This window comes from Xenopus laevis, chromosome 8S, assembly GCF_017654675.1.
Source record: "Xenopus laevis strain J_2021 chromosome 8S, Xenopus_laevis_v10.1, whole genome shotgun sequence".
NCBI classification, from domain to species: Eukaryota; Metazoa; Chordata; class Amphibia; order Anura; family Pipidae; genus Xenopus; species Xenopus laevis.
The window spans coordinates 40669369-40741457 of NC_054386.1; the positions used below are offsets into that span (position 1 = coordinate 40669369).

General features: G+C 39.4%; 1 protein-coding gene across 1 annotated transcript; it reads left to right on the forward strand.

Annotated features, from left to right (window-relative positions):
* Positions 1–971: 971 nt before the first annotated feature.
* olfml2a.S (olfactomedin like 2A S homeolog) lies at positions 972–56325 on the forward strand. Its single transcript, XM_018232860.2, has 8 exons — positions 972–1237; positions 28388–28651; positions 36325–36432; positions 40504–40680; positions 41696–41954; positions 52846–53100; positions 53291–53476; positions 54968–56325. The coding sequence occupies exons 1-8, from the start codon at positions 1169–1171 to the stop codon at positions 55567–55569; spliced, it is 1920 nt and encodes a 639-aa protein (XP_018088349.1). The 5' UTR covers positions 972–1168; the 3' UTR covers positions 55570–56325.
* The last annotated feature ends 15764 nt before the right edge of the window (positions 56326–72089 follow it).

The following is a 72089-nucleotide window of genomic DNA, read 5'->3' on the forward strand; positions in this document are numbered from 1 at the left end:
ATTTTACAATAAAAGAAATGCCACAGGGCTGTTGTACCAATTCCCACAAACAGCTTCCCAAGGCAAATTTAATTACGCACCGCGATATGTAACTGTAGTTGGGGTCTATCAATGAAATAAAAAAGCCAGCGCCAAAGGCATGGGAGACAGACAAACAGACAAATAGGGTAATATCTCCCGTGCCTTTGGCGCTGGCTTTTTTATTTCATTGACAGATTTGCGGACTTGGAGGGATACAAGTAGGAGCCGGCTGGGATTTGTGGACACAATTGAACCTTGGGCCTATTTTTCTTGTAGTTGGGGTCTAGGTTGCATAGGAAAGAATCAACAAAGCTGAGACATGGATGTAGGTTTGGGGCTAGAGAATGGAGGGCATAAGGCAATCTGCCTAGAACAGGTATTATCCAGAATGCTTGTGACCTATTATCCAGAATATTTCGGACCTGGGGCTTTGATGGATAACAGATCCTTCCATAATATGGATCTTCATACCTTAAGTCTACTAGAAAATCATGTAAGCATTAAATAAACCTAATAGGCTGGTCATTATATTTTAGTTTGGATCAAATACAAGGTGCTGTTTAATTATTACATGGAGAAAGGAAATTATTTTTTACAAATTTGGAGTATTTGATTATTGGAGTTTATGGGAGATAACCCTTCTGGTAATGGATTTCCAGATAACAGATCCCATACCTGAACAACATTTATATATTTACATAGCATCTAAATTATGATTTTGGAACACTCAGCCAAACCTTTTTTTACCTAATGAAAAGCATAGTGTGCATAAATAAGCAGCCACAAACTAAGGTCTGGTTCTTGTTGTCATTGGCTAACTGAATTAGAAAATATTAAGATTGTTCAGATATTGGCAGTTATGTATTTGCTTTATGTTGGTGGGGGATAAGAAAGTTAAAGGGAAGCTCATTGTTATAGAGGCTCCTGCTGTAGGCACTAGCCAGATCTTTTTTGTGTTGGTAGGTGTAACACCATGCTCCTCCTCTCTAACTAAACAGGCTGGGAACAGCAGTCCCGAATCAGTTCACTATCTGAGCTCAGACAAGACAGCTTATCCCACTCCTACCCCTCTGCACTGGCTTACACACTACTGGCTCCCTGCAAATCTTCTCCATCCAGCACCAGGGTCTGAGCCGCACCAGCAGCAATGTGGGAATATAAACAATTTCTGCTCCTTTCTCTGGCCTTTACCTCCACTGTAACAGCACTCAGCAAGGTAGGAATATTCATGGATGTTATATATAATAGGTATATGGCACTGGTCTGTGTCAGTTTCAAGTTATAATCTGGAATATATCCAAGCACTTAACTTGTGGAAGCGTTTGCATGGAAGTCCCTTAGCTGTCTAGTATTATCAGCATTTTAATGTTACTTTGTTATTATGTCTAAAATCCTTTGCATTTTAAGCAGATACACTTAAGGTGTCCACAACAAAGTTTTTTTACAATGTTCAGTGCGTGTATGACAAGTCGACTGATAACAGCAGAAGATTTGGATATAGGTTAACTCGGGGCTCGTGGCTGGCAGGAAAATTTTGATGGTGCAATTTATATAGGGTGGATGTTTGTGAATATAGATAGACATAGATAGAATATAGCTAGATATGGATATGTGGTTGGATCAGTGCATAGGCAGGATAGATTGATGATAGATAGAGAGAGAGAAAGAGAGAGAGAGAGAGAGAGAGAGAGAGAGAGAGAGAGGGATTGATATATAGATGGAAAGACAGATAGCTAAATAGGGATAGATAGAGATGATCGATAGATAGTTGATGGATGATTGATGGATGATTGATGGATGGATGGATAGATTGAGAAGGGTAGTAGACAGATGATAGGTGAACAATTAAGGATAGATTGAGATAACAAGCCTTCTTACTAACATCCCCAGATATACCCTAAGACAACTACAGTGGAACTTCAATTTTACATCCTCTGATTTTAAGTTTTCTTTCATTTTACATTGTAGATTTGTGGTCCCACCTATATATTATGCATAATACATTTCCCTGATTTTATGTTTTCCTGGATTTTACACCATTTTTTCTGGTTCCCTAAAAAATGTAAAATGGGGGTTCTACTGTATACTATACTATATTTATTTGTATAGCTACTTGAAGATCACATGTATGGGAGCACCTTCTTTATGCATCTGATATTAACTTTTGTAGTTACCTGCATGCAGCTACAGTACAGTATTTATACCTCTACAAATCAATCACTACACACTCACATATACTGTATAAATATATATGCACATACTCCTACTAAACTAACTGTACATCTTATGATCACTGTAGCCTAGTATATTATGCTTGTACAAGTAACCATCTAAGTCATTCTGAAAGGCATTAACAAGCTTCAAATGAAGGTTGAAATGAAGGTAATCATGCTTCAAATGAAGCTCCAGCTCTTCAGTTTTTAGTATCTGTACAGTATATTGCCTGATCTGTTGAAGATACTATATCTAATAGTAGCTAGGTCTGTAGATCTTAAAGGACCAATAAAAAAATAAAATAAAACATTTGTTTTTACTTAATGAAAAAAAAAACACAAGGCAGTTTTAACTTTAAATTCGCAAAGTCTTTATTAAGAAATTACTTACCTATTCTCTGCTTGCGCTCCTCTTCAGAAATGGCGACAGGGTGACGATCCATCGCGTTGCGCTCTATTTCTCCTCCCTGGCTATCTCCTATAGAAAGCAGGGAGGAGAAATTAAGTGCTGCACAATGGATCGTCGCCCTGTCGCCGATTCTGAAGAGGAGTGCAAGCAGAGAATCGGTAAATAATTTCTTAATTAAGACTGCTAATTTAAAGTTAAAACTGTCTTTATGTTACTTATTTATGTTACTGGTCTTTTAAGGGTAGGGCAGTACCACTGAAACAAATTTAAGAAGTAATCCCTAATTTTACTTATTTGTTCAATGTCTGATGCTAAAAGTCCTGGGTTGCTGCTCAACAAATCTTCTCAGTGAATGTTTAAAGCTATAGGCCAGTCCTTGCTCCCGGTGTTTCTCTTGATTTTCATGTTGTTAGGAGGTGGTACTTGTGCTGCTCCCATACAAGGTAATTTCACAGCACACTGTAAGGCTCATCCATCACATATCTGATCCGCTGAATGGAATACTAAATCTTTCTCTCTAGTCTTATGGATGAGGCTACTGTTATACACTAGTATGTTCATTCCTGTTTCTTCATGAGGCATCATTTTATCTTGTATTTCTTTCTAGGCTTGGTAGCACATTGAATACTACAATCCCTTTTCTGCATTTTTAGAAATCTTCTTCTTTAATTCAACGCTCTCTGTGGTTCCTACTACGGCTCACTGATACCTTTCCACTTTTATAAGTCAGGAAACAATTCTCTACAATTCTACAATTTTCTCTGCCCTGTAACTTCTTGGCCCATCCCTCCATCTGCATTCCATAATTTCTTCCAATCAAACTTTCAGGTGTTTCTCATAACCGCCCGCTGTGTATTAAAATCTTTTATTTGAACAGCCTGTTATGCTCTCTCCTTGCGTGTATAGAATTCATCTAGACATTTGCTTCAGCTGTACCTCTTGAAGTCCTTAGATTTCTACATAAGAGTGTTCCGCGCCCACCTTTTAATCTGGATTCCATCCCTCATGAAGCACTCTGAACAATGAAGTCTATGGTAGAAGTCCATTCATTTTGGACAGCTTGTTCCCAGCAAGTTCTACTAAAAGCAGACATTTAACTTTTTAATTTCTGGAGATGACAGCAGAATGTATTCATTGATAAGCAAGTTACCGGCAATACACTAACTTTTGAATACAAGCATATCATGCATTTTTAATAGGGATGCACTAATACAAGTGAGCAATCATAGATAATGGGGAAGGAGCATGACTGCAGTGAGATAAAACTTTTCAATCTCATTCCTCCACCATGGATGGAATTGGAAAATGGCAAACACAAATTTCCTCACTGGAGATGTCTCTGTACTTTGTATATAACTCGCAGCCCTTCATCTTAGGAATCCGCAACCTGTGGCATACCAGCTGTTGCAAAAGAATGCCTAGCATCTTCCAGCAGTTAGCAGGGAGGCATCTGTTCAGCAATGGATCATTGGAGGAACTAAGTGGATAATTTACAGAATATCTGAAGATAAGGAAATGGCTATTGCATGAAGGGGTGATGGAGAGTTTTGTAGTTACTGCAAAGCTGGGTACACACAAGATGATGTTCCCGTGGCCTGAACATCTTTACATTTATGTTGTTTATTGAGAAGATTTTCACCATGGCTTGACCAACTTCAACCAGATCACATAATAGTTAAAAAGAAAAAGATCTAGTGATATTGGCCTGTAAAATATCTAGACTATATGACGATATTCTTCTTATGTTTTTTGGAAGCTTATACGTAAAGATACTAAGTTTGATCATTTAGTAACTGGGTGAAACTAGGTGTCATACATGGAGTTAAATGTGCAGTAGCAGAAGGTTGCAGTAGCCTAGGGTGGAAATTAATGGCGCCTGAGTAAGGATTCTGTAATATACTAGGATATCGACATGGGCGAATTGCTGTAAATTGTCAGGTATCAAAATGAAAATTTGGTCAGCATTATTTGAGGTGTTTAGGAAACCACTGGGATGAACAATGACATATAATATTATATTTCCCTATGTAGATGCTGTAATTTGCATCCCATCCTAGGAAATGTCATATTTTCCATTGTCACATGATAAAAGTCCCTATTGCACCAAGCGGGTTTATAGCCACTGTCTTGGCAATGATCCTTCATACAAGCCCAAATCTAAGGCCCGGGCCTAGAGCAGCAGGATTTTAGGGGATGGCATGACACCCAACCACATCCAGTTTGGTTCAGAAGCTCTGGGGCTGCTCAGGAGATACGATCGTTTTTTAAATTTCACCTGGCCAATGCCCAGTGCTCTTGACCTGATGATGAAAATTTGTGCATGAGCACAAATGAAGGGGAGGGGACAGAGGTGACAAATGACAGTGGGCCTAGTGGAGATCCTCTATGTAAATCCAGCCCTGCCTTCATATCTGGAAAACAACATAAATGGGAAAGTGCAGTATATTTCTTTAACAAAATAGCAGTTAATGTAATATAATGCTTGAATTTCTGGAAGAAGTCTGTGAACTCAAATAGCTTTACTTTTCCAAGAAGAGTTTTCTAAAACAAAGACCATGAACAAGTCCTTCATGTATCTCTTCACAGCAAATTAAGATATGGAAGTTGCTTACTTTCACCAGTTTAGCAATCCAGTCTTTAAGCAAATTTGCCAGTTTATCAAAAAACTCAGTTGGCAGGTTAGCTCTTTGGCATCCTTTGAAACATCAAGTACAGTGAGATCACCTTTTGTTTGAGAAGAACTTCAGTGAAGTTCAAAAATTTAACCACTCTCAAGACTAGACTAACCCTGGTTGCTTGGAGATTCTAATGATCATTTTGACATCATCCTGCATCTTTCCCATCATTTGATTATAACTAAGCAAAGTTTGTACCACTCCTAGTAACCAATAATCCATAGCTAAAGACCTATTGCAAAACGTGATTCTTATTATATTACCCATGTATGTGTTTCCTTTACACTGATACATATAGCTACAAGTAGTCAGCACAACGATTGTCAATATCTTGTTGAGGCCATTCACATTACTTCAATGGCCACTTTCCATTGGAATCACAATAGGTAGAAGTTTTTTCAAACAGCACCACCAAACTTTTCTTATTTCTTAAAAGCCTTTATTAATGCTTTAGTGCATGACAGCAACGTTTCAGGTTCAAATTTATATTATTATAGTGAAATATGGTTGTGCCTGCGTTCAGTGGAGGGGTGAGCTTAAATGAGCACTATGGGGTGCAAACTTGCAAACTATGGGGACATTTTCACTCTTTCCTTCTACTCTGGGCTTATTTTATCTCATTCCTTTCATTTTTTGTACTGAAAAAGGATCTTTAGTAGAGAAGCTACAAATTTGAGATCTAATGCATGGGCAGAAGATTTCCAGTAATGTCTGTTGAATGAGAGTAAAATGATGTATATTGCTGGAACTTTCATACTGCAGCCTTTAAGCACTAAGTAGAGAAGATGGCAATGGGAAGAGGCTCAATATCTCTCTGCATAAGATAAGTTAAATGAGTATTACACCTCAATATTCTAGGACAATTTGCACTTAGAATGTATTGTTATCATTTGGAATTATATATGCAGTTATGTATTATACAGCTCTCCAGTTTAGAATTTTAAAGGCCTGCCATAACAAACATGTTGTGGTTTGAATGGAAAAAATAATGGCAAATAAAAAATACTCTGACAAATTGCAGAATATAATGGTGTATCTAATTCCAGGCTCCATATTACTAAAAGTTGTCAACTCCTTTCTCCCAGGTCAAGTTGGCAGCAAATTTGCCATTGTATTGAGTCCATTGACGAGCCTGCTTGACACTGAGGTGTCATTTGCATGTCCATGCCTATACTTACTTATTATAAGGTTAAAGGAACAGTAACACCAAAAAGTGCTACCAAGTGTAGCACATAACAAATAAGCCTGGTAAAACACCAACCTATTCTACAGAGCATACCTGTCATCTGCTATGTAACCTGTGCCTTTTCTCCTTTTTTCCAGCTTGAATGGCTGCCCCCATTGTTACACAGCAGCTTATTTATATAAACTATAATAGTCTTTCTGAAGCAAACATATAACTTTTACCAGTACAGCGCATTAGTACATTATATTTTAATTACTTTGATACATTTTCATTTTTTGGTGTTATTGTTCCTTTAAAGATCCACATTTTTGGTTTGAGTGCAGGGCTATAGGTTGAGCATGAGGCATGTGTCTACTTCTGTACATTTACTGTATTGTTAGCTAGTCTATATATGTTTTAACATCACAATCTTTGTTTAAACCCAACGGCTTTACTTTATCAAGAGTGAACATCCATTTGATTTCTTTTCTAGATATTTGTTTTTCGACATCTCCTTTTCTTCTCCCTAGTCTTATAGTTTCTATTCCCTGAAATGTGACAAAGTTATCATTCGATCCATGTTTCTCTATTATGTGTTCCGCAATGGCTGAGGACATATCAGATCTACCAATACACGTTAAATGTTCGAGTACCCTGTCCTTAAGTCTTCTCGTGGTTTTCCCCACATATTGGATTCCACACCAACATGTTGCTAGATATACTACATTACTGGTGCGACAATTTATATATGTGTTGCATTTGTATCCCCTGCCGGTCACTGTACTCACAATTTTTTTAGATACATTTATATAACGCAGCATTTGCACACATTTGCTCCACATTTATAGGTTCCTGTGTATCTAAGCCATTCACTCCGATCACTCCCTCTTCTATCCTTCAGCATACTAGGGGATATATGGTCTCTAATATTCCCTGCCCTCCTATATACAAATCGTGGCTTCGTTATATTCAAATCTGACAGTATAGGATCTAATTGTAATATTCCCCAATGCTTACGTATGATGTGTTCTATTCTCTTAGCTTCCATACTATATTTAGTCACAAACCTCAATCTATCTATTTGTTGGGAATTATCACTCTTCCCAACGTTCTTTCTATCCTTTCGATCCCTTCTATGGTTCATCCTATTCTCATTACATTTCAATAGAGTATCTCTATCACTCATTACAGCTCTCTCATATGCTTTTTTAATGTTAATCGTATGATATCCTCTGGATATGAGTCGGTCCCACAATTCCATAGCTCTGTCCTGGAAAGTATCCCAAGAGGAACAGTTCCGCCGTAAGTGCAAAAACTGTCCAATCGGGATACCCTCCAGGAGAGGCACAGGATGCCCACTTGTCCTCAATAGTAACGCATTCCTGCTAATTGGTTTCCTATACACATCAGTATATACTACATTGTTCTTCTGTGTAAATAGTATATCTAGGAACTCCATGGTGATCCCACTCCATTTGTATGTAAATTTAATGTTGTTCGTATTCAAATTGCAGTGTTCAATAAACCCCTCCAATTCGGATTCCGTCCCCCTCCACACCGTTATCAAATCATCGATGTAGCGATAGTAGACAATGTGTGGAGTGAAGTCCGTACCCCTCCCAAAGATGTGGTGTTTATCGAACCACCCCATGAAGAGGTTTGCGTATGAGGGTGCAAACCGCGCCCCCATCGCTGCTCCACATCTCTGGAGATAAAAATCTTTGAACAGGAAATAGTTGTGATTTAGGAGATATTCCACTGCCTGCATAATAAATTCATTCTGTTCTTCTCCATACAAACCCTCCTGTGTCAGCCAATAACACAATGCATTTAAACCATCCTGATGTAGGATCGATGAGTACAAAGCCGAGACGTCCATGGTTACCCATATATATCCCTCCTGCCAATTGATATTGGTTAGTTTATTGAGGGCATCAGTACTATCCCGTAAATATGATGGTAGTGTGGTAACCATGGGCTGAATCAGTTTATCTACATACTCACTCAAACCTTCATTCAAGGATCCTATCCCCGCCACTATGGGTCTACCCTTCAGACGAACTGGATCTTTATGTACCTTAGGAAGAGTATAAAACTTCGGTATTCTAGGACATTCCTTCCATATGTATTTTATCTCATTTGTATTTAGAATCCCCATATCTTTGCCATATTTCAACAGATTGCATAATTTATTTTTGAAACACTGAGTGGGATCACTAGTGAGTAGTCTATAGTTGTCTTGAACTTGAAGTTGTTCCATAATTTCTTGTTCATAATAGTCCCTATCCAAGACAACTATAGACCCTCCTTTATCTGAATTCTTAATTACTATATCAGTATTCTCACTCAAGGATTTCATTGCATGATATTCTGATTTAGTCAAATTATGAAAGCGAGATTTCCTATCTCTGTTCTGTGTAGTAAATTTAGAAGTTTCAATACCTCCTGCTAATTCCTTCAAATCTCTCATAATCACGTCATAAAATCTCCCCACAAATGGTCCACCGTGCCCTAGAGGGTTAAAATGTGACTTGACTCTGAGATCTGTGTGTACCACTCTATCCATCCCATCTATTAATGGTATACCTTGTATAGTACATATCCCCACTTGACTATCTATGTTAGTTGTTTCTATGGCTTCCAATACATCCTGTGTCAAAAAATTAGAATCTCCCTCTTCCGAATTCTCAATCTCAAAAATACCATCTTGTTTCCTATGAAAGAATCTCTTCAATGTTATTAATCTAATAAACCTGTTCACATCTACCACTGTATCAAATAAAGAAAAATGTGTAGTAGGACAGTAATTAAGACCTCTATTTAGTAAAGAAATTTCATCTGCATTCAGTTTATTAAATACTTGAGAAATTATTAAGTGCTATACGCTGGTAGTTCCAGATTTAGAGATACAATTTGTTCTTTAGTTTATTGCTACATATGTAACTCTTTTAGCATACTGTTTCCACTAACATTTGTTTCATGATTTTGTTACAGTGAATAGGAAATATATATGGATGATGAAAGTTCTTTTACGGGACAACGAAGTGAACGAAAAAATGTGGGATGTTGTTTGTACATAAACAGTTGTGAAGAGAAGATATTATTTATTAATATACTGGAGGTAGTACTGATATATGATACACGGTTTTGCACATTTAAATACACTATTGAAATACATTATTTTTAGTGTTTTATATACATCTAATATTAATATTTATATTTGAGATATTTTGCACAATTGGTATTATTTAATTATCTATTTATAGTGTGTACTCAATAGGTGCACGATTTATAGTGTTTTTTAATGATTGGGACTCAGGTTTGATAGTGATAGATTCACAAACTGCACTTTGATTGCCACTGTTTATCACACTGTTTGCTTGAATAAAGCCTCATTTGATGAAGTTCATACGTTCCCTATTTTCTCCGGCTGAGCGCCTGCAGTGATAGAGCTCATTTTGTTCCGGGTGCATCCCTAATAAAAAGGATTAATAGGTTGGGAAAGGGTGTTGTACTGGTGGAGTGTTATTATGATAGTCTTCTGGGGACACTCACCAAATTCTCAATATAGCATCATAATATTTAAAAACTCCCTTTAAATTTGTCTGTGCACCTATTGTGCTGGCTGAGACTATGAAAAACATCGGCTTTTCCCTGCCATTATAGAGACTGCCATTGGTTGTGTATCAGTTGACATATTTAGACATTTCCAATGCAGCCCTCTTCCCCCCATGAACAGAATACTTGGAACCTCAATTAAAAACAAATCTAAGGGTAAGGCCACACTGGGTGTTTTGGGGAGATTTGGTCGCCTGGCGACTAATCTCCTCGTCTTTGCGGTGACCAATCTCCCCAAACGCCTTCCCTCACACTGCGCCAGCTAAAATGAAAAAAAGCCAACGATAATCACACGCGGCTGTTCGTTTTCCTAAGTTGCCCGAAACGTACACATCTGAGATATAAAGTATGCAACAAGAATGTAAGTTTTTTTTAATGTGTAAATGGCTGCTGTTTTGTGCATCAAAAGTTTCTCAGCAACTAAACATTTCTGGCTCTAAGGCAGTTGTTCTGGGAGAGTCCTGCACTTTTAATCTGACTGCAGTTAAATGCTGTTTGTGTCAGATGTTCTTAGAAAATCGCTGTAATGGGAAATACGGCTCTACTGCTTTTACCCACCCATAAAAGAGGTGGGACAGTGACTAAATGTTTCAGCTGAAGTCTCCTGGGTATAGCTGTTTCTTTGCCTGCTTCCTAAGTGTGGATAGACATTAGTATGGGGGGCACCACATTAACAATTTTACTACATGGCCAGTTGCATAAAGGATTAATTGCACCACTCAACCACAAAGCCATTGTTTGTTGGCTGTCTACTCATCAGAAGCTGGGTAATTAAAATATTATGATTGGGCAGGTTTTAACTATAGAGCAGCAACTTCTTTGGTTGAAAATCAAATATATAAAGCAGGGGTTCTTAACCTTGTGTTGGGCCCCCTGCTGTGCCCCTCAGTATAATGAGCTTGCCTTCTATAATAGGAAATAGTCAAGGTGATACGGTAAATAAGACAAGGTGCATACCTAGATATAAACCAATATTTGGATTGTAAATCTGCTTCTCTTGGGTCCCATGAGAGCAAAAAATACTGTTATAAGGATTTCTATTCTGTAATGATGCCTAGATGCAAAATAGTCTATATACCAATCAAACTGTCAGCTATTCTTCAATTACAGGATTGCTTTTTTAGGCTTATAGCACATGTAACAATTTTAGACATTTTCCCCAACACATTTTCCCCTGGTGATTTTAAAATGAGTCATACCTGAAAGCATATACGTGTGCTACATCAATTGTAGTAAAATCATCACTCGTTTTTATGAGTATTCCATTGCCAGCAAAAGAGGCAATTTCTAGCATGTCATCTGGGAAAAAAAACTCAGTGTGAAAAATGCTTGTAATAACTTTTTGTGCCACACGTCTTACAGAATAATTTAACCACAGTAATTACATACAACGAAAAACTGCACAGTGCTCCCTATATTTCAACTCCCCACTAACAGCCATTGGTTCTTTGCAATTGCAGTATTATCTGTCTTGCAGTCACACCTGGTTGATAGGAAAAGTATCAGTAATAATAACACAGCAGTTTTCATTGCCAACTGGAGAAACACATAAATGTGAAATAATAACAAAAAAACCCCAAAAACATGGCTTGCATCATTATATGGCATAAACTTAATTTATTTCTATAATTTATAACATGCAGGGGTCTTGCAATAATTTAACAAACACATTAAAGAATAATAGATCAGAGGGCTCTGCTCATAAGGTTTACATATATATATATATATATATATATATATATATATATATATACATTATTTATATAGATATATATATATATATATATATGAGACTAGGGTTATGAATATCCTATAAATCATCCCTATAAATGCTCCCTATAAATGCATCCCTATAGATGCACTATGTGATTTTAGCCTTATGCTGTTGTATGATCATGGAATTCCTTGGTGACCTATAATATAATATCCTTACATTTTACAATAGGGGTACATTATGAGGAGTTCTATGGCCATATAAAGGCACAAAATACTTTTTTACAGTTCATGGAACTCTGAAGTGAATTCTGATTTCTTCATATATTATGTGACACAAATTACATCACTGAGCAGGTAAGGAAAATAAAGTAAACAAGGCAAATGCAGGATGAAGTAAGCTAGAGGCAACAATGAAGCACAGTCCAAAGCAGTGATCCCCAACCAGTGGCTCGTGAGCAATATATTGCTATACCTCCCAACATTTTGGAAATAGAAAGAGGAATAAAAAGATTTGGATTGCGTAGTGCAGTGAAATTTTTTACCACGCCCATTTGGCAGGTTATGAAATTTGAATACATTTCTGTGGTTTTATGTGTTATTACAGTTTTGCTAATGAATGTGAATTGCCCTTTAAGCTGCAAGTCAGAGTTTCTCCAAGAGACCTGTTTATCTCAAATAGTTTCTTTGCTTATCTTTAATTTGTTACAAACGTATCCAAGGGCACCTGGTGGCTGTTTGGGCTCTCTGCCAAAAGTCAATTATGTTAGAAATTTTGTATCTGTAGCTAGGGCTGCATAGGTAGCTTCCCATGTGAATGCCCAAAACATGTAGCCCGTTTCAGTAGCACAGAGGGAATGTCAGGGAAAACAAAGCCATGGGTTTAGGACCAATGGCAGGCTGCACCTTACAGTATGATGACTGAATTGATACATATGTAGAGGTCTATTCACCAGGTTCTGTTGTCTAATAAAGTTGCCACTTTGATTTTTGTCACACATGAGGTTTACAATTTAGGAACATTCACAAACCAGGCTTAGACAATTGAATGTAGCCTACTGTGTCTGCAGTTCTGGCACTGCAGGCTCCTTTGCCTTTAATGATGTGTCTATATGCGTGTGATGTTACAATTGCTGCCTAATATAAATAAGGAGAACAATAGCTGTGAGGTCTAACAGCGGCACCCTAGGCCTGGAAGGGAAGGGACAAGCCCAATTTAATTGTCGGATGCCAGATTTCCTGTCTTTAACACATGGCATTGGGAAAGTCTGGCATGAGAATTCAACACAGACTCTAAGCTCAGCTTTATGTGACACAATATACTGACTTCTCCAGCATCTGTATAAATATCAGACAAGCCATTTCTTCATTAGAAAACTATAAATCAGAGCTGGTTTGTCTTTTGGATTCTTTTGGACTTCTTAGTTTTAAATGTGGAGAGTACAAGAGTACAATGTATTTTTGTGAACTATTTTACATTCATAGTGGCTGAGGTTTAAAGAAAGTAGTTTGGCTCAAGTAAACATTAGCTAATATCTAGCTGATCTAGACAAGAGGAAAGACTTAGTTGCTGTGTTGTTATGTGTCATTGGCAAACACAGGTACATTACTTTTAGTGGCCTCCTTGAAGTCATTAGTGAACAGATTAAATAAGTACTTCAGCTTTCCACAAAGTCATTGGTTCAATTACACTTGAGAGGGAGTCACATAAAACCGGAAATAATAAATACATTGATGTATTCCAGGTTTTAGGAGCATTGTTGCACAATTTAGCTCAATAAAAGCAGAAGCAGTGGATGATGCTAATTTGTTAGGCATGAGCCATAACGCTAACCGCCTGCACCTGACCATTGTACCATCTCTGTAAAAAAGAGTCCAGGGTATTTGGCTGGGGAGTGTGCCTCCACCATCTTTACCCTTGCACCTTTTTCCCCAACACTCCGAAAACACACAGACAAGTTAAATAGCTCCCAATACAAGGCTACCCAACAAAAACAGATTATTCATTGTTTAATCAGCAGTGTCTTCCTAAGCAAATATTATAAAGTAAGAAAATTCATATATAATATAATCTAAATTTGAAGAAAATGTGTCTTGGCATATTTCCATTGCATATTGTATGCCCAGTAAATTACATATGATTTTGGTTTCATATTGTTAGCAAAATGGCAGCTTCCTTACATTAAAGTTAATGCAAACTTATAGATGAAATAGGTTCCTGGTGCATGAAACCCCGTTATAGAGATATACAGAGGTAATAAACAATACACAGAAAACAGGCTGTTATGTAGTGTGGATGATTCAAAACCTCATGTCAACAAGCAACAAATCCATTATTTTATATTACTGAAAAAGCACATTATAAGACAATTCTTCTGCACACAAGATATCAGGAAAAGCAACATTTCATTATTATTAGGTCAAGCATTTCAGCCCTATCCCAAGAGAGGCCCGCTAAGGCTAGAAGTAACCGTGATCTGTTTGGACAGAAGCACTCAGTCTGGTAAACTGCTCAGTGGAGCAGCAGCCGATACAAATCCCAGCTTCCTCTACTCATTGTAATGCTGCCCACTTTCCCTTGCCTGAAACTAGACACAAATACTCACTGTCAAACAATAAAAACAAATCATAAAAATGTCATGCAGGGCACGTTTCTTTTATGTTTTCTATTTCAGAAGGAAGACGTGTTAATTATTTTGACAGAAAAACATAAGTAGGCCCCAGGGGAGCAAAAATAGTTTACAGCTATGTCTGAGCCAGCTATCACTGAACTACAGCCCTCGACATCCTGCCACAAACAGTAAATTGGAGTCAGTAATAAACAAATATGTTTTTGACGATTCTTGATTTACAGGGAAATTAGTAGCAATTTTAAAATGTATTGCATGTTGTGGTTCATTGTTGTATTTAGAAGTAACTCCCTTTCACGTAGCATCTGGGAAGGGAGAGTACATACTGTATAGTAGCAGTGGGATGATAGTCTCTGGGAAGGGAGTGTGGCTGTGGGATAGCAGGTATAGTAGTGAGAGATAGTGCCTATAGTAGCAGTGGGGATAATAGTCTCTGGGAAGGGAGTGTGACTGTGGTATAGCAGGTATAGTAGGGAGAGATGGTGCATATAGTCTCTGGCAAGGGAGTGTGACTGTGGGATAGCAGGTATAGTTGGGAGAAATGGTGTCTATAGTAACAATGGGGATAATATTCCCTGGGAAGGGAGTGTGGGATAGCAGGTATAGTAGGGAGAGATGGTGCCTATAGTAGCAGTGGGATAATAGTCTCTGGGAAGGGACTGTAGCTGTGGGATAGCAGGTATAGTAGGGAGAGATGGTGCCTATAGTAGCAGTGGGATAATAGTCTCTGGGAAGGGACTGTGGGACAGCAGGTGTTGTAGGATAAAATGGTTCATTCTGATTGGGCCCACAGTTTGTATGGCTGTAACAGGCAAGGTTCCACCATGACACCTTTAAAGGGTGTCTACAACGCCCTTGTGGGCAATACTGCGCACCCTATTTTATTCTTCTTTGGAGTGGTGCTAAGTGCAAATAAATGCAAAGCAAGAGCTAGGAATTGGTCTTCCCTGATGAACACAGCTCTGCACCATTTGGCAGCACTACATTCATGAGGGGTGTGGGGAAGTACACATACGTAGGTGACCCCTATGTGGCAGCCTTTCACCCAACAGAGCTGTGCTCTGCACCTCGAGCCAGTTGCTTGAAAAAAGGTAAATTATGTATAACTATAATTGTGTATTTATGTATTAACTCTAATAATGACAAATGAAATTAAATCTTATTGTGCTGCAGCATATTGGTGCTCTATCTCCTTTTGCCACGTATAATTCCCTTACACCCTTGTGTAGAACACATAGAACACCTTGTGGAAGGCTAATGGTCTTATCAAGCACATATGACAAGTGACTGAGGAATTTGGCAACACACCCTTTATAGGCTCAACCAGACAACTCAGAAATTGTATGGGATCCTCCCACAGGATATCTCTAATCAGTGAAGATACTGCACAGATTTAAGGGCAGAACTTTCATCTTGAAGGTGATTAGTGTGCATGTTCTGGATATCCTTAGCTTAATAACAGGGGACCCCTCTGTAAGCAGTGAGGTATGAAGGCAAAGCTTAGTGGAAATTTCTTGTCTGCTTATTTGCAATTGGAAAAAAGGAGATGTCATATGGCTTACTTTTGCGTAGATATTCTCCTGTAAAAAAAAAATATAGTATAACACGTAGGAATAATATTCTACTTAATTACCAGAATTCCTCCGTCTAATATCTTTGGCTCAAGGTTCTGTTTTATTATTACAGAGAAAAAGGAAATAATGTTTCAATTATTTTCAATATTTTTAATTTTGATAAAATGGAGTTTATTGGAGACGACCGTTCTGTGATTTAGAGCTTTCTGGATAATGGATCCCATACCTGTACGAGCAACATTTGCGTTTGTTTTAACACGACTACACTTGGTTGTAAATTCCATTAATATGTGTAGAATGACTTTCTGGATAAACAGTTAAAGCCACTGACTGATAAAGCTTGGTTCTCCCAAACCAAATCGACAGTTTATTGGTCCATGTGTGGGGCCAGCCGATAGGTCTGTCCATCTGGGTCAGAACTGGGCAGATATCCATCTGGCAGATTTTATTATTTTTTTGTTGGGGCGAGGACTTAATTTGGCACATTTATGCGGTGTTTTCCCTGTCTGTCCCATTGTAGCAGTGGAATAATGATCTAAAGACCAAACCATCAGATATCCCAATATCACCCACCTCAAGGTTGCCAAACAAGGTTTATGGCCAACTTTGTTCCCATTTTAAAATATTTTTTGTTCAGTAGCTATTTCTCTGTAAATCTTAGGGTTGCCCTTCCCTAAACAATCATGGCTGCTTCTAAATAAACACAGATGTACACATCAGTATGGCTGTTGGTGCAGAATAGCCTGTGCTAGAACTGTCCAACTTTTTCTATGTTGTGGGCCAATGATTTTGTTTGCAGCAAAGTTGTGTGTGCAATTTGAGGGTCATAAAAAATCAGCCTTCAGTTTAAATCTCTATATAGGTTTAGATTAAGTTAAGCTTTGCTTATTAATATTTTCCTCATTCACTGTCCATTCATATTATTTAGAGGCATTAGCAGAGGCATGGTGGTGTTTGTTTTGGTGGAGTGTAGTTGGATGATTCAGTATTGTGAAAATAATTTTTTGGCAAAAGTGTCCATTTTTATAAGCAGTCTGTGTGCGGAGATTATGTTTATTTCCCCCTCATTTTCACTTTAACAAGCAGTGACTCAGCCTTCTCCACCTCAAATCTGGGAAACAGCAGTTAATTCAAAGGTCCCAAAGGAAGTCTTGAATTAGTTTTTTCATTGTCAGAGGAGCCTGCAGGATTGGAGAAACTGAAACAGGGCGGGCGAAAAGGAAAAATTTACCCATTATAAATAGTGTTTTCCTTTCAATACTTTTTTTTCCTAAAGTAGTTAAATATGAGGGATTACAGTCATATGAGAAAGTTTGGGAACCCCTCTTAATTCTGTGAAATTTTGTTTATCATTGGCTGAGTTTTCAGTAGCAACTTCCTTTTAATATATAACATGCCTTATGGAAACAGTAGTATTTCAGCAGTGACATACATTTTATTCGATTAACAGAAAATATGCAATATGCATCATAACAAAATAAGAAAGGTGCATAAATTTGGGCACCCCAACAGAGATAGTACATCAATACTTAGTTGAGCCTCATTTTGCAAATGTAACAGCCTCTAGATGCCTCCTATAGCCCTTGATGAGTGTCTGGATTCTGGATGGTGGTATTTTTCACCATTCGTCCATACAAAATCTCCCCAGTTCAGTTAATTTGATGGCTGCTGAGCATGGACAGCCTGTTTCAAATCATCCCATAGATTTTCGATGATATTCAAGTTGGGGGACTGTGACGCCCATTCCAGAATATTGTACTTCTCCATATGCACAGATGCCTTGTAGATTTCGAAGTGTGTTTAGGGCCACTGTCTTGTTGGAATATCCAACCCCTGCATAACTTCAACTTTGTGACTGATGCTTGAACATTATCCTGAAGAATTTGTTGATATTGGGTTGTATTCATCTGACCCTAGACTTCAACAAGGGCCTCAATCCATGAACTAGCCACACAGCCACACAGCATGATGGAACCATCAACAAATTTGACAGTAGGTAGCAGGTGTTTTTCTTGGAATGTGGTGTTCTTCTTCCGCCATGCAAAGCACTTTTTGTTTTGATCAAATCACTGAATGGTCTCATCAGTTCAAAGCACTTTGTTCCAAAATGACTGTGGCTTGTTTAAATGAGCTTTTGCTTTCAACAACCGACTCTGTTTGTGGCATGAGTGCAGAAAGGGCTTCTTTCTCATCACCCTGCCATACAGATGTTATTTGTGCAAATTGTACTAAATTGTAAAACAATGTACAGATACGCCATCTGCAGCATATGTGCCAAAACGTAGGCGTCACAGATTCGATGGAAAACAAGGTAAGTAATAGAAATGTCACATGGTGTCGCAGCGTTGATCCGACGAAGCGTGACGCAATGCGACATTGCTATTTCTTACCTTATTTTCTGTCGCATGCGACTTGACACCTGCGTTTTGGCGCAGTGTGTCGGATGCAACAGAATCGTGTGGAAAACGCTCATCTAGTTCTACCCTAAAGAGCTAATCCAACCAATTTGGTGTTGCCAGTATTCAGTATTGAGCAATTTCATGCATTCAAATTAGCAAAATTAAAAGGGTACCCACATTTTTGAACAGTTAGTTTTTCACATTTTCATTCAACTGAATACTGCTTCACTAAAAATCTTTGTTCAGAAAAAACCCCAGTACTGAGACATATCACTGTTACCTTTTTTTGTTGAAAGTAGAGTAAATTATTATGCAGGCTGAGAGTAGAGTAAATTATTATGCAGGCTGAGAGGGGTTCTCAAACTTTTTCATATGACTCTATATTAGTGTGCACACTATGACACATACTTTTATGACACATATGAATGGGGTTAGGAATCTCTCTCTCTATAATATATATATATATATATATATATATATATATATATATATATATATATATATATATATGTAACACCCCTATCTAAAGCAAGAAACACGAACAAGTGCTGCATAGACAGTCTACAGGACTACATATCCCAGCATGCCTCAGAGCTGAGGAACTGGCTGGGGCTTTAATCCACCAATGATAAGAAAGGGCGAAAAATGTTTTGAGGACCACACTGCTGGACTATAAAAAAGGGAGAGAAGTGTGTGCCTGCGGGGGGAAAAACTGCTGACTGCTGCCTACCTGCTGTACCTGCTCTGCGTGGGAGAGCTGCCAGAGGGGAGAGACATCTGCAGGGATCCTGCCCCAGGAGAAGCTGCTACTGGGAGAAGCTGACCCTGCTATCCCAGTCCTAGACTAGCACCTGTAAAAGAGCTATCAGTGCTAGCCAGAAAGGGAGCAGGGGGAAACGGCCTGCGGTTGGTGGGAGAGTCCTAGGCTGACATGCTGCAAAGAGGCCCAGGTGATTTCAGCTGCTAGAGAACAGAGCTGCCTGCATCCCATCTGAGGTCTGTTACTAAAGGTGATACAGAGTTTGGAGCACAGACTGTGAGTAACCTGCAACACCACACACTATTGGGGAACTGTGTATTATCAAACAATAGGAGCTAATCCATCTGTTGCTGAACTATACACTCTGCCAAGTCATTTCTCACCTGGGAGGAAAGTGTTTCTTCACTAAGTTTATAGAGTTATACTGCTAACCGACAGAGGAAAGGATCAGTGCTATTGGCCAATAAGCTAAACTCAATAAGGGCCCCAACGTGCACAAATCATCTGGGACTGTGACAGGGAAATTAAGTTACAACATTTAGCACATATATTTTCTGCATACTTTGTATTAGCAATTTAAATGGTGTCATTGTTGGTTGGTGTATTGTTATACATATATATCTTGCTTTAATATTTTAAATCATAGTCGAATCCCTGCTGATTATTTGTTACGCTTAATAAAGAAAAGGGATATCACTGTTTATCATTATTGTGGTCCGTTCAATGGGGTGTCACTGAGTGTGCTGGAGTTACCCATATATATATTAGTCTCACTCAAGGGTGTGCTACATTTGGGGGCTCGTCCGGGATCATCTCCACCCACGTCACTGACTCCGCCCCTTTTCACCAGTTGTATAGCATCCTGCCATAAGAAGCGAAGATGGAGCCGCAAGCCGTGCTAGAGTGGTGTCAGGACCGTCAGGCAAACCCCACATATTGCCTAGCTCTGATAATAGCAGAGGCAAACTTAAATTCAAGGCAGATTTACCAGTTAATGGATGAAATGTCACCTTTTGGCCGCTGCCTAATAGTTGATAGGAAAACAGATAACAAGGATGTAAAGACATGCGTTTTGCTGCAAATGGAGGATCCTATAAATCCTGATGATGTCCCATTCATGATGACATTCGGCAGTGAGAAATATCAGTGTAACTTGGTTTTACCTGCTTCACCAGTTTCAGTTATCACATCAGACGGAGATGTTGAACATCCAGCAGCCGGAAACAAAGAAGTTAACAACCCATCCCTCGCAGCAAATCCATGTGGGCCCTCTGCTGCCATCGGGGCAGATATCCTTACTGCACTAGGAAACTTAGTAGAGAAGTGTGTTCGGCCTATACAGCCTCACAGCGGGTTTGGATACAGAAAACTACACTTTTTCTCAGGAAAACAACCCACGCCAGAAGGGGAAGATGACTTTGAAGCCTGGATGGATCAAGCCATCCAAGCCCTGGAAGAATGGGATGTTCCAGAGTCACAGAAGAAACAGAGAATCACCGAGAGTTTGATGGGTCCAGCTGCGGATGTAATTCGGGCCCTGAAGCAGAGCAAAAGGGATTGTTGTGCCACTGATTACTTGCAAGCTTTGCATGATGTGTATGGCCGAACTGAGAATGTGGCTGAGCTCATGTATCAGTTTGAACACACCTACCAAGAGAAAGATGAAAGGATGTCCGATTATATCCCACGGCTAGAGAAGATACTCCACCACATAATATTAAAGAAAGGAATGGATCCCTATATGGCTGACCAGCTTAGAGTAAAGCAAATCTTGAAAGGAGCTCAACCGAATGATCCCATCATGTGGAAACTAAGGATACCAAAGGAAGACCGTGCAGTTCCCACTTACCCCCAACTAATCAAACAAGTCCGGGAGGAAGAGGCCCTTATGGAAGCTAAGTTACTGCCTACCAGTAAAAGCATGACTTCAAATAAGGTGAAACCAGGAGGGGAAGCCACCCGAATTGTTCAAGCGAGTACTGGAGTTATAGTCCCAGAGCAAAGTGAGATTCACAACCGGTTGGATGCTCTGAGCGAGATGGTTGAAAGGATAGCCAAAATTCAACTGGCTGCATTAGAAAAGGACACTAAGTGCAGGTCAGATATTGTATGCTGTGAGAAGCCTACCTCTAGCCAGGCTCAAGATTTCCATCTTACATATGAGAATACCCCAGCACCTGGGCCCCCTCAACTAAATAAGACAAAAGGAGTACTGGGGTTCTGTCATCGGTGTGGTGAAGATGGCCATTACAAGAGGCAGTGCCGAAATGCTGAGAATGCCCAGAAGGTAATAGCAAAACTTCTGGCTAAAGAGAGAGGGAAGGCTCAGGGAAAACTTCAGAGGGCCCCAGTGAAGGAGCAAACTGGAAGCCCGCCTAAGAGAAGCTCCAATAGATTTAAACAATGGGTAGACAATGGCGAGGAGGCCTCCAAAACCCAAGCAAGACAGGTGCCAACTGAAGGTGCACTATACCATACCAGTATGGAAAAGTTCAAAGGACAATTTCCTCCCCGTACCCAGAAAGGGGTTAGAGAAGCTTGCACATGGTGGGGACCCGAATTGCCTAAAGGGTTGGCAGGTCCATCTCCAGTGGTTCCAGTCCAGATTGAAGGAATCTACGGAGATGCTCTATTAGACAGTGGGGCTCAAGTGACTATACTATTTCAGGATTTTTACAAGAAATACCTGAGCTACATCCCTTTGGAAAAAATAGAAAACCTTGAATTATGGGCCTAGGTGATACAAAGTTCCCTTATGATGGCTATATTAATATTAAGTTGGAATTTCCGCCTTCAGTGACCGGATCTAAAGAGGCTGTTGAAGCATTGGCTTTAGTGTGCCCTAGACCAGGAGGATCTAAGACTTCCATAGTGGTAGGCACCAACACTGATCTGATAAGGCGAATGCTTGCTGGCCTGTTGGACTCAAGACAAAGACTGGATTTTAAGAAAGTTAACATTCACCCCATGCTGCAGTCCGTACTGGTCTCCAGGCACAAACAGAAGCGGGAACCAAAAGAATGTGTGGGAAATGTATGGTTTATACAGAGAAGAGAGCAAGTAATACCCCCTGGGCAAATAAAATGTTTGAATGCTCGGGTAAAGATGCGCTGGGAGGACTCAATCCCTGACCTCATGATTGAAGGGGAACAAGGTGCTGATTTGCCTCTTGGAGTTGAACTTATTTCAGAAGCTTTGCCGGCGGAATGCTTAAGGCGAAAAAAGGGAAACATAAGAGTAGGCCTCAAGAATACGACCAGTGTACCAGCTATACTACGTCCCCATGCCCTGCTGGGTAGAGTCCATTCAGTTTGCCCTATCACTGACACTGACCTAACTTCAGATGCCTGGGAGTTAAAGCCAGAAGATTTCAAATTTGGTGACTCACCTATCCCAGAAGATTGGAGAAACCGATTGCAGATTCAGCTGCTTAAAAAAAGTCAAGTGTTCTCCAGAAGTGACCTGGATATGGGCTGCTCTAATAGCACTCAACACAGGATTCGTCTGAAGGAAGATAGACCCTTCAGAGAGAGGTCTCGGCGCATAGCTCCAGGTGACCTCGAAGATTTAAGGAAACATCTAGAAGAGCTGAAGACAGCAGGGATCATCAAGGCATCAAGAAGCCCATATGCTTCTCCGATCGTGGTGGTGCGTAAAAAGAATGGGTCCATTCGAATGTGTGTGGATTACCGAACTCTGAATCGGCGCACCATACCAGACCAATACACTACCCCTCGGATAGAGGAGGTCCTGAATTGTCTTGTAGGAAGCAAGTGGTTTAGTGTATTGGACCTTAGAAGTGGATATTACCAAATACCAATGCATCCAGATGATAAAGAGAAAACTGCTTTTATATGCCCTCTTGGATGCCGCAAGGTATCTGTGGGGCACCCGCCACCTTCCAAAGGCTTATGGAGCGTACTGTGGGAGACACGCACCTACTAGAAGTGTTAGTGTACCTGGATGATTTAATTGTATTTGGAAGAACTTTGGAAGAACATGAAGAAAGGTTGATGAAAGTTCTTGATCGGCTCCAGAAGGAAGGCCTGAAGCTATCACTTGATAAATGTCAATTTTGTCAACCTTCCGTGACCTACATAGGACATGTGGTGTCTGCAGCTGGAATTTCTACTGATCCCAGTAAAATAGAGGCTGTGTCCACCTGGCCAGAACCCAGAACCTCTACTGAGTTACGTTCTTTTCTTGGATTCTGCGGATATTACAGACGATTTGTAGAAGGGTTCTCCAGAGTGGCTAAACCTCTCAATCAGCTCCTGCAGATCGACACAGATCAAGAGAGTGAAGACAAACCCAGGTCGATAAGAAAATCAACCACTCCGGGGTGGACCAAGGAATCCATAGAGGACAAGTGGACAGAAGAATGTGACCGAGCATTTAATCAGTTAAAATATTGCCTCACTCATGCCCCAGTTCTGGCTTATGCTGATCCCAGTAAGCCATATACCCTTCACATCGATGCCAGTAGAGACGGCTTAGGAGGTGTGTTATACCAAGAGCATGAAAAATTGTTGAGGCCAGTTGCATTTATCAGCAGAAGCTTATCCCCCGCAGAAAAGAATTATCCTGCGCATAAGCTAGAGTTCCTTGCATTAAAATGGGCAGTGGTTGATAAACTCCATGACTACTTGTATGGCACTGAATTTGAGGTCCAAACAGACAACAACCCTCTAACGTATATCTTAACAACGGCTAAACTGGATGCAACAGGGCACAGATGGCTAGCTGCCTTAGCTAATTATACATTTAGCCTACGCTACCGTCCAGGTCGCAGTAACGGAGATGCTGATGGGTTGTCCAGACGACCCCATGAGACCCTGCACCCTGATGACGAATGGGTTGAAATTCCAGCTCCAGGTGTAAAGACTGTGTGTTCAGCAGTGTCCTATGAATGTCGAACAGGTAGCATGGCTGAGAACATAGGCCTCAAGCTGGAGGGAGTTCCGTTACTCTACTGCAATATTACCTCTATTCAGGCTACCTCACTACCACCTCTCTCTAAAGAAGATATAATGAGGGATCAAAGAGATGACCTTCTTTGTAAAGTAGCCATGGAAGCTCTTAAAAAGAGACAAGTAGAAGTACTTAAAGCTGACTCTCATCCCCTTGCTAAACTTTTGATAAAGGAATGGGAAAAACTAACATTGAGAGATGGAATGGTCTATAGAAGGGCTCCCAATAAACAAAACCAAGAGAAATGGCAGTTACTGCTTCCACAAAAACATAGAGAAAGTGTCCTTGTGTCATTACATGATGAACATGGTCATTTGGGCTATGAAAAGACTTTAGGACTAGTAAGAGACCGTTTCTACTGGCCTTGCATGAAGCAAGATGTGGAAGATTACTGCAGGTCCTGTTTGCGGTGTATACAGAGAAAGACTTTACCAACCCGGAATGCCCCTATGGGTCACATTGAAAGTCAAGGGCCCATGGACCTTGTGTGTATTGACTTTTTATCACTTGAACCAGATAAAGGTGGCATCAGCAACATCCTAGTAATCACAGATCATTTCACTAGGTATGCTCAAGCATTTCCAACTAAAGATCAACGGGCTATCACAGTAGCTAAAGTGCTCGTTGAAAAATTCTTTGTTCATTATGGGCTACCACATAGAATACATTCGGATCAAGGCAGAGACTTTGAAAGTAAACTTGTCCATGAATTGTTACTGCTACTGGGAGTGCATAAATCCAGAACGACTCCGTACCACCCACAGGGGGACCCACAGCCTGAAAGGTTTAACAGAACTTTGTTAGATATGCTGGGTACCCTAACTTCAGAACAGAAAACACATTGGAGCCATCATGTGGCCACCCTAGTACATGCATACAATAGCACTAAGCATGATGCCACAGGCTACTCACCTTACTTCTTAATGTTTGGACGTGAAGCTAGACTTCCTATAGATATGGCCTTTGGAGTTACTGCGGATGATACCCCTGCTAAATCACACCAAAGTTATGTGGAGAGACTAAAAGAAACTTGCAACAGGCCTTTGAGAAGGCTCAAGTAGCATCAGGGAATAGAAATCAGCAGAATAAAGCCCGGTATGACCAGAAAGTGAAATTCCATGATTTACAGCCTGGAGACAGAGTTCTCCTAAGAAATCTGGGGCTACCAGGAAAACACAAACTAGCTGACAGATGGGGATCGCAACCTTATATAATTTGTGCTCAACTTCCAAACATTCCGGTATATCAGATCAGGCCTGAAGGAAAGAATCATCCTATTAAAACATGGCATAGGAACCATCTACTTCCTATTGGCCCAACAGTAAGAGAGCCTAGATCCGTAGATGATACACCTCCCAAAAACATCAGACCCAGAAGGTCAAAGAGAATTCAGAGTCAAACTCCTACTGTACCTAGGGCTGACTGTCGCATCTACTCAAGTGAAGATGAATCTGAAGAAGAGGAATGGGGTTTAAACTATTTCTTCTATGAAACAGACTCAGAGAGACCTGCTTTAAATAGTGAGGAACCCACTACAGAATTAAATGTAAATGCTCCAGAGTTTATTCCAGAAAATCCTGAGTTAATTGAAAATATAGATGATGTACCTTCCCAGGTGTCAGAGGTTGCTCCTGACACATCTATCACAAATGGAAACGAATCTGTACATGAACTGTCAGACAACCTACCACCTACCCTAGAGAATGATACTGATGTTGGCTCCAGAGTTGACTGTGATGAAGAACATATAGAGTCAAGAGTGTTTAACACAAGAGAACCCAGAGTAATCAGACCACCTCAAAGGCTTACTTATGATTCTCTGGGCAATAGTACAGAAAAGACTGTGATTGTGGCCCATAGAAATGCCTACGCCCATGTTCCCTCTACTGCACACTCTTCAGGTGACATCCCAACTCAGTGTAGATCTGTGGTGTATTTTCAATGTCCTTACTTGGTAGATATACAAATTTGAGTTATGTTACTTATACATGTATGTACCTGTCATATATTATGCATTGCTAATTATGCTCAGAGGTTGCTCTTGAGAGGACTCAAGATTTGTGGTCGGGGGAGAGTGTAACACCCCTATCTAAAGCAAGAAACACGAACAAGTGCTGCATAGACAGTCTACAGGACTACATATCCCAGCATGCCTCAGAGCTGAGGACCTGGCTGGGGCTTTAATCCACCAATGATAAGAAAGGGCGAAAAATGTTTTGAGGACCACACTGCTGGACTATAAAAAAGGGAGAGAAGTGTGTGCCTGCGGGGGGAAAAACTGCTGACTGCTGCCTACCTGCTGTACCTGCTCTGCGTGGGAGAGCTGCCAGAGGGGAGAGACATCTGCAGGGATCCTGCCCCAGGAGAAGCTGCTACTGGGAGAAGCTGACCCTGCTATCCCAGTCCTAGACTAGCACCTGTAAAAGAGCTATCAGTGCTAGCCAGAAAGGGAGCAGGGGGAAACGGCCTGCGGTTGGTGGGAGAGTCCTAGGCTGACATGCTGCAAAGAGGCCCAGGTGATTTCAGCTGCTAGAGAACAGAGCTGCCTGCATCCCATCTGAGGTCTGTTACTAAAGGTGATACAGAGTTTGGAGCACAGACTGTGAGTAACCTGCAACACCACACACTATTGGGGAACTGTGTATTATCAAACAATAGGAGCTAATCCATCTGTTGCTGAACTATACACTCTGCCAAGTCATTTCTCACCTGGGAGGAAAGTGTTTCTTCACTAAGTTTATAGAGTTATACTGCTAACCGACAGAGGAAAGGATCAGTGCTATTGGCCAATAAGCTAAACTCAATAAGGGCCCCAACGTGCACAAATCATCTGGGACTGTGACAGGGAAATTAAGTTACAACATTTAGCACATATATTTTCTGCATACTTTGTATTAGCAATTTAAATGGTGTCATTGTTGGTTGGTGTATTGTTATACATATATATCTTGCTTTAATATTTTAAATCATAGTCGAATCCCTGCTGATTATTTGTTATGCTTAATAAAGAAAAGAGATATCACTGTTTATCATTATTGTGGTCCGTTCAATGGGGTGTCACTGAGTGTGCTGGAGTTACCCATATATATATTAGTCTCACTCAAGGGTGTGCTACATATATATATATATATATATATATATATATATATATATATATGTTAACATTTATTTCAGTCTGTGGGCAGTACATTAATTCTTTAGTGATCTGGTATCAGAATTTAAAAGAAGACTATAATATTGAAAAGGTTGCATTTTTAAGTACACAACTTTGAGCAGTGCTTGTCAAACTGCACGGCTTGCAGTAGGGTACACTTAGTTTTTTGAGTGTATTAAATGGGACTCTGGTTTATCTCCAAAGCATTCATATAGGCATTCCCCCCTATCATCTACTGCTGGTTGACAATATACAGGGGTTACTAGAATGTGAAGGGTAGGATAGGTTGGGGTTAAGGATGGGCATGGTCAGAACATGGCATTTTGGAAATTTAAGGTGGTGCATCATAGAAACCTACACATAGCAGCTACTGATCTCCTGTATAATAACAAACATGACACTGGACTGACCTGGTGGTGATATACCTTAAGAACAAAGTTTTTTAAGCCACACCAACAGAGCATTTTTCAAAGGGAATTCTACTGAAATGTAATGTAAAACTGAAGTCATCATGTTTTTAACAAAAAAGTGTTGGTATGTATAAAAGTAGTTAATGATGTCATATTCATAATAATCCTCTATTAAAGGTGAAGGCTGGTCATATTCATACAGTTGTCCCCAAAGTTTAGGGCATGTGACGTACGCTATGCTATGTTTATATAACTATTACCATTCATAGCAGGTTAAATATTGTTTTCTGTGACCACTTAGAATTGAACTTATATTAATTAAATACTATAGGTGTTCATGAAAACTAGTTTCTTTCTCCAGCAAGTAGTCAGCCATATTGTGCGATGTGCATGGCATGTTTGTGCATGGCAAGCTAAGAATAATTCCTGTATCAGAGCTGAGACAACTACATATTCTCTCTCTCTCTCTCGCAATAAAGAAAGTCCCCTCTGTTGGGAATTGGGCTTACACTAGTGCCAACCACTTTTGCTGTGCCATTTAGCTGTAAATATTGAAATAGCAATTTGTTTTATGGTGCATTTGAATAACATAGCCCACAACCTTGTCTACCATGAGGCTTTTCATTGCCTTGTTCCAGCACTGCATAGCTAAATGCATAACCTTTGTTTTCTTAGGTGTTGGGCGATACAGATCAAGTTCGGATGACTTCTGAGGGCTCAGACTGTCGATGTAAATGCATTATGAGACCATTAAGCAAAGAGGCCTGTTCCCGTGTTAAAGGCGGCAACATGCGCGTGGAAGATTATTATACAGTGGAGACGGTCAGTTCGGGCTCAGATTGCAAGTGTTCCTGTACAGCCCCTCCATCGTCTCTCAATCCTTGTGAAAATGAGTGGAAGATGGAAAAAATGAAGAAACAAGCTCCAGAGCTATTTAAGGTACCAAAAAGGATTGTTGACATTTTCAATTACAATCTCTTATGGTTTCCTGAGAATCCTGGCTTCTATGATTTTGCTAGTATAGGTGAGGTTTTCTTATCAATCTCGCCCCAAACTCTATATTTGCATGGATTGTATTAATGCAGCGCAGGTAATAGGAACATATACAGTGGAAACAATTTAAGAAGATATTGGTAGCGAAAAACTGTTGTTTCCAGTGAATTTCATACTCACAATCCAACAACTCCAATTCCCTTATTTGGGACTTTAAAAAAACCTATTGTACACGTCTAGTTTTTTAAAGGAAAGGCCAGATGGTAACTTTTCATGTAGGTGGTTAAATCTAAAGTCTAACCTAGTCATTCTTTATAGCAAATAGCTATGTCATATAAGCAAGACTGAAGAATGGGTGGCTTCAGTTTGACCTTGAAATGCTCAGTTGCACGCAGACCTGGAGCCAACTTAAACACAACTGCTGCACCCTGCAGTTTAACCCTTATATAAATGCAATTTTTCATTATTACTCATCTCCAAGATGGTGCCATAAACATCATATCTATAACTGTTAATACTACTTATTATACACTGTGATGTACACAACTGTTGTGTACACAGAGAAACTGCCCTATAGAGCAGATGTTTTTGACTTTTTATGTTCTAGGGCACAACAGCACTGGGTGTTGGTGCTAGGTATGAACCTCTTCTGTCTATCCTTAATTCAACTCAGGCTCTGGAATTGGGTGCTAACACAGGCATGCAGCAGAAATGACAGCCAACACAAAGGTGATTAGTGGGAAGGTTGATAGGGGCTTCAGTCTTGCCATTTCTCCCTGCTTGTTACCTGATGGGGTGCTAGCCACCGATTGTGGTAGGCTTGCCTGGGTGCTAATACAACTTGACCCAGCACTGCTAATCTTTGAAGTCACAAATCATCAAGCAGAACAAGGTTCAGTTGATGCATTAGGGACAACTTTTAAGTTCTGATGCAAAATGCTTCTAATGCATTTAGAATTTATGTTCTATAAATACAGTATGTAGTGAGTTAGCAGACGGCAGCAGTCTAGGCATGTGGTTTGCAGAATAGCAGCTGGGTAGCTAATTTGGGCATCTTCAGAGGCAGTGGGGGAGATATGGCCCACGGTAAAATCCAAGATAAGGGCCCCTTCCAGCCAGCTCCAACATACCCCTCCCTCTAGGGTTGATTATTTTTACCTCTGATTATTGATTGCTGTATTCCCCACTACCCCCCATGCTCCCAACACTGTACTAAATAGCCTAACCATGTGCCCAGACCATGGAACCCAAGAGATTGGGGGCCCACCAGGTTTTCTCCTGGTGCCCTGCAGGCCAGCCCAGTGCAGATTGGAGGAACAGATCTTAAAGGAATAGTTCAGTGTGAAAATAAAAACTGGGTAAATAGATAGGCTGTGCAAAATAAAAAATGTTTCTAATATAGTTAGTTAGCCAAAAATGTAATGTATAAAGACTGGAGTGAACAGATGTCTAATAAAACAGCCAGAATCCAACTTCCTGCTTTTCAGCTCTATAACTCTGAGTTAGTCAGCGACTTGAAGGGGGGCCACATGGTACATTTCTGTTCAGTGAGTTTGTAATTGATCCTCAGCATTCAGCTCAGATTCAAAAGCAACAGATATGACCCATGTGGCCCCCCCTCAAGTCTCTGATTGGCTACTGCCTGGTAACCAGGGTAACCAGTCTGTGTAAACCAAGAGAGCTGAAAAGCAGGTTCTGACTGACTTGTTATACATCAAATCACTCCAGCCTTTATACATTGCATTTTTGGCTAACTAACTATATTAGATACATTTTTTATTTTGCACAGGCTATCTATTTAGCCAGTTTTTATTTTTACACTGAACAATTCCTTTAACTAATAACAGGCTATGGTTGCCTTATCTTAACCTACCTATCTATACCAGCAAATAAAAAAAACAGTTCATCAAATATATCCCACTTTTTTGTTACGATTTAAGCTGGCCATAGATGCAAAGATCTGATCGTACGGATCATCGTACGATCGGACTTTCCCATCTCCCGACCCGCCACTAACCATTCAGATCAAATTCTTACCAGTCAGATTAGTTAAAGAACAGATCAGCAATGTTCTGCTCCTGACAGCAATCGTACGATATCAATGTCCAACCAAAGCTAGTGACAGTCTCCCACTGAAAATCGTACGATTGGCAATACACGCAGAGATATTATCGGCATCCGACAGAAATTTTCTAACCTGTCCGATCGACCAAACAACCGATCTCCGGCGGACGAAAAATGTCGGGACTCTCCACACACGGTTCGAAAATCGTATCCTCGATTCGTACGATCAGATCTTTGCATCTATGGCCAGCTTTAGTTCTCCTTAATGACCATGTTCAATATCACAATTTTTTGGACAGACATAATATCAAAGGCTATTGTGATACTAAGCTCTATAGTTAGTATAGGTATGGGTATATAGAATTTAATTAAAAGTAGGGAGGGGTGTATGTATGGATGCTGGGTTTTCATTTGGAGGGGTTGAACTTGATGGACTTTGTCTTTTTTCAACCCAATTTAACTATGTAACTAACTATGTAACAAGGAATGGTCCTTGGATTTGAACCCATTCCTTGCTCCAGAGCATCTTTGCTAAGAACTGTTGGTTAAGTGAACTATAGCAACTCTAAGCCATGTCTGTGGAAAGGCAAGTCAAATGTGCGTGCCTGCACTTACCAACTAATTTTATCCCTTTCACAGAACGTCATGGGAAAGCCTCTGTGATTAATGTTTTATCTCATAAAACCAGAAATCTGTTTTCTGGGCTAACTCCCTAAGGTTCCTCTCAACTGATCTGTCAGAGGATGATGTCCAACCCCTAAACTTTCGACTCTTGTCTAAATAAAACTGTAATTTGAAGTCTTGCGCAGTGGGAAAATGATAATCCATAGCTCACATTTGCATCAATCATCTTATCTTAAATAACATTTATTTCATTCTCCCACGTGTTTATAAGAATTATCTGGCTGAATGTTTTTCCCTGAGGGATCATATTTTAATGCAGTCATGCCCTCGTCAGATATTTCTTGTAATTTTTTTTTTTTACTTAGTTTATAAAGCAAATTTCTACATTAAAGGGGAAATAAAAGAGAATCTAATTTGAAACTTCTTTATAACACTCAGTTTATTATTATCCTTGATGTAGCACTGACATATGTACTGTACTCTGTATATTACAGAGATTGTTCATCATTAGTCCATGCCCCAGGTGATTTTACAGTCTAGGGTCACATTCATCAGGAGCCAATGTTCATATGTTTGTATGTTCTGGGTCCAGATCTGTGTTTCTCCTTTCCTGCTTTGCTATGAGTTTAGCACCTAAGACCAGTGCATGTGTATCTGACTGATCCTGTAAACAATAAAATATAAGTGCCATTTTAGAGCCAGGAAGGAATGCCAACCTTTCTGCAAGACTAAATAGTCATTTAGGTTTTTGGGGAATTTTATGCTGATCAGTTTTAGCATTCCATAACTGGGCATAGGCTGGTGGTATGGCAGACCAGAGAGCCCAGTAATGGGCAGAGGAGATCTGGTGGCTAAAGGTGGCCATAGACGTAACAATTACGATCTTTCTTGGAAAAGATCTTTCCAAGAAAGATCGTTCGTTTTAATACACACGTGTAGAGCTGAATCGTCAGATATACAGGTAGATATACAGGTAGATATACAGGAAGAAACAATAGAATTCTGCCTGTATCTGACAATTCAGCACTAACAATGGCCAATGTTTGGGTACCTTCCAAGGCACCCGATCAATATTTTCCGTCCAGCCCGATCGACAAGCCGACCGATACCCAAGTCTTCTGCCGATATCGGTCGGCTCTTTTTCCACCATACACGCAACGAATATCGGACGAAAATTCGTTTTGTACGATATTATCTGTGTGTCTATGGCCACCTTAAGGCTAGGCTTCTGTACATGGGACAACCATATGCAGTGATAAAAGTATAGATGCAAACTATACATTAGGGATTTTACTTTTACTCCTTTGTAACCCCCCCCCCCCAATAAGAAGTATCACTCCTGTCCGTGATGCTTGGATGAATAGTATAACTGGAGATGAAGGGTGATGTATTAGACATTCCCGACATACATTTGGGTCTTCTAGCTTTTCTGTGTAGCTGGGTCCCTCTTTTCTTTTTAGCCCACTGATCCCCAACCAGTGGGGAGCAACATGTTTCTCACCAACCATTTGGATGTTGCTCCCAGTAGCCTCAACAATAAACCAAAATTTCACGAAAAGCATAAATCTAATGTATCATTAGGATAAGCTTACCGCATGCCCAGTTGGGTCAGGGTGCTCATGTCTCAGACCTTCAGCATAGGGGAGTAATTCACAAAAAAACAGCATTGGGAAGGCATCAATCCGGAATGTCCAACGATAGTAGATTCCAAGAGCCAACAATTGAGTATAAAAAATATAATACTTTATTTTACATTACATCTAAAAGGATAATGCCTGACGCGTTTCGTGTCACGCAGGGACACTTAATGATAGAGTGTCCCTGCGTGACACGAAACGCATCAGGCATTATCCTTTTAGATGTAATGTAAAATAAAGTATTATATTTATTATACTCAATTGTTGGCTCTTGGAATCTACTATTGTTGGACGTTCTGGATTGATGCCTGCCCAATGCTGTTTTTTCGTGAATTACTCCCAGTAGCCTCAAAGCAGGTTCTTATTTTTGAATTGAATTCCTGGCATGGAGGCAAGTTTTGCATAATAACTGAGTGTACTGTCAAACAGAGCCTCCTTTAGGCTGACATATTCCACATAGGGGCTGCCAAATGGCCAATCACAGAACTTATTTTGCGCCACCCAAAAATATTTTTAATGCTTGAGCTGCTCCCAAACTCTTTTTACAGCTAAATGTTGCTCAAGGGTAACAAAGGTTGGGACTCCGTCTCTGTCCTACTGCTGCCACTGGTTTCAGAAGTGGGCACATATCTGATATAACATGTATTAGCCTATTAATATATATATATATTAATAATATTTCTCTCCAACTCATTGTGCTACTGTAATGGCTGAAGGGACTACTTTGGGTCAGATCAGGAAAAAGTACAACCATTGCTGTAAATGCAACAAAAAGCAGTACTGAGCGCAAGACACGGATTCAGATTCAGGACTTTGGTAAATTCCACTTCATGGCAATAACGTTCTAATGTTTGGGATCTACAAAGAAGCCTTTGAAATCCAATTGTGGCAAATGTCACAAGCTCTTACTAAACACTATGCTCTGGAAAAAATACATGCTAAAGATTCTTGTTTTTTTCTTCTGCATGTCCTATACTGAGAATATTAACAGGAAAAAAGACCATAATGACAAAAACTTTCCATTGCCATTTTCAAAGATTCGGGAAAATCCTTCTTTTCTATAAACCAAATGTTGAAGACAAAGTTTCCTGCAAGCAAAAGGCATATGTAAATTTGCAATTTGCTAACTCTAATTGCATCCTAAGCTAAGTGTAGGAAAATAAAAACAGCCCATGGTCTGTGTACAATTTGTAAACCAACTTTCAATACAATATCTAGCTTGGCAAGGGGCTCGGGTAAAAAATCGAATATTCTTGTGACATACCTCCCCAAAATAAAAATACCCTTCCCTATATTGATGGTTAGATTGTTTGCCATTTTATGTTTAATATCAAATGATGACAGGCAGGGAAGTGTGTTTTGTTTGGTGCAATTCTCCCTGCAAGCATGATATCAGCCAGACTGCCATGTGTCATGGCAACTGTTTTTACATTTGAATATGGTTCATGGCTAAAAAAGATTGAGGAAAAAAATCCTTGAAGTACAGCACCACAAATTTTCTTTGAATAAAAATGCCTTTATTTGGAACACTGGCAGGACCTGGATAAGTGACGTTTCAGGCTACACCGAGCCTAACGTCGCTTATCCAGGTCCTGCCAGTGTTCCCAATAAATGCATTTTTATTCAAAGAAAATTTGCGGTGCTGTACTTCAAGGAATTTTGTGCAAGGGAATTGGGAAGTGGCCATTCAAGGCACGTGCAACAGGACTCTCAGGTGTAGAGAATTGGGAGCTGATTCAACTAACCTAAAGGAACAGCAGCACAATAAAAATTCAAGTGCATTAAAGTAATACCAGTTTATAATACACAAAAGCCATGAATATCTTGTAAATTATATCCTTATAAACGGTAAGTTCTTATGTCATCAGTTATAAACATTGAGTTCTGATGTCATTTCTGTCACATGACTCATTGAAACTTGTGTATTATAATAAATAAAGTACCCCCAGTTGCAAAATATGAGGCTATTAGAAGTTACCTTGGAGTTCCATGACCTGTATAAAAACACTCGGCCTTCGGCCTCGTGTTTTTATATGGTCATGAAACTCCTCGATAACTTATAATATCCTTATATTTTGCAAGAGGGGGTACTTTATTCACTATATAATGTACTGGTTGCACTACACTTGTATAACTGGTGTTTTTGCTTCATAAACTCTACTATAGTTCATATAAACAAGCTGCTGTGTAGACATGGGGGGCAGCCATTCAAAGCTAAAAAAGGAGAAAAGCCACAGGATACACAGCAGATAGATAACAGATAACCTCTGTAGTATACAATTGGATTCTTCAGAATTTATCTACTGTGTATCCTGTGTTTGAATGGCTGCCCTCATGGCTACACGGCAGTTTGTTTATATAAACTATAATCAGGGTTGGACTGGGTCTCCGGAACCCCCCGTGCGCGCGCTGCATGTGTTTTTTCCACGACTGGCCTGAAGAAGGGAGGTTGCAGCAGGAAGAAGCAGAGCAGGGTTCGAATCTGGGCTGGCAGGGTCCACAAGAGCCGGGGGTCCACCGTTTTTTTTTTACTATGCTTATGATTAAGGGCGTCTGCGCCCGAAATGCGTCAATACTATGCAGTGTGTCTTTTTAAACATGGACGAATAAAGATTTTGGATTTAAAAATATTTAGTGTTGTGGAACTCTGTTCTCCACCAGGTTTTTTCCCCATGTCCTGCCGGCCCAGTCCGACCCTGACTATAGTAGTGTTTATGAAGCAAAGTCACCAGTTTTACCAGTGTAGGACAACAGTACATTGTGTGCAATTCCTTTAAACACTTTAATTTTTTGGTGTTACTGTTCCTTCAAGAGAAAATTCCATCACATCATCATCAGGCATTCAGCAACTTTACTGGCCTCACAGTGAACAGTGATCAGTTGTGTTGCTTTAAAAATGCTGTTCCTCAAGTCTGAAGGGATAGACTCTTGTGCTTTTTATTATGTGAAAAAAAGATCCCGTGTTATCTGTGAATAATGTCCTTTAACTTTTCACACTAAGTAATGTACCCTTTCAAGCACCTCTTCTCCAAAGTAGACATACAGTGACACACAATGACTTACACTGCCAACCTCAAGATTAATACAGCCCTCCACTTAGTTATATGCTTGGTATATAGTAGAGTAGGAACAGTTCTGTACACAAAATAATGATCTGGTTAAAATTGCCTCATTATTCTATCAAGATCAATGACATCATTCATTCTTCTCTGAACTAAGCATACGAAAAAAAGTGTGCATGAAGGAGAGCCAATCCTTTATAATGAATCCTTCTATTATGGTCATTTTTTGCAGCTGCAGTCTATGGTTGACCTCCTGGAGGGAACGTTGTACAGCATGGACCTAATGAAGGTGCATTCCTACATCAATAAAGTGGTATCACAGATGAACAATCTTGAAGAGGTAAGATGGATTTCTATTTTTTAATCACAAATTATAAATATTCTACTGCCCGTAAAGTGGTCTTCAGTAAAAAAAAAATTAAAGCATCATTATAAGTGATGAAGTGGGAAAAATCAAACCCTTATAGATAACACAACATCATCTTCATTCATAAATGTGAAATTAGAGGTAAAGGGAACACATGATTAATACCAAGTAATATGGATTCTTTTTCTGTAGACTTGTTTTCTACCTATTCGGTAATGACATAATAGATGAATTAAGACCTACAAACCTACAGCAACCAATCACATGTTTGCATTCAAACAGTAGATCAGTACATTTTACTTGTGGGTTGATGGAACCAATGAATACTTTGCACTTGCTAAAGCTTAAATTAACCTCTAAGATATAAACAGTATGTACAGCTGTTGGAATTGTAGAGAAGAACAAAACATATATACTGGTTTACAGTTGGCCAGTTCCTATGAATTAACACTGGGTTTTGGTGGAAATTAAAAGGTCTTATGTGGCTTGGCAGAGGATATTATAGACTAGGAGAAACCCAAGCAAGGCTTTGTGGGAAAGAATGTGGGGAGAAAAAAAACTATACAAGACCTTTGAAGGCACACAAGAGGAAAGATGTTGAAACTGGAATTCATCATTTCAATTAAGCAACAGATGGAAGAATGGGTTTTATAGAAATTTTGAGGTAGCAGTTTGCACTTGTTGCTTCCTAGTAGGCTGTAGGTGATATGAGTTTGTTTATTTGTGGTTTGGGCCTCCTAGGGTCCACTTTGCATCTTGCATACAACAGTTAGACAGGGCTGATCTGCTAGGCCAATCCAACCCTGAGTTTGCCTCATCGGGTGCATTTTTCTCAAGGCATGATACTGTCCTTACAAACATACATGTTGCAATATTAGAACTTAGAGGGTAGAATTTTAGAACTGCAGCCTATGTATATTAGGAAGAATTGTAATCTGTCTTTGAAGACATGTATCTACAGTAAATCTCCAGTACTAACACTACATTCCCCCCTCTGAAACTAATTGTTTTTTATTGATAAATCAAAGGCTCTCTGCCAGTAAATCCAGTGAAAGAGGCTATGGATTTTGACAGGTAATTTCCTTTCCCACTTCAAGCTGTGGCATTTGCTTATTTTGAAAAATATGAGGAATGCACTCAGCAGCATCCATGAAGTGTAGAATAATGGGACATATCTGCAAACACATAAGTTAGATTGATAACATAAAGTGCTACATTTATTAGCAAAAGGGTGGTTTATAAAGAAAGCATTTTAGGCACAACATTAAAAACTTTTTTCAGAATTTGTTGTACAAGGAGTTGTTTCTTCTTTCAACCCCTCAACTCCAGAATACATTAAAGGAGAAGGAAAGGTTAAAACTAAGTAAGCCTTATCAGAAAGGTCCATCTAAATATACCAGTAAACCCCCAAAGTAGTGCTGCTCTGAATCCCCTGTCAAAAGAAACACTGCATTTCTTTCCTTCTATTGTGTACACATGGGCTTCTGTATCAGACTTCCTGCCTTCAGCTTAAACCTCATTGCCCTGGCCATGAGCATGCTCAGTTTGCTCCTCCCCCCCTTCTCTAATGTAATCTGAGCCCAGAGCAGGGAGAGACCTAGGCAGGAAGTGATGTCACACCACATTAATACTGCAGCTCCTATCCTAAACAAACAGAGAGTTTCTAGAGCTTTTTACTCAGGTATGGTAAAACATTCTACAGAATAAATATAGCATTCTAGCTTGCACTATTGCAGTTAATCTATTGGCAATAAAATGCCTCCGTAGCTTTCCTTCTCCTTTAAAGGAGGACATTCAACCTTTGCTTAAGCCCTCCTTAAACGCCCTGCAGGTAGGGTTGCCACCTTTTTAAAATCCTTTTACCGGCTGCTGGGGACCGGGGACACAAAGGGGCGGGCTGTGACGTCAAAGTGGGCGGGGTCACGACACGGACGCTAGAAGAAGTAAGAGAAAAGGTAAGTTTCAGGGGATGTTCCAGGGGATTGGGGGCAGGCCGAGGGCTCCTTTTAATCGTATTACAAATTTACCGGCAGCTACATTGCCAGTAAATTTGTAATACCGGCCTTGGCAGGTATTTTACCGGCTAGGCCGGTAGAATACCGGCCGGGTGGCAACCCTACCTGCAGGTTCTCCTATGGCTGCAGTATCTCCAGAAACACTTAGCAGTAACACCTGCTAGTCACTCAAGAACTACTGTATCATAATCTACAGCCCCATCCTATGGTTTCCCTGTACTGCCAATATCTTAAAGCCTCCAGCTGATGGCAACAAATGCTGCTGCAGCATCTCACCTCCTCCGTCTGGCACCAGTGGAGGGGACAAATTTTTTTATAGCTTGCTCCTAACTTGAGCTAGCTATATCCAACAAGGTGATATAATGACCCGTGTAGTCCCTGGCCAACAGGGTGAAGATGCTGTCACTGCTATTGATTATTAGTCTTTGATAATGTCCTCACCTGTAGGAAGAAATATGTTGGAGTAAAAGGTATCCTTGTAGAGTTAAGAGGTTATTACCCCTACATACTATGTTTCAGTATCAGTATCACATTTTAGAGCCACACATTATATAACTGTAGCACAGGAAGCTATTTTAATTTTCTTTTTCTCAATAAATGGAGATCATTGTTTACATCCTGTTTTTCAGGCCCCCACACTTGTGTTTCTTGGCATTACAGACAGATTTGAGTTTCTATTGTGAGAATCACTGACATCCTAAATTGGAATGATGTTCTGTGTTAGACTTGTTTTGTGCCTAAATAAAGCGTTGGAGAGTTTTTTTTGGCAGAGATTCTTTTAGATTATTGTTTTTTTACTGTATTAAAAAAAACACATTCTTTCCAGGCCTTTTACAATAGTAAGTAAATCATGTGACTTGAAGTTATCCTTCATATTGCCAAAATATTTAGCAATTTATTTATTTTTACAGAGATTAATATTAACTGGAAATATTAACAGTTTGGCCATCAACATCAAGTGGTTGATTGCCTTTTTAAGGATTAGTGCGGTAGTTGATACGAGATATTTTCCTAGTTTCCTGCTATTTCTAGACATAGTTACATATTAACTAACGTTGTGATTATATAACCAAGTCTTTTATTATGTTAGTTTATTGGACAGGGGTTAGTAGACCACTGCAATTACCTGTTAGTTTGAGTTTTGTAGAGCCCTAAGCTTAGGAATGCTGAAGATGACTTTGACTTTACTGATCAGTGCTTGAACTAGTATTAATATTGTACCAAATTAGATGCAACACTGTACAAAATGAGTAGTAGGTATACAGGCAATACTTAAAAAAAAAAGCTTTTTTTGATGCAGAAGGTATATAGGACTATGAGACTAGGTGAAACTAACTGTTGGTACCCCATAAGGTATGAGTGGTAATGATAATTTGATGCAAATTTGGAAAAGATACTTGGAATGGTGAATGGTCTATCAAAATTAATAGTTAAATAGTCTGGGACAGACTCTAGCCAAGAGTCTAAAGAAGTTTCAGACAAAAGACACAACAGGAGTGGCATGGGGGTTGGGAAGAGAAGAAAGCTTTCTTTAGAGCAAACATTTATTAGATTGTGCCTGAATACAGAGGGGGATACATACCACTAGCTGGACATACAAGGTTAAAGAACTTGTTCAGTTCAATGGGGCAGAGCCAGATCCAAGGAAGTGGGAGGGCAGACAGTCAAGTGACAGGATGAAATGTGCTTAGCAAACTCATCAGTAGAAGCATTTTGTAAATTTTGCTGACATTTTTTGCTGTGTCTTTTTTAATTCTGTGTTAGTTTTTATCTTTAAATTGGGAGTTATTTGCAAATGGCAGCACTTGTGCCTCTAAAACAGTTGTCTTTGGCAGGATATAGTGAGGACAATGGAATTCAGTTTCAGATGAAGATAGGGAGGACTTTTTTTGTGCCCCTTTATTTAACCAAATGCACTTGGCTGCAGTAAAGGTGCACAAATGGTAGTTCTTTTTTGAATCCATGTACATTAACGAAAAAATTGCAGGTTTTCTTCATGAATTTAGAAAATCCTTTCCCTCTTTTAAAGACAATAAAGACAAATTTAAGCAGAGAGAACGACTTTATGAAAGAAAGCGTTGTGAACCTGTCCAATCAGATGAAGAAATATGAGAACTATTCCGAAATTATGCTGAGTATAAAGAAAGAAATTTCAAATCTGGGGTATCAGTTGCTACAGAAGGACGCACCGGAGAACAAAGTACAGGTACGACTAAAGTGATAAATAGATTAAGCCTCTAAAACTGCAATCGCGATTATTTAAGGATGTTGTTGCGGCATTGTTTCATATAGAAGTACAAATCTTGTGTGTATTGTGATACAGCTTGTATTGCAGTTGCCTAACTTTGTGACTTTTGTTGCATAAACCCATCAAAGCTTGCACCATGTTTAACAACCAATCAGTAGGTAACATTTAGTTTTCAAGAAAGTGTCAGATTGTATGCAGTGGATTACAAGTATGTCGGAGTGCAATTCTTATTACATTGCCCCCACTGGATGTTCAAATATTCTCATTGGCTATCACTATGTATAGCCCAGTGCAAGTTTGAATGATCCGACTGGTTACAGGTTGGTGCTAGCCAAGTGAGACCCTGTGTTTAATGTGCCTAAAAATTGATTCATTAATATAGTGCTTTTCTCCGATGGGACTCAATACACTTTACATCAAGCAGGGCAGCCATTATAGATGCACTATATATGTTGGGACACCAGGAGATGAAGTCACAGGGTCACAAGGTATCAACCAGGGCCTTGATCACTTAACCTCTAGGCCAACCCTTCCTCCTTTTCTAAATCCACCACTCTTCATATATCTCAGATTTGTCTGAGGTAGAGTAAGCAGAATTTGGATGTAGTCCATGCTCTGGGGCCATATTGCCCATAAAAATATTGTATATACATTGATGTACACTTATAGTGGCCAGTTGCAACATCCACTCATAAACTCAATAAAATACACCCAACATACATTTCTTGTTGAAGAATTTCTAGGTAGGGATCAAGTGCCACTCCTTTACTTATGTGACTGTGCACTTCTATTGTATCAGGAGAATTTCAAATCAGAGAGCTTCAGAACAGCCATGCACCTCCTATAAAAAGGAAGTGGGGTAGTCAGTGTAAGAAGTGATTAAACATTGTTTGAGGACTCTCTGAATCTGGATCTGGGTTCCCTGTATATATATATGCCACTGGCACTGCTTAAATCTACTATTTTTCTTCAGGACACAGCAGGAATCAAAGGTCTCACCAAATTTTCCAGCAACAAAAAGAATGAAGCAGAAAAGTCTTTGCCTAAAGTTACAAAGGAAAAGCCACCAAAAGCAGAAAACCCCAAAAAAGAAGCCAGCAAAACCAAACAAGTTCCTCCTCAGCCAACACCAAGGCCCAGGTCCCCTGTCCTTCAGCCTGTGGTTATACGTGGTGTAACCTATTACAAAGCTGGGCGCCAGGAGGAGGCTGAACATGCTGCAGGCAACAGAGGTATTTATATATTCACTTGAATGTGTGTTAGGTTTGGCAGATACAAGTATGAACAGAGTTCTGATGAAAACTCCCAAATATATCTATCAATCACTATTATTTAATTGCATCTTCCAATAAACTCAAGCAATGCTTTAGCCTCAAACTGCATTGCTTCTGTAACAACTACGAAATATTTGGAAACTAAAGCTGTAAACATAAATATATGGTTTCCTTCCATGTATACTGTAACATAAAGTAATAAATAAATGTAACACCTATTTGGGCCACTCGGGGGTTAATTCACCATCTAGAACACTAGTGCATGGGTTACACGCGACTTACACCCAGGGCCTTCGCTAAGTGGAAGTGTTCCCTCTATGGTGTAGTACAACTACATTCTCCCCAGGCTACTGTGCACACAAAAACAACTTGGGCGCCAGGAGGTTCTTAACAATCAGGAACGGTTTATTTACTTTGCACGAGGCAAGTGACCACAGGTTTAATACTCACGCAGGAGCTTGAGGAAAACAGCATATTGAGAGTTCACACAGAACAAGGCAGGCTCACACAGAGAGTACACAGGAAAATGCAGTACAACCTTTCCCTCCTGGAAGTTGTCAGGCAAGCAGCTTCTACCCTACAGTCCCTCCTCACTGAGGTCCCTGACTGGAGGCAACACACAGAGCCTCTGGGAAGCTACTCCCTTTCTGCAAATCCTTGTTGGAGCTTCAGCTGCTCTTTCTCTCTATCCTATCTGCCTTTCTCTCCTAGAGAGACTATGACAAGTCTGCCCTAGTATATCTGTTCCTCATTCACAGGGTTTTCTGGTCCCCGACTTGGACACATGCCTTCTTCTGGGCCTATTGCACTCAGTCCCCCTGAGCACATCCAGCTGGATCACCATCCACAGGCCAAAGAGGAAGTGGCCACTCCCTACACACACTATATAGCAGTGTAGCAGGGGAGTGTCATTCTCTCCTGGCAGATCACTCCAAGAAAAAGGTGGGGGCCTTAAAGCTGCAGGGCAGATTAACCCGTAGGGGCCCCTACATAAAGCTGAAGTTTGCAATACTAACCTATAATCTCGAATACCCCTAAAAACCAATAGCAATCCAAAAATTCATGTACTCTGTGTCTAATTTATGCTGCCATATTAGTAAGAGCACTAAACTTTATTCAAACTTTTATTCTAGAGTTAACCAGCAGCTACAAACAAAATACAGCCATTATTTATACAAAACTAAAAAAATTGTCAGTGAACAACTTCAACCTGTGTAAATAATAAAATAAATATGACGAAAAATAGATTTTAGTACCAAAATATGTAAATCCATGTGCCACGTCAAGGTCCCTCATTGTATGGTCTTACACTACCTATTGGCGGATTGAGATGCATTTTAAATACTTAATCCCCCCCCCAGCAACATCATGCATTAAACTATAACTGGGCAGTGGAAATCATGGTCACTTACCCTTTACCCAGGAACTCCAGTGAGACCAGAAAATAAACTTTTAAGCCCTAAATAATTAACATACATTTGTGATAAAATACTTATACCAATGGTTTGATGGCAGCTAATGCAATTTGAGGCTACAATATGTACATGACACAAAGAGAAATGCTAACCAACATGTTCCTAATTATCAGTGCTCTGGATGGTTCTCCTACCACTGATGTCAGTGGAGGTTGCTAAACACATCTGACAAATCATTGTGGCCTTGCAAGAACAGGACAGGTGCTGAACCCCTAACCTTGCAGAAGGGCCACTGGGACAGAGAGGATCATTTGGGAAGCATATACAGACAGGGGCGCTTCGCCAATGAGGCGACTTGAGACAGCAGCGCCCCTCTAGGTACCAGGGGCGGCAAAAATGAAAAGAGCTGAATAGACCATGCTATGTTATTTGTCTTGGCAGAGGCTATGGCAAAGGCTTTTCTAGTGGTCATAAATATTGTGATACGGTATTAGCTGTGGTCTGCGTAGAATACCTCAGCCAAGACAAACTACTTATATGTCATATACCACTTATGTATAAGGGCAAGTATGCAGATGTATTTTGTGCTTTCACACTGAATTTTTATTTATGGTAAACCAATTAAACAAAACGCATATTAAGATTGTATTTCCCCCCCCCCCTTTAAACTACTAGTAATTACAAAACAGGACAGGGACACTTTCCCTTCCCTGTACAAGATTTTTTATGTTTACATTACAGCAGCTGCCATTGCATTAAAAATGAGGGTAGTCATTATATGTCACATACCACTTATGTATAAGGGCAAGTATGCAGATGTATTTTGTGCTTTCACACTGAACTTTTATTTATGGTAAACCAATTAAACAGAATGCATATTAAGATTGTATTCCCCCCCCTTTAAACTACTAGTAATGACAATACAGGACAGGGACACTTTCCCTTCCCTGTACAAGATTTTTTATGTTTACATCACAGCAGCTGCCATTGCATTAAAAATGAGGGTAGTCTCATGGGCACTTAAACTTAAGACCAGGAGTGGAACGCAATGAGGGACAGCACCAAATAGGTTACCAGGGGCAGCAAAAAGCTGCTCCTGGCACCTTTAAAAGCCGAATTTCAGTTCCTTAAACAGGAAATTTGGCTTTACTAGTGCGAGAAAGCACAATTGCGATCTCCGCACTAGTGTTCTGGCCTCCCCCAGATCCCCGAACAGGAAAGGTGAGCAGTCGAGGGGGGGGGCATCACTTCCAGCATTCACAATTGAGATTGCATCAGTGCCTGATTCTTTAGCTGCAAGTTCATTGTGGCAATTAATTCTGCACACATTAGGAACCCTTCATAGGTGGTGGGAGCTCCAGGGTTTCCTGTGTGCATTTGCAGAAATTTTGAATCAGGAGGCGGGGTGAAGGCAGCAGCACTAATTGCATCCAAATGTAAGTGCAAGGAACAACTTTGTATGCAAATACCATTTTTTTTTGGTGAACTTTGTGGATAATAAATTTTAATTTTTCCAGGTTATTTGTAAACTTGTATTCTGTTTACCACTGTTAAAATAAAAGCATGTAACTTACTTCTGGCAAGTAAAACTAGTTTTATCAGTTAAATATAACAATGTAGTTTGTCTATGAAGGGTTTTTTTAAGCTCTAACTGCCCTTTTAAGGCTTTGTTTATTTCTCTTTGTGCCTTTGTTGGGACCACACCATTTGTACAGTGTCACTGATACTCCCAATAAAATCCACGATGGTGAGCGCCTATGTACAAAATCATTACTTTTATAGAAATGCTGAACCTTTAAGCTGGTGCAGTAAGTTCAGTATATGAAATATGGCATTTTTAGCCAAATTTATTTTATAGTTCCTATTTTATTGATCTAATCTGAATAATACATATGTATAAAGCACCAACATATTCCGCAGCTCTGTACAATAAATGGATGTAGACAGTGAACAAACAGATTACCTACTAAAATATATTCAATATTACAATACAAGAGTTAAAGAGAGGCCTCTGGTACCATTTTTGCACAGTTCTCAAGGGAATTTACCTGGCTGTAAATGAGGTTGGCACTATACAGGGGGCAATATACCTGTGTGCTGTGTATTGAATGTTTATTGTATTTTATGGATTCTTAAGGGATTTTAAAACAAATTCCTTATAATGTTTACATTCAGAGAAGGATTTATATATATACAGTATATATATATATATATATATATATATATATATATATATATATATATATATATATATATATATATATATATATATATATATATACACACACACACACACAAACACACAGTTGTAAAGTGGGTCTTTCTTATTTTCTGGAGTTTGTATATGGTAGAAGAGGAGTGTTTGTTAATCTCTAGGTTAGTTTACTTTGCAATTATCCATTTACTGGTATTGCTGTGAATGGAGTGATATAAACCATGGTGATTTTCTAGGGTTAATGCCAAGCATCAGACATTTGTGAGTATAATCCCTAATAAAACAGAGCTGCCCTTTAGTTTATTTACAGTAGGATAAAGCCCATTGTAAAATTCCAGTGGGGTGATGGCGATCTGAAATTCACAGATGTTTCTTTGCTGCTACAGTCAGCTGTTTATGCACACTTAATAACATACTTCTACTATTGTCTAATAACTCTGTATCTGGGGCAAGATCTGTATGGAAAGTAGAGCCTGACGCCTCCACCACATGCTGCCTGTGGGCGAACAGTTGCACGATGGCTTAAAGAACACTGAAAAGATGATCCAAAGAGTAGGATGACTTGGAATCCTTAACCTTTTCTAGTCAGTTCTAAAAACAGAAAGACACAATCAAGTACTGATAATGGAATCCAATCTTGGCTTGTCATTAATATGGAATGAAAGCTCCAGTCCTTCTAGAGTAGGAGTGAGCAACTTATATTCTTTCTGCATGCACAACATTACTTTCTCTTTGCCCATTCTACCATATGATATAAGACTTTGGGGCAAATTTACTTAGCTCGAGTGAAGGATTAGAATGAAAAATACTTTGAATTTCACAGGAATTTTTTTGGCAACTTTCGACCATCGAATTGGCTACTTTGACTACGACTTCGACTTCGAATCAAACGATTCAAACTAAATATCGTTCGACTGTTCGAGCATTCCATAGTCTAAGTACTTTCTCTTTAAAAAAAACTTCAACCACCTACTTCGCCACCTAAAACCTACCAAGCACCAATGTTAGCCTATGAGGAAGGTCCCCATAGGCTTTCTAAGTAATTTATAATCGAAGGAAAATTGTTTGATCAATGGATTAAAATCCTTCGAATCGTTCGATCCTTCGATCGAACGAAATGCGGTAAATCCTTCGACTTCGATATTCGAAGTCGAAGGATTTAACTTCGATGGTCACGTATCGAGGGTTAATTAACCCTCGATATTCGACCCATAGAGGTAAATTTATCAAAGAATGAAGTTCCGCCACTAGAGTGAAATTTCGCAGCTCTCAATTCATTTCTATGGGATTTTAAAAAGGCGTATTTATCAATGGGTGAAAGGGAAAGTTCACCCTTTGATAAATACGCCTATAAAAATCCCATAGAAATGAATGGAGAGTGACGGAATTTCACTCTAGTGGCAGAACTTCACTATTAACTTCACTCTTTGATAAATATACCCCATAGTATATGTGCCCCTTTGTGTCATAGATTACATGACATAGTAATAATTAGGCCTTTACCATGTGACCATGTGTCCTAAAGCTAAATAAAATTATGCACTGAGGTGCAAGAAATGACCTAGCTCTTGACTTTTGAGAACCCAATGACCCTAGCTTGTTGACAGAGCCAGGTTATGCACAAGGCTCATTAGATTTGTGTTTGTTAAATTGATCTTGTAAAATTAGAAAAATGGAAAAAGAGTTTACATTCCAGATTGCACCATCCCATTCATATTCCCTGACTGACCAGCTAACAATACAAATGTAGCTTTTATTTACTATATTTAAAATAGATTTTATCTTAGGTTTTAGCTATGACAGGCAGGGTGTTAGAAATCTTTGCAAAAATTTAGGGCACTGTAATCCGCCTGGGAAGGAACTTGGGTGGCGGCTGGTGCGTGTGAAGAGGGGAGGTTCGGGGAAGGTACCATAAGCCTTGGAACTTTTCCCAGCGGCTTACTGGATTGCCTCATTCACAAACTGTAGTGAAAGGGGCACATTATATTCCCGTAACCAATTCTTACAAATGAGAATATTAACGATGGTTAGACCCTTGCCAGGTCACTTGTTTTTAAACCTTTTCTTTTTGAAGATTAATATTTATTTTAAATATAGTAAATAAAACATATTTTATTGTTAGCTTGTCAGTCAGGGAATATGAATGGGACAGTACAATTTGGAGGGTTCACTCCTCGTTTTCAGTTTTTCTAACGTTTCATGATTTATTGAACCTGCACACCATTCAGCTCATAAGTAGTGGAAAGTGCTCCCACTTATTGTAATATAAGTAAAAGTGTGCCGAATTCCCCTCTTTGCATTTTTGTTTCTATAAACGCTTCTTGACAATTAATTAATTGACTTCTAGTAGACTGAATAGTTAGTACAGTAGAATTATCATTATTCCATTATCTTCCTGTGCCTTAATGCATGCCAACGTTTCTGCAGTAATAATGCTAAGCTGTATCCTGTTTTGTAAATGTAGTACAAAATTGATGATTGGGCACCTTATAAGGCGTATAAGGCTTAAGTTAGACACCTTATAGGGTTTACTAAATTGATTTAGAACTTCAATGATCTGCAGATCCAATATGGTTTTCTAAGCAATTCAGGCGTAATTTTCATCAGCTCTTACTCTTATTCTGCATGTTCCTATATACTTCATGAAACACTGCCTATTGGAATGACATTTGCACCAGGTTTAGTAATCAATCAGCAAGTACCACTTACTGGTTTTATTGGTTTGGAAGAAAACTTTTGATGGGTTGCAATGAGTTAGAATATCTGTTTAAAATCACATTTCCTAAAGCAGCATAATGAAAGATGCACTATTTGTGGGTTATTGAGGGCTTAATTAGCAGTCTGAGCCCTGGTATCAAGATAACCAAGTCTTTGTGCTTTTTTAATTTCACCAATAGCTTGTTGTACATTTATTACTTCAAACTGTTTGGACTTTGCATGCTAAGTTTTCAAACCCTAGCCAAATAAATATGATTGGCACCTTTTATGCACCCTACTCTTATCTTGAATATTTTAAAAGAAAAATGTCAGTATAAATGGACAAAACAAATATATAAGTGAGAAAACATGCTACATTTCCAAGTTACACATCTTCTGAGGTGTAATAGCTTGCCTGGAGTCAAACCAGTAACCTGGTGTTTCCATGCTGTCTGCATTAACTCTGCCCTATGTGAGCAGAGTTATAAGGGCCTGGTTCACTCCTATTACTCTCCTTGTAATTGCAAATAGGCATGGCTGAGAATGGGACCTTGGGGCTTGTTCTGGGTTTTGGGATACCATACGTGACATGGGAAATATGAAAGACAGTAGACATTTCCTCACTTTGCATTTACTTTATTTTAACACTCAATTTTATGGACGGAAACCTGATTGGTGATTTGCAGAGTTGTTTGTGAGAAGTGAATGCAGAATGGACACAGGGAGGTACTTTGGAATGCAACAAAAATTGCTGGGCAACAGAACAAAACATGTACGATTGAAGTACCTTCCATTCATGAGCATTTTAACACAGGAGCAGCCATAAGTATGTAAAGCATTTATATTATTCAATTTGATCAATGTGACTTGCACTTATGTTTGATATTATTTGTAATTAGTTTTTTTATATGTAATATAGTAGAACATTTATTAGCCTTTTTTTTTATTGATTTTATTGCATCTCAGATATAACTATAAATTAGGTGTTAAATGAAAATTTTGCAGTTCAGGAGTTTTTTTTCAATCCTGGAAGCCTACACCTTAGGGATTCATATGTAAACTTGTAAAAATATAGATATATTGTATATACTTTATGGCATTAGTAGTCCTTAAATGGTTCTATGTATTAACAGAGAAATTGAGAATTAAGGCCACAATTGTCCTTCCTACTATTTCTACAGTAGAGGCTGAAGATTCAAGAGTAGTTCTATTTTACAACAACATTGCAAGGCTTGTGGAATTTGAATTTATTGGGTTTGTATTATTATAGCCATGGGGGTGCTAAAAACCTCACATTTGAAATGCGGGTTTATCAGCACAGTCTGTCTCCATACACTGCAAAGACTGTATTTACAATGCCTGAAGGTATGAAGATTAGCTGATAGTCTGTTTCCTGTAAAGAAGATAGTGTGTGTCTTGGCATATCAAGAAGGTTATGAAGTAGAGGAAGCATCAAAAACGTCTCTTGGTGATCTTTCCGAATTTCATTAGTTCTCGATAACTCATGTCTTACTGCATATGCTCAGATATGAACTTTGCTTCATGATCAGTTCTCTAGATTCAGCCAAAAATGCTGCCATTATAGATCCTACCACTTCTTTCACAGGCGAAAACTTAGCACGCAATACACCTCTGCACAGAGAATACACAGGAAGGCAATAAGAAAACAAGTACCATCCCAAGTCATTATACAGAAAATAGAATAGTCTCTTCAGCTGGAGATACTTTATGGGGATAGAATACCCTGCCAAAGACACTCCTGCTATTTTCATTACATTTGCTAGGACAGTGTAGATATTTGGTGACAGTTCTCCAAGCTGCACATGGTGGAATAATCAAGGTCAACGTGGTCTCCAGACAGTGTGGAATCTGCTCTGCAAACTATACAGTGACCAGACAGAAAGCAGAAATTCATGACCACAAACGTTAACACCCCCACACCTGTATACTCACCAAAGAGAATCAATCCTATACCAAACGTCATACCTCGTACAAGCACCTGAGGAAGGGCCATTAGGCCTGAAACATGTCGTGCAACTTTGAATAAATGAATCACTGAACAAGCAATTGGTTCTCCAATATCTAGGATCATACAGGAACTCAACTCCCACACCAAAATGTATCCAAGCATAGCACATCAACACCTAACACTTTTCTAGTCGTAGAAATACGATTTGTACATTTACACAGGACAGAGAACTGTTTCCGTGCTGCACTTCACAGCTTTTATTTTTTCGCTTAACATTTTAGTTTGATATTTGTCTGCATTTTAGTGGAAGTGGCAATTGAATAGAAAGAAAAAGCAACAATTATACATAATTATAATGCAGTTATAAGCTGCTCCTATTTCTGTTATAGTTCAAACACTATTGAATATGCTAGTTTGCTTACAAGGAGAGCCTTTTAAAGAAGAATATAACCCTAAACAAATGAATAAAGCTAGCAATGATATATTTTATATACTGAACCTGCTACACTTGTCTAACGTTTCAGCATCTCTATAACTGTAATGATCTCAGCCTTCAGTTGTGCACAGTAGCTCCCCCATCCTGGAATTTGTTAGGAGTGTCGTGACACTGCACATGCTCAGTGTGCTCGAGGCAGCTGCTTAGAAGCTAAAAACCATCACAGATCATCGTCATGGAAGCTGAATCTACAGGGCTGACTATTAAATGGTGGTGCAGAATTTGTTGTGAATTTGTTATCGAATGACATTTGTCAGGTGAGATCAGGAGAAAGTCTAAATAAAAAGCAATTATTAACAGCTATAGCTTCAGATGTAATATACTTGCTGAACAGAAGTTTAAAATCTCAATAAGAATATACAGAATAAAATAATGACTACTTCCAGGATATCTCAGAATATAAATATCTACAAACAAGAGATTTGCTGACCTATTTGCTGGGACAGTGTCTCATATTGTTTTTGGACACACACATGGATGTATAGGCAAGAAGTCAGTTGCATCATCTTCTCAAACCACTCACTGGCGACTGCACTAACATTTAAATTGTACCAAGAGATCTGCATCTTAAAAATGCCCATACATGTGCAGACACTGCATGCCAAAATTACCCTTCTTGACCAAGGAGGAAGCACATTTGCCTATGTAGGAGCCCAAAACTATGTCCTGTTCCCCCAATACTGAGATCAGTGTAAAACAGGGGTGTCCAAACTTTTGTAAGGAGGGCCAGAATTGGTGAGGTGAAAATGTGTGGGGGCAGACCATTCAGCCTGACAAATTATTAACATAATTTAACTCATTTAAACAAGGAATCGTGCAGCCGTAGAAATAATATTTGGGCACATTAGTGAAATGATCTGCTGCCTGTGTGCTGAAGGTGTTAGCAATAGACACGTACTGGCATGTACTGCTGCCAAGGCTACATGATTCCTGATCGTACTGTGCTGGAGGGCCGCATTATTATTAATTTCATGATGGAGGCTGAGGGCCAGTGTAAATTTAAAAATGGGCCGTAATTGGCCCCCGGGCCTGATTTTGGACATGCCTGGTGTAAAATGTTTAAGGGTCCTCCATTTAGTGTAGCCATTGTCCTGTCTAGTGAATTTTTAAATCTTCCAATATTAGCCCACCAGGCCTCTGGTGCCTCTATTTAATTTTAATTAAACTAGTATCACATTTTGTTCCACTAAATAAAAGTTATATAATGTGGCATGGTTTATCACTTGATGTCAAAAGCATTGTTTGGTCCACCTGTAATGCAATTGGCCACATCTAGTATGAATGAAATGTCTTTACTCATGTAACAAAATACATTTATAGCAACGAATAGGATCTTCAGTATATACAAGCTTATTCAAATAGCTTTGCTAAATTGGGAGATGCCTGTGCCTGTGGAAAAATAGGAACAAAAATAGCAAAGGAGAAATGACCATTGATTCTCAGAGTATTAGTTTCCTTAATGATCAGATCTATAGATGACACAACCCAATGGGTCACAAAGCAGTAGCTGTTAAAGGCCCTGGAGAAAATTATTGTGGTGCTCTTATGAAGAAAGCCTACATAAATGAAAATAACCATAGCCTCAAGACATGAATAAATGGCACCTGTGAATTTTTTTTCTAATACAAAGTCAACTTTAGCGAGAAATGTCGGGAGAAACAGGCTGAAGTATGGATTCTGCAGAACAATATTACAATTATAGTAACTTTAATCATATATATATATATATATATATATATATATATATACACTGTATAAGTTTAATTATATGTTTACTAGAAAGAGAACAAGTGTATTCAAAGGCCATTTGATCTGGCCGTTCACAGTACATGTCTTAATGGGGAAGCCTTCATTCCAAAAACAAAGCAAATGAGATGGGATGTGCCTTGTGCATAGAGGAGAAAAGACTTAATAGAGCAAAGCAAAGTTTTTTTTGTGTTATAATAAGGTCATAGATAATAGAATAGAGTATAAAGATACAGAGAAACCAGCAGTTCATGCAGTTGTTCATGCAATGAAAACACTGTGAACTAATTGGACCTTCTTTCCTAATTTAGACAGTGTTGTTAAGGGATCACACCGAGGAGTAAAGACAGAGATTAAATTAGAAGGGAATATCACAGAATCCTACCTCATTAGGGAAGAAAGAATTACAGCCACTGAAAAAACAACACCAACAGCCACACCTACCACAACTCCAACCACCCCTCAATCAACAACAACCATGAGAAGCACAGTTACCACAACTACAGAATATCCACCAACTACCCTTTCTTCTACTGTCCATGGAGCTGAAGCTGAGACAAATAAAGGTCAGTAGCATGTAAATAGCATATTAAACAGTTTTGATATGGTGACAGAATGATAATCTATTAAGGGTACTTTCTGACAAAGAGGATTTGAGTTTGAAGCCGCTAAAGAAATTCAATCTTTGCCCTAAGTGGGGCTCTGTCGGGTTGAAGTAGGAAGATCCATTCAACAGTCTGCACCCTTTTTTCTCAGTCAGGGAAGGTGAGTGTGAAGGGACCATTGCTTCTGTGGAGACGCCAAAAAAACATCACAGCTATGGGCGCAATGAAGGAGCATGGATGAAAGATCCAACAGCCAAAGATGGAAGGATCTATGTTACCAACTACTATTATGGAAATAATCTTGTGGAGTTCCGGAACCTTGACAACTTTAAGCAAGGTAAGAAATGTTCAGACACAAAAGATCATTCTATTTCATTTAAGAGAGATTGTGGACTTCTTTTTCTAAAAGGGAACTATTTCCTTGCCCATATCTTTTACCTCAATCACTCTGCGAATGCAATCTATCAAAGTCTCAAAACCAGCTGTGATGTAAACATTGAGTCATTGCCCAACGTAGGTCTATTTCCTGGGTGTGATTTGTGATTTTCTGTTCCTGACCCTTGCCTGTTTGCTGTATCACTGCCTGGACCGACCCTTGCCTGTTATTCCACTACTACTCTCCAGTGTCGGACTGGGCCGGCGGGAAACCGGGGAAAAACCCGGGGGGCCCCCAGCTCTCATGGGCCCCGTCGGGCCAGACAGGATCGCTAGACATAGGATAGCCGGCGCTCCTCCCCTTCCCCTGTCCGAGAAAGGCGGGGCGCGATACTTGAAGCAGGTACGCACCGGTGGGGAGGGAGGGACAGAGGGAGCCCGGCGGGGGGCCCTGCCACTGGGATGGTGGAGCGGCGGGGGACATGGCGGGGCCTGTTGTATCAGGCCAGGTGGGCTCCTCTGACCGGAGTCCGGAGACTGGGGCAGAGAGGGGCCCTGCCACTGGGGAGAAGCGGCGGGGGCCCTGCTAAGGGGAAGCAGTGGGGGTCCCTGCTACTGGGGGGGGCAGGGCCCTGATGTGTCAGCCCCGGTGGGCTCTGAACCCCCCAGTCCGACCCTGCTACTCTCTCTCTGTTCCCCATCCTTCCATGTTACTATATGGTTCCTTGCCTGCCCAGAACTCCCCCCTTGGTCCTCTCACTTTAAGACCTGCCTTCATCTAAGTAGCGGAGGGTTCCTGCCAAAGCGAAAGTCAGTTGTTAGAGGCAGAAGCGTGAGCTGAGACTGGGACCTTGGGGTTTGTTATGGGTTTTGGGATACCATACATTACATACAGTTTGCCATTTTTCAACCTCACTCCATCACTAAATATTTTACGTTTAAGATTACCTAAAATAATATTAAAGAGTTCTAATTAACATCTTACAGATGAAGTGGAAATCCTGCATTTGTACAGCTGCACTGACTTTAGGCAATTTGGAATGTGATAGTGTGGTAAACTCTCTCTCTGGCACAACAGGAAAGGTCTAGCATATGATCCATATCAGATTTCAAGGTCTAAGATATAATCTTCAGGTCTGACCTGACACCTCAGCGCCCCACAAGACAAGAGGGAATTACTGAGCTTTCCACCTCACTGATGTTGTGAAAATTTGTTATGCTTTAAAAAGAAACTTATAGTTTGGAAAGCTTACATTTATCTATGAGAAACTATTTTCTTGGTTATGTAGAAGAGTTTATATACTCATGCACAACCGGTTTGTATACAAGAGATAAAGATTATTATATATCCTAGGATAGCAATTATATTTCCCATGTATAGTTCGCTTTAAGAATTGGGGTATACTTATAACAGTTTTTTCCTTTTTCTATAAATCAATTCCTTATTTTTTAGGTCGTTGGAGCAATCTTTACAAGGTCCCTTACAACTGGATTGGGACTGGACATGTGGTGTTTCAAGGAGCCTTTTACTACAACAGGGTTTTTACCAAGAACATCATTAAATATGACCTAAAGCAGCGCTTTGTAGCCGCTTGGACCCTCCTGCACGACGTAGTATATGAAGACACTACCCCTTGGAAATGGAGAGGTCATTCTGATATAGATTTTGCCGTTGATGAAAGTGGCCTTTGGGTTATCTACCCATCTGTGGATTATGATTATTCTCAACAAGAAGTCATCGTTATTAGTAAGCTTGATCCTAATGATCTATCCATAAAGAAGGAGACAACTTGGAAAACGGGGCTTAAACGCAACTCCTACGGAAACTGTTTTATCATTTGTGGAATCCTCTATGCTGTCGATGTCTATAATCAAAAGGAAGGAATGATTTCATATGCATATGACACTCACACAGACACAGAAGCAGATCCAAAGTTACCTTTCATTAATGAATATGCCTTTACTACACAAGTAGACTACAACCCCAAAGAGAAAGTGCTATATGCCTGGGACAATGGACACCAGTTAACTTACAAGGTGAACTTTGTTGCATGAATGAAAAGCTGCATTGTTAAGACACAGGTCAGCCTTCCAGAAAGAAAGCACTTTTAACATTGGTTACAACGTGTTGCTTGGGGAGCAACTAAAGTATCTTCTGGCTATTAGGAGAAAATGCCCCAGGCAAGAAATGGCTTAGCAATGTGGTATATGACTAAGAAACCACAACTGACTGAATGGGAACTGAGCTGAATGGCTCAAAGGATAAAAGAGACCCCATTTCATTGTCAACATTCTGACATCCCATCTTATTTTTAGTTAAACCTAAATGTCTTTTCATTTTCATGAATAGAGGAGACAAAATGAGTTTCACAAAATGAGTTTGCCAAGGGACCACCAGGCCAAGAAAAATTCATAGATATACTTTTTATTCTTATCACTGTATAGTTATTTTCATACTACTCTTATTGATAGAGTATTGTTTTTAATTGAATTTTATTTGGCTGTGTTTTCTGATTGGCCACCGGCTTAAGATGCATTGTGTTGGTGAAGCCTAAAGAAAGAAACTCATTAACATTAAGTAATTTAAAAGGACTTTTCCACTTTTTAAGAAGCAGCCAGCCCACTTATTTTTGCCATTTATGTGTTTCATTGTAAAGCGTCAAGGGATATTCAGCCCAAACTACCAGTGTTATTTGCTTTGTAATAAAAAGAGAACTGTGTATATCAGCTTGCTAAAGCAGCCTGTCCTTTTGGTCAGTAGCTTTACTTGATTGGATCCAAAATTTTGAAATGATTCATATTAAGCAAAAGGGAAAGTTACTTTGTAAGTCATCCAGAAAGCTCTGAATTACAGGAAGGTTGTCTCCCATAGACTCAATTTTATCCATATAATCCAAATATTTAAAAACGATTTCACTGTTATATATATATATATCACTCTAATATTGGAGCAGCAAACCATAACTGGTTTGGGTGAGACGGGCTAAGTTAAGCCAAAAAGCCCTTCTAGTACGATACATGCCATTTATAGTATAGATACAGCCTTATAGTCCTGTATCCAAACTTGAAGACAGCCTGTTTGATCTTGTTAGATCTCATCAGTGCAAGATATTGCACAATGGTGCAAATCACTGTTTTGTTTAACCACATTCCTCAGAATTACAACACTGCAATACTCTTTACTTAATTCCGAAGATGCAGGGATATACGATGGGTAGTGAATAGTGTGCATTTGTTGGAAAAATGTACCTACCATGTAAGGTAGCACAGTAGCATGACATAGGCCTCCACCTGGATACCCCTTACTTGCAAGATATTCCCCAGGTGCAAGAAGTGCAAAGCACTAAAGGAGGAATGTAATTAATATCGCAAGCATTGTTTAAAACTGTGTTTTTGCGAATGTTTAGCTCTGCTTGCACTGTAAAAATCATTCGCTGGCAAATATTACATTGCTCATTATCTCTAAGCAAAGGTTAGCATTAACACCTGCTCTCAAGCTTTGTTAAAATTTTTGTAGCAAAAAAAACCTTTGTGATTGCGAAATTTTAATACATACACTGCACATGTTTGTGAAAGCCATTTGTTCGCAGACTTTGCAAGGAAGTATTTGAGGTCTCAAATTGGTCATAAAGGCCACAAACAATGAAAATCTTGGTTGCTAATGTTTGCAAACGTGTTTGCGAATGTTTTTTGCACTAACGAGACATATTACATTGCCCCATAAGAGATTTAACTAAACACAAGGCATAGGCATAATGAGCACAATCATGAAGTGCTATTCTGTAACAGAGAACTAGTTAGAGTAAGCTGTTCTGAATACCAGGGCAGGAACTAGGGGTAGGCAGCAGAGGCACGTGCCTAGGACACAGAGCTATTGAGCGTGAACAAGATTGTGCTTGTGGGAGCGGGCAAGATGGCTGCCGGCAGTGCCGGGTTGCCTAGGCTTGGCCCTGCTGAATACTATTCCTAGTGCTACATTTAATAATGACCCCTGTAGTGCTTTTGTCCTGGATGATTGGTTTTGACTTTGCTGACCTCTTCAGTATGGGATGTGTGAATTAAAGTCAGGTTTTACCAGAGGTCAAACAAGTCTTATCATAATCCGCCTTTATAGGGGCATTTTACACCAATGTCCAATACAAACTCATTAATTAAATATTTTATTAACAATGCGTTCTGCAGGTTCAGTTACAAAAATCACCAGTCTTTGGTCTTTGCTGTCCAGTTCAACCCCTTCTCATTGTTTATGCAAGAAAGCATTGTCAGAGCCAAAAAATCGAAGACAATTAAAAAGTACAACTAAACTATTGATGAAGGCAGAACACACTTTGAACACAAAGCATATTTTGGGGGACTTTGTTGAAAATATATGTGTATATGCCACCCCTTTGAACTCAAAGGGGCACATTAACTAAGCTCGAGTGAAGGAATCGAATTTCAAAGTATTTTTTTTGGGTACTTCGACCATCGAATAGGCTACTACGACCTTTGACTTCGACTTCGATTCAAACTAAAAATCGTTCGACTATTCGACAGTCAAAGTACTGTCTCTTTAAAAAAAACTTTGACTACATACTTCGGTAGTTTAAACTTACCGAGTTACAATGTTAGCCTATGGGGACCTTCCCCATCACTTTTCTACGGTTTTTTCGATCGAAGAAAAATCCTTCCATCAATCGCTTAAAATCGTTCAATTCGTTCGATTCGAACGATTTTTACTTCGATTGATCGTAGGATTTGCGCTGAATACTTCAAATTCGATATTCAAATTCGAAGGATTTAAATTCGAGGGTCAGATTTGAGGGTTTATTAACCCTCGATATTCGACCCTTAGTAAATGTGCCCCAAAGTCTGATACTTATTATATAAAACAAACAAATAGTACCAACTGTAAATAATTAAAGAACAGTTACAAAAAAGGATAACAATATGCATTAATTAAAAAAAAACAAACAAAAAACAAACAAACAGAAATGAGCTAAGGAAGCGGGGCTCATGTTTACCATGTCTGTCATCCCCAAATTGAAATGGACACAGGGACAGGCTTCGGATGAGTGAGTGATTACAATAAGCATTCTTAAAATAATGAAAGAAATTAACAAACAGCAATTTGCTTGTGTTTTGTTCAGTCCAAGAAGAGATACTTTTGTAAAGGAATACATCCAAAAAACATCCAGTTTGTGCATGAATTAATCCACTCTCATTGGCTGGAAAAGAATTTGTCTCTAGTAACAGGACACTTAGGAGGGAGATCACTAACCACTGCTTAGCAGAAACAGGTGGGATATGGAAAGGTTTTATAAGGATACTTTTGTACATGAATATATAAAGGCATAACAACTGAAGTAACAGATTTGTTCATGTCTTTAGGGAGATTGTTATTTTCTATAAATCCATGAAAAGAGTGTTTAAAAGAGTGTTTAAAATGCCTGATGCTACACTGGGCAGGTATATTTATGATGTTTGGATCAGCTGTATTTTCTTTGTAGGTTGTTTTCCACTGTCTGTAATAAGGACACTGTTGGGCACTGTATTTCTCAGTAGTTTACTTAAATGTTCAGTTATATTAATAGAGTAGGGGTGCCAAAAACGTAGGTTGTGATCGAACAGCAGATCTCAGGCTGGAGACCTGTTAATCACAGGACACCAGCAATGGCCAGAAACTACTCCCTTAGAACAGCCATCTAGGTACATCCAACTAGGTAACTCCTATTGAGAGCCACGGTGCCACGGAAAGGAGATTGGGTTGGATGGGGCAGTGGCAACCACAGCACAAGGCCAAAGGAATAATGGGGCATATTTATCAAAGAGTGAAGTTAGAGATCACCACAGTCCACTAGTTTGAAATTCCACCAATCTCCATTCATTTCTATGGGATTTTTAAAAGAGTATTTATCATTGGGTGAAAGTGAACATTCACGCTTTGATAAATATGCCTTAAAAATGCTATAGGAATGAATGGAGAATGGCAGAATTGCACTCTAGTGGACTGTGGTGATCTCGAACTTCACTCCTTAATAAATAAACCCCAATGAATCTACCTCTGTATGTTTCTCTGTCTTTTAATTACTAATTATACTTCTGGGTATTACTAGGGCATATGCTAGAATTCTGTTTTACCTGAGAGTTGCACCTGTCAGTGGCACTTGCATCTACCCATTAGTAAGCAAGCCCCCAGTACAGTGATTGGCAGCTTTGTGGTTCCTATAACAGGGGGTTTTGATCAATGAAGCTTTAAAAAGACAAACTGGCCACATTGTTTCTTAGCTTTTTCCATAATCAGGGGGTGGTAAATGTTTCATTTAATACCCTCTGGATGCATGGCGCCAGGAAAGCCTTGACAATAAGACTAATGCCCTCATAGCATTTTGTTGTGGATACTTTCCAGAGAAACAGCAGGAATTGTCATACATCCCATTTTCAAAAAGGGGGGATTTCACTTGCCCTAGATTTCCCCTTAAACAAAATTATGGTGGCAATGAATTATTTTTCATTTAATAAATATATGTAAGCAGTGGGGTTTTCTGGGTGATATATTCTGGCAAACTTTATATTTGCTGTAAAGCCACTCAATAATACATATTATGTTGGCTCTAAGCTTCTACAGATCTGCTCGGGTTTAAACATGTAATGGGTAAGTAAATTACTTATCCAAGCCCATGGAGGCTACTTCCTCCTACTGGGGTTATTCTAACCTTTTAGAAACATTTTTTGGCTTAATGTGGAGTTGCAAATCACACTACATTTTGACTACATAAATCAGATAAGTAATGTTGTTTTTAAAGATTCGTGGCAGCATTCCTTTATCAGGAAAGACAGCAGGCACCACTTAAGCTCCCATCAAGACAGAGTTCTCATTAGGCTAAATGAGTTGAATGAAATTGTAAAATTCCAAGGCAGAGGGGAATTCTTTTTGAGGCATGTTTTAGACTGGCATGAGCTTACTTGGAAGCTAGTCAATTATTCCCAGCCCCTTTATTCTATCATCACAGAACAACATTATAGCTGCGCTCCTGTTACTAGACCAGAGAGCTTTCTAGCAGTGGATTTTTAGGCAGATACACACAGGTTATATTAGTGATTAAAAATTTGTTGTATATGAATTTGGATACATTAAACTTGTGTTGCTAATGTTGGTTGTTATTTTAATATTTAAGGTTCATTTTGCATAATGAAAGAAAATGTTATTCCAGCTTTCCAATATACAATAATATGAATATTTCAGTGGTTTTGGAGTTATTTGTGGGATGGGCCGCCCCTAGGCCTGTGTGGTTCCAGCTCCCTCCTGCACTACCCCCCCCCCCTCAGAGCGCACACGCGCATGTGCCGAAGCACTGGAGAGATGCACGTCCCCCGTGCTACCCAGAAATTGGCGCTTTAGGCCCGGGTCTTTGAGGCCTCACCACAAATCCAGGCATGGTTATTTGTAAATGTAATTGCTGTTGAAAGCAGTATCTGTGCTCGCTCCTTCCCTATGTATTGTAACATTGCATACACGCCTGGGGAGGGAGTGAAGTGGCGAGCAAGGTTGCCTAGGGTGCCCAGCCAGCTTTGCCCAGGCCTGGTAGCGGCAACCACATGATTAACAGACCTGGAGGAGAATTGATTTTTAAGGGATACTTGAACACAACTACAAGTACTAAGTCATGTCAGGCTAAATATGCAAAACATATCAATCAGGGCTGCCCATAAATATTATGTTGATTCCCCTCCACATAAATATTGAAAATAAACCACAACCTTTGTTCAAACCACACTTCTGCTTCAACTGTCCACAGGGCTTAGTGAATTGCAAGCTAGATGGTGCAGCCACAATCTCACACAGGACCAGAAAGTAGCAGGATCCCTAAAGAAAGTACAGTGCTTCATGTGCACCTGCAGAGCAGGGACCTAGGAACACTATAGCTTATTTTTATAACTCAAGGACCTGCCATTCTGCAGTATACAAAGAACATGAAATATCTCTAGGGCCAGAAATGCCGAAGTAAGGGGCACTATTATTATTCATTTATCCAATATATTGCAGTTTTGAATTGAAGCCAGAGATATACTTCATGGGTAGTGGATATTCCAATGAAATTGAGCAGTTCCATATAAGGTTAGCTATCTCAGAAAGTTAGAGGAGGCCATTACAAGTACACTTATTCCAATTTAATAAATAAAAGTACCGGTATGAGTGAAAAATGCTGGATACTCATCCAATGAATACTCTTGGGGAGCAGGAATGAATAAAGATGCTGCAGTAATTCATGAACACCAATTAGTATGGCCTTCTAAGGAAATCAATAACATCAAGTACTATCTGTCTGTATATGTAGTGCTGCGTGATGTGAAGAGACTTGACAATCACCGGTCTGATCTGTTTAGTTCTGCTAATATGTTTCGTTTTGCTTTTTGTGTTTCAGGGGGTGATAGAAAAGAGCATTAATGGTCAGAGATCCTGGATTCAGTGAGGGCCCCCGTATATACATAATGCTAGTGCCACATCATCATTTGCAAAATACAAGAGGGTAGCACCAGGGAAAACAGAGCCTGTAACTTCAGAGGGGAATAGGGCTGTAGGGCTTAGTAGTGTCCTGACTTATTTGCAGTTTTAATAAATGTTTGTTAAGCATGTCATATACCATAAGGACCACTATTAACGGAGGCCCTGCTCTATTATACAATAAGCCCCCTTTGTAAAGGCTTGATAATGGGCTGGTGTAAAGCCTGAAATGTTGCCATTTTGTGGCACAATAAAACACTGTTTTTCTCAAACTCAGTATGCTGCTGGACTGGAATGTTTATATTGTATGTTATCTCTGGCAGTGGGAAATCAGCGTGCTCCTGACACTGCAACAAGTGATAAGAGCCAGGGGCGTTTCTGCCATGAGGCAAGGTGCTCACCAGAAGTTACCAGGGGCAGCAAAGAGCCACTCGTGGTAACTTTATGAGCCAGATTTTGGGTTATTAAACCAGAAATCCGGCTTTTCTAGCACAGAGAGCGCTTGCGATGCGGCCCCTCTTTTAACCCCCATTGGAGATGTAAACGTAAGCAAGGGGGTGGCATCGTGAACGCCGCCTCAGTTGGCTTTAATGCCAGAAACACCCCTTGTTAGAGCTTTGCTGTCCAGCACTTTCTGTGTTTATATGCCCCCTTTGTAATAGTTAATTAATACTTGTTTTCAATGTCTAATCAAAAGACTGGGCCTCCTATGATTGTACCCCCTGTTGCGGTTATTATGGCTGAATAACCACAACAGATAAGAATGTGCCTTTTTTATTTAATGGTAGATAATCCAAAACAAACATTTAATGCTTCTGGGTTTAAATTATGGATCTGATAGAACAAGCTACCCACTTTTCGGATCCCCTGTTGTTCTGGATACAAATTTTAGACCAGTCTACTCTGACTGCTTCTAGATGGCAATCCAAAATCTGCCAGATTGACTCATGCACTTCCTGATACTTGGGGTACATTATCCACTATATAAAAACATATTTAAATGGTAAAATATTGTACAATAATATTACTGAACTTACTGAAATGTGGGTAATTAGAAGTAATATGTCTCCCCTACTATATATATATATTATAAGTTACCTTTGAACTGTAGGACCCATATTAAAAGCTCCTCATTGTTAATGAATTTGTGAGTGATTTCTTATAGTAGAGAGTAAATTATATATAAAATATATTGTACTGTATATTATAGTATGGAATATTGTACTTAAACTGGAAATAGTCATACAATTTGTACATATCTTTTGTTATTCATCTATTTAAATATATTAAAACTTGACTTAATAATTCTGCCTTATTTGCATACCACACAGATTAAAGTGATGTTATTCATCTATTTAAATATATTAAAACTCGATTTAATAATTCTGCCTTGTTTGCATACCACACAGATTAAAGTGAATTTCAGTTTGTCAGAAATAAAAAAAAATTTGATCCCAGAAAGTAGTTATAGAGGTTCAAGCAAACCCTTAACGCATTATGAACATATCTACTTCTTGCTATGTACCAGCTAGATGTTCAACAAGGGTCAAAAGGCTGCAAGATAAAAATGCCTGAGCTGGATCATTCAGTCCCAGGGTCTTGAATGTTGGGAAACCATTTATATAACAAAAATGCATGGGTGCTAAAAGCGTGAATAAGTATATATAACTAGAATTATACTACAGGTATGGGATCCGTTATCCGGAAACCCGTTATCCAGAAAGTTCCGAATAACAGAAAGGCCATCTCCCATAGACTCCATTATAATAAATGAATCCAAATTTTAAAAAATGATTTCCTTTTTCTCTGTAATAATAATACAGTTGCTTGTAATTGATCCCAACTAAGATATAATTAATCCTTATTGGAAGCAGAACCAGCCTATTGGTTTTATTTAATTTTTACAAGATTTTCTAGTAGACTTAAGGTATGAAGATCCAAATTACGGATCCCTAATCCGGAAAACCCCAGGTCCCGAGCATTCTGTATAACAGGTCCCATACCTGTACTAAAAGTCGATAATTGGTTATAATTAAATTACAAAACTGTCATTAGAAAATATAAAAATCAATATACAGTATAAGCATTAAATTAAAACATACCACAAGGCATTGTCTTCCCCCCCTGTCTGCATATCCCATGTGGCCGACACTGCCTTGTGGTAATGTTTTGGTGTATTGCTAATACATTGATTTTGAAATTATTTGCTGTGGTGATTTTGCACTAATAAAAGCTTGAACACGTGTATGTTTCATTGATTAATTACTGCTCCATTTACCCCTCTAAGACCAATTGGATGCATTCTTTTGGGGCTCAACACCGACTTGAGCATGCGCAGTTGAAGCCGATTCCCCAACTGTGCATGCTCCTGCAGGTGCCCGGGAGCTCCGCTGCGCTGCTCTCCATTTTAGGGTCAGATTTTTTTAAGGGGTTGTTTTTTGACTAATGCACAGTGCAGGGATGGAGAGGGGACAGTGACAGACAGTTAAGGGGGGCTTTTTTGGTACAGGGTGTTTTAGTTCTCCTTTAACACCCAACAAGCAGACAAAAACAATATCTACGTAAGATGAATGTTTTTGCATAAGCAATGGAGTAAGAGACCAATATAAACCTGATAGAAGTATTTGTTGCAACTACAAAAAAACAAATACAGTAAATGCTAAATTCTTACTTTCATGGCAGAGAAAAAGCAGTCTGGATGGGATTGGACATGTATTGTACACTGTACTTAGGTTACCAGCTTACATATGAAATAGTCATTCAATGCTATTACATTGGGAAATGGCTATTCTAAAATGTTTTGCTGTTAGTGTAAATCATTTAGATGCCTTTTGCACAAGGTAAAAAAAGAAATCAAAATATATTATAGGATTATGTTGCAGACCTTGCAAAATATGGGTAAATAGAGTGTTTAACTAGACCAAATTATAGCTATGGGAAATTGTGATTTTGTGGCTAGTGGAATGTCTAAGTATTTAAATGTTAGATCATTTATAACTGATCAGGATTTACATATGGGTGATTTTGCTGTTATAATGATTGCTGAAAAGGTAGAGTTTTAACTTGTCATTTCTGAATGTTTCCATCTCTTAAAGGGGTTCCCAAATGAGTTTTAAATGCAGAGTTGCTTGTATGCCTTGTGCGGCAGCTTTTCACTAAGCTCTAAGTGTCTGTGTCTTATTTGGAAAGATAAGGCAAATCTAATCCATAACGTGGGTGAAAGTTATTCTGAAGAAGCAAGAATGCAAACTAGAACCATATTGCTTGACAGGCAGTAGAGATGCAGTTCCTGGGGCAGAGCTATAGGACTTTATACATGATTCAGATGGCAGGCATACTATACTGTAGCCTTCTAACTGTATACAATTTAGGAGACACAGCCAAGTGAAGGGCCACCAAATGAGGGTTAAACCCAAGAAAACCTTCACAGTACAGGAACTACATTTCTAACAGGTACTTCACACCTCTATGTGATCCAGAGAACAAGTTATCATTGGAGAGTGGCTTGGATGATATACTTCCCAAAGTATTATCTACTGGACATAGGGAAGGATTACAACCCTGAGTACTAAGAGAAGAAAGTTTTAAGGCAAGGGCTGCAGAATGAAAGCCTAACACTACTGTTTCCACCCCCAGAGAAATGATGTAAATACCTCCCCACTTGGTCCCATTGACTTTAATAGGAAAAATGTGCTGGTATAAGCTCTATCCAAAATTGCAAGTTGAAAAGAATGCAGATGTAGCAAAGACTATTTATGATGACATTAGTCTAAAGCCTATAGCACATGTAACATTTTAGATGGCACAGAGTCACTGGCAGTTTACAATCATGACAATGAAAGCTGGCAAAGAGGATTATCAAGAGCTTGTTCACTGATCTACACATGCTGTGTGTGCCATTACCATAAAGCTTGCAACTTCACCCATATCCACAAAACAATATCTTGTGGTCACTGAACATGGCTGCTGGCAGAGTATTTGGTTAACTGATCTGTAGATGCACAGTTTGGTGTCAGTCCACCAATCATTCCATCTCATATCTAAGAGGTTTGTTTTGAGGGCTAAAAGATAAACAGATTATGTTTTCTGGATATTTTTGCATTATTAAGGCCAGCTTTAACAAAATTCAAATATTTTTTCATTCTTGGGTTTTGTCACCAAGGAATATTGTTCTCACAATGTGCAACAACCAGATAATTCTTGAGTAAGGGAAGGGAGAGAAACATTTTCATTCAACTCTGATGTGCCCATTAGAAATTTTTGCCAGAAAAAAAGTATGAGAGGAGAAAAATGTATATGTATTTCAATAAAAATTTTAACTGTAATGTAATCTCACACTATTATAGTGTCATTGAATTCTGGAAATCAAAGATTTGTATTTTTCACCTACGTATTGGCAGTTATTTAACTGTTTAATGTTTTAGTAATGTACTGTAAGAACGAAACATTTATATTACAAAGTTCAGTTGTTATATAATTTTCTTTCTTTCTTTGCCTTTCTCTGTGTGATGTCTTCACACTTTCAGTGGGGTAACTATAGAGGAAGCAGTCCTCGGTTGCTGGGGGAAAAGGTGGCCTGGACAGTGGGGACTGCTTCTTCTATACAGGGTGAGAAATCTCCCATTCCATCATCTTCTTGAGTAGCTGCGCTGGAAGTAAGGGGCCTGAGCAGATGGTTTGGTGGTCGAGACCAGGCTGGTAGGCATAAAGGTTCGATCCAGGTTTGCAGTTTTTTTGCGGGGGGCCCAGTGTCCTGTAGTTACACCACATTTAGAAAGGGAGGCAAAGTGTGCTGCTGTGGATTTTGGTTGCAAATGCCTATTTGAGGGGGCCACAATGTTTTATTTTTTGTTGGTGGGATGCAATCTGTAGAATGTAAAGGATGATCAAAGTGCAAAGCCCTTCAATGGCCAGTCTCCCAAGCTGTTCAGCAGGCCCTCTAGTGAAGGAATAAAGCATAAAGGTTATGGCACACAGGGCCCTTTGTCACCCATGGTTAATCACACTCTTGCAAATGACAAAGCACCCAAGAATACCACTTTGTTGCATATAAAGAATTTCCAGTGTAACAGAATTTCAGCTTTAGTGTGCTGTGGGTTACGTTATGGCTCCCCTCAGGGTCAAACTGCGCTGGAAGCGCCCCAGTACAGTGCTGACTCCCCTATTACCCCACCAAACTCTAACGCCTGAGGAAAGGCGGCACTTAAAACATAATTCAATTCTACGGAATCAGCAATGGGGGGAGGAGGGGGTTGATCTATCAATCAAGCCAATTGCTGCTTGGAGGGTTTATTGAGGTTATTAAAACAGTTGAGATTTTACAGAACAATGTAATTTTCATTTGTGGCAGTCTTTTATATCATGATAACCACAATTGACTCATTAGCAATTTGTCTTAAATATGCTAGCAATCAAAACTGAAAACTTGCTGTCAAGCTTACCAGTATAATCCAGTCGTAGAAGGAGCTGGAGCCGTAGATAGTGAACCCACAAGCGCCTCACACAACCGCTACCCACCTGGAGTGGAACAGGGAGCAGGGTTGTGGAGAGTAGCCAATGAGACGATCAGCGAAGTACAAAGGGATTAGGCAAAGTCGTGGTCAGGAGGTCCGAGGTCGAAAGGCAGGCAGCGAGATTCGTAAACGATGAGACAGGCCGAAGAGTCGAGACTGGCAGCAGAAATCGTAGTCCGGGTACAGGCAAGGGTCGACAACAGGAATTCAAAGAGTATAGAGACGGTAGGGTTTCAGTTAAACAACCTAATAACCAGGCAATGCATCTCCATCTGAACCAGGTTTAAATATTGTTAGTTTGGCGCCAAACTGGCGTCTTTTCGCCGGCGTCGCAGTACTGACGTCAGCACGTCCGTCTTAGGCGTTTTCGACCGCGTCCTTGCACAAGCGACCGCCGCCGGTGCCTTCGCGCCCGTCACCGGCGTCCAGCGCCGGCACGCATTAACGCGCACGCGCCGAACAGAACGCGGACCCGAATCCTCACACTTGCCTCATATTGTTCTGTGTATCATTTAGGGTTATACCCAAAGCCAAACCAGACCTGCTCATAGTATTCTCCAGGGGTGTAAACACAGGAAGCAGACCCTGAAGTTGTAAGAGGGACCAGGAGTATAGAGGGCCCTGTGAGGTCCTAATTAATGAGCAGTTTTAATATACTGTATCTTGGTACAATTGGTCAATGTCTTGGGGCTCTAACTTTATTTTGCTGTGAGGCCCAGTAACAGCTATTTTTCCCCAATTTTCTCTAATGGCTTGCTCATTCTATTCTATTCTGTCCCAGCAAAAGTTTAGCACAAATAATATTATATTTCACTGCTCTCTACCTACTAATTGTCACAGTACCTAACAGTACATTTACACATCTAGATAATAAAAACACAAAATAGATAATTACACTTTCCCTTTAAATAGGAAATACTATAAAATCATACTATGAAAACATGTAGTGCTTAAGTCTTCTTAAAGCTTCCAAACTAATTTTCTGAAGAAGAATTTATATATTAAGTAACTGATCTCAAGCAATCAGGGTTTAAATGGTGCATATTTAGACATTCATTACTGGCAAATTGACTTTAATGAGTTTAATGAAATTTAATTGTAATTTGAAAAAATGCTTTGTCTGTGTGTTACCTAAGAAGAACATGCCAGGAGGTCTGCTCCCCCTCACCTGCTCATTCATCCTTAGGCTACTCCGGGAAACCACAAAATTTGTCATAATTAGAGTTTCATAGACTGGTGGAAATTCCTGCTTCATGCAGTAAAATGATAAGTCACATGAAAATAAGAAAATGAATTTGAATAACTGAATTTCCATAAGGAGAACCAATCACCCAACAGCATGCCCAAATAAGTTCCTTAGTTGTTGTTTCAATTTACTTTGTCAATGTAAAGCTTGCTGGCTCCTTATGCAGGGATTTAGCATTTTTGATGCTGTTCAATACTTTAGATGTTCTACAAAAAAAGTTCATATACAGCTATGTGAATATGATCTACTTTATATGAATTGTTAGCCTACATTTCAAAAGAAAGCTGGCAGACATCTAAATATCTAAAAGTTAAAAGTAGGAGGGGGCAGAGTTACTTGTTATGTGTTATTTAAGGGTGGTTCACCTTTAAGTTAACTTTTAGTATGTTATAGAATGGCTGATTCTAAGCAACTTCATTTTTTATTTGTTATAGTTGTTTAATTATTTGCCTTCTTCTTCTGACTCTTTCTAGCTTTTAAATGGGGGTCACTGACCAAAGAAGCTAAAAAAGTATCTTGCTATTCAGGCCCTCTCCTATTCATATTGCTAAAGTAAATTGGACCCTAGCAACCTGAGAACTGGAGAACTGCAGAACAAAAAGTGAATTAATTAAAAAACACAATTAATTTAAAAAAATGAAGACCAATTGCAAATTGTCTCAGAATATTACTCTCTACATCATACTAAAAGTGGACTCAAAGGTGAACATCCCCTTTAAGGAGATAATCTGTATTTCAAAGCAAATACTATTTTAATTGGAACAAAGAATGCAGGTGCATAGTATTATTATCTTGAAAGCAGAACAAAATAATTGCATTGAATCTGAACCTGCTGTATTCTTTTTTCCCAAGAGACTCTGTAATCTATTAAAAAAAAAGCTTGAGAACAGAGGAAGTTATTTAAAAAATAAGTTATTAAAAAAATGATTTTTTATTGTGATACCTTCAAATATTGACTAAATGTCTTCATTTGCAAGTAACTAGGTCTCCACGAGGAATTCGTTTTAAAGGAACAGTTCATTATAAGACTAGAATCTAGCACACTTTAGCTGATGATAATACTTAGTAAGTCACCCCTTCTACCATATAGCCATTATAGGAAAACATATTTACTGTATAATGTACTCTGCTCTTTGTATATAAAAACTGCTCCAACCAAGCTTACTTGTCACTGTTTCTCCATAGTGCAATATTTGTCTATTTTCTCAGTGTTTTTTCTGCCCTGAGCCACTTCATGTGCAGTACAGTGATTTTGCCAACTTTACTATTCTGTGCATTCCCTGTGCCATGGCAGTGATAAGAGTCAAGATTAACAATGAGATTCATGGAGGGTGTCTAACAGAGTGGCACCCCTAGTAAATTGCCCTTTCATTGCATTCATTGATGCAATAAAAAACTGAATTTTGCTGGTTGTGACCTGAGGTGCAAATTTTTGAACTCTTAGAAGGGAGCTTAAAAATGTGCTTCACTTTGTACTTTCAAAAGCAGAAAGGTTGGGAGAAAGTCAGACAGACCGTGGGAGAGAATTCCAGAGGAGGGGGTGCAAAGACTCAGTGTCGGACTGGCCCACCAGGATACCAGGAAAACTCCCGGTGGGCCAAGGTGTCAGTGGGCCCTCCTGCTTCTAATCTTTTGACCTATTTCATGGTCATTCTCTATTTCTTTATGGGAATAAAGAGGCTTAATAATGGAAGAATAGAGAATAATATGTAGAGAAAAGAGACTAGGAGAATAAAGAGGTTGAGTGAGGAGAGGAGGTATAATAGTTTGGAAAGTGGGCCCTCAACCTAAGGTTTTCTGGTGGGCCCCTGGCAACCCAGTCCAACACTGCAAAGACTTGAATGCGAGCATGTGAGGAAGTAATGAGAGAAGAGTTGAGTAGCAGGTCAGTAGAGAAGCGTAGCAAGCGGTTGGGTGAGTATATAGAGATGAGGTCAGAGTTGTAGGGTGGGACAGAGTTATGAAGTGCTTTAAATGTTAGGGTCATTAATTTGCATTTTATTCTGAAAGGTAGCGGAAGCCAGTGTAGGGATTGGCAGAGTAGCATGGCAGAGGAGGAGCGGTTGCTGAGGTTTATGAGCCTCGCGGCAGTGTTCATTATGGACTGGAGAGGTTACAGTCTCTGGAGGGGAAGGCCAATTAAATGAGAGTTACAGTAGTCTAGACTTGATATGACGAGAGAGTGAATAAGAATTTTTCCAGCATCTTGGGTGATAATAAATTATTGTATTTTGCATATGTTCCTTAGGTGGAAGTGACATGATTTAATAAGTGACTGGATATGAGGGGTGAAGGACAGGGCAGAATCTAGAATAACCCCAAGGCACCGGGCCTGGGGAGATGGGGTGATAGTGGAATTGTTAGCTATGATGGATACTTCCAGTGCTTACACCAGGTATGAGGGACTATTTTTGTCATATCCTACAAGAATTACATTTTTAAATTTTGAGTCTAGTTTCTTTCTGTCATACTGGTATGCAAAGCATTCTGACCCAAAAGTTTTCATCTTTGATAGTATTAAGGGGTCCGTTTACTAAAGTGCGTTAAAAATATTCGCACGATATATAGACAGAATTTTCGCCAAATATGTTATCGCCAGTTTACTAACCTGCGGTAAATATAAATTTGCGAATTTTCTTGCGCAAGAATAATTGTTCGCCAGTTATCGCATTCGCTGAAAATAATGCTATGTACACATTAACGCATGGTTTACTAAATAGCGAAATGTGCTAAAGACAAAATTAACGCCAGAATATTCGCAAACTTTTACCGCCACCTATGTAGTGGCGTAAAAGTATTTTTTTCGCCAGAAAATTCTCAAGGGGCAGGAAATATCCCATAATACTGTTTTTTTTTACCCATCATTCTTTGCTGACAGGAGAGAGATCTGTAGCTATTGCTGACAGGATGTTTTGGCTTCTGCTTCTATCTGTGTAACAGCAGCAGTTTCAGCTCAGAGGTGTATTATTGGCAGCGGCATCACAGTCCAAGGATTCGTCAGCCTCTACAGAGCTTTTTTGGTTTCATTGTGATTGGCTACATTAAACTGTGCATTTCTATGAAGCAAAGAGATTGACTGGTATGATTTCTTGTTCATATGATTCTATTGGCAGAAGGGTTTATGTGATGCAGACATGTTTGATTGGTGTTACTCTGGTGATGTTGTTGGATGGTATAATCATCAGTCAATAAAGTTTATGAGTTTTGAAGATGCATTTCTGGCCATAAATGTCACAGTAAAAATTGCCATAATAACCGCCATAAAACAAGACTATTTTATAGCATAAATATTCGCAAAAACGTAATTTTTCGCCAGAAAATTCGCAACTCG

Excerpts from the sequence above, each read along its gene's own strand:
- olfml2a.S (XM_018232860.2), top strand. The coding sequence starts at position 1,169 with ATGTGGGAATATAAACAATTTCTGCTCCTTTCTCTGGCCTTTACCTCC. Across the intron at positions 1,238-28,387 it reads CTGTAACAGCACTCAGCAAG|GTGTTGGGCGATACAGATCA; the intron begins GTAGGAATATTC and ends TTGTTTTCTTAG. Across the intron at positions 53,101-53,290 it reads TGAAGCTGAGACAAATAAAG|TCAGGGAAGGTGAGTGTGAA; the intron begins GTCAGTAGCATG and ends CTTTTTTCTCAG.